At 42.4% G+C, this 72,089-nt stretch overlaps 1 protein-coding gene across 1 annotated transcript; it reads left to right on the top strand.

The window, feature by feature from the left end:
* Positions 1 to 18,575: 18,575 nt before the first annotated feature.
* On the top strand, positions 18,576 to 47,606 carry LOC147618260 (protein CORTICAL MICROTUBULE DISORDERING 2-like). Its single transcript, XM_086774702.1, has 4 exons — positions 18,576 to 20,412; positions 20,736 to 20,978; positions 21,085 to 21,176; positions 45,739 to 47,606. The coding sequence occupies exons 1-4, from the start codon at positions 18,823 to 18,825 to the stop codon at positions 46,784 to 46,786; spliced, it is 2,973 nt and encodes a 990-aa protein (XP_086630828.1). The 5' UTR covers positions 18,576 to 18,822; the 3' UTR covers positions 46,787 to 47,606.
* Positions 47,607 to 72,089: the final 24,483 nt, after the last annotated feature.

Raw genomic sequence — 72,089 nt, 5'->3', positions numbered from 1 at the left:
CGTAGCCATCATGTGTGAAATTGGTTTCCTCTACACTGTCAGCTGTAGTGGGCAGGCAAGACCTTGCTGCTTCTTTTTCTCCTTACTCTTTTTTTGCTTATAGCAATCCTTAATGACATGACTGAGTTTTCGACAATATTTGCATCTCTTCTTCTTAGATTTCTCCCCTTCTACCTTAGAAGAATCTGAATCGATTGGTGCCTTACCTTGAGGTTTAGCATGAGAAGGAGCCCCATATTTTTCTTTGCTATAGTGGGAGGCAGCAAAAGCCTGATTGAAAGTAGGCATATTGTTCTAATTAGAATGAGACCGCTCTTCCTGACAAAAGAGCAACCAACTCATCAAATGTGTACAAATCTATATTCCTCTTTGTCTCAGGAGGCGAAGAGTGGTAGAAAATCCCTGATAGGATTTAGGTAGGCCATTGAGAACTGAAGAGAAAAGAGAATTGTCAAGAATAACCTCATCAACATTGATCAACTACTCTCTCAAATCCTTCACACATGTAAGAAATGAATCCATAGATTCACCCTCAGTCAAATGCTCGAACTCAAGCTTTTTTCAGAGATAGGCAACTCGAGCTTCATTACAGATCTGATACAGAGAGGCAAGGATATCCCATGGACCTTTAGTAGAAGTATATGAATGAATGTGAGAAATGTCTTTCTGTTTACAAGAAACAACAATCAAGGCATGCACGTGTGCATCTTTAGCATCCCATCTAAGATGTTCTATTATAGAAGGAACGGGTGTAGGCGGAATAATGCCACTCAGACTCACTGGTTCCAACCAGTGGATACACCAGATGTGCTGACAATAGGTCTAAGGCTAGCAGGCCTTAAATCAGCACCAAATACAGAGACCCACAAGTTTTTTTGCCCCACCAGCACATGCCTCATCATGTATGCCCACATGGGATAGTTGGTGCCATCCAACTTATCATCAATGGGCAACATGCCAAACAAATCACTGGTATTTCTTTACATTTTACACAGTAGAGGAATGTGTAAACTGAAGATATCTGACATAAGCAATAGCTTCAAGTGACTCATATTACCCCAAATGCCTGCACAATACATATGCAAACTCACCAAATTAGCAATCTATAGGTTGGAAGATGTAGGCAGAGTCAACGGATGTGAGTCAGCGCATGTGGTGCGAAATCAATAGGTGTAGAATTCAATGAAAAGGAGCATTATTCCTCATATTCACTCATGTGAAACTGTGAAGCATGTTTGGGATGCACTTACTGTGCTTTACCAAGTGTGTAAATGAAGCAAGAGTAACCTACTTATGCAAGCAATTAGAGTCCAAACATATGAATGAGGGAGATTTAATGGATGAGTTCCTCACAAGGATTGAAGATCTTAGGGAGTAGGATGAGGCATATTTGGGTAGTTCTTTAGTGTCTATTGTTCTCACAACTCTACCAGATTCATACTAGGGTTTTGTATCTACACTTTGGCTTATGATGAAGGGTATCCCCAATGCCCTTACTTTTGATGCATTGGTTGAGAAACCCCAAAAAAACCAAACTAGTATGGATGTGGGAGATCAAGCATTTGTTGCCACTTAAAAAGGTAAAGGTAAAGCCTTTTCTCAGAGCGGCTATAAGCCAAAGAAGAATTGGTCCACTCTTATAGAAAGGATGCTAAGAAGGGGGTGATAAGCCTAAGAAGAAAGGTAAATGTAGCTACTATGAGAAGCCAAGCCATTATATCAATGAATGTAGAAAAAGGCTAGAGAAGGAGAAGAAGAAATAGAGGCATGGATGTGGTGGCTGATACATCAATACCAAGTGATGAAAAGAAGGAGTCAACAAACTATGCATAGGATGATTGGATATTCATTATGAACTGCAGTTATGATCCTTCTATCTATGATGTACGCATGTCAGTGGATAGATCAACATGTATGGTACTTTGATAGTGGTGCTAGCCAAGCACATTACTTCTTAGCATGATTTATTTCCTCACTTGAGTTTTCTTCTCGATGAGGCATATTTACATGTGCAAACAACTCCTCGTATCCAATAAAAGGAGCTAGTAAGATTGTTCTCACTACTGCAAATTGTGCAACAATCATTCTCTCATCAAAAGTCTTATTTGTGCAAGGTACTAAAAAGAATTGTTGTTAATCTCTCCATTGGTAGGACAAGTCTAGTGCTTAGATTTGTTAATGATAAGTGTATAGTTATGTTAACCTCAAAATTTGTGCAAAATTTGACACATTTCATTGGTCTACATCGAAAATATTTTAGCATTTTGGTAATTACAGTTCGTAATTTTATGTGTTTTCTAGTGTAAAATCAATTGTAAAAGCCATGCTAAGTCACCTAGAAATCACCATCATTATCGACCATGCCGGTTGGCTATTGTTCATGGAGGAGTAGAAGATGAAAAGAAGATGATGCACTAGTGCCTATGATTGTCATGTATTATTGGTCGCATGACACAATAGACTTAACTACCCTCGACTGTAATTCTCCATAGCCATGCGTTGCCTCCTTTACTCTTAGAGCTTCCATAGGCTTATCATGGGCACAACATGCTTTGTAAATGCCTGTAAATTTCACTTGAAGCTAGCTTGTCATCTTATCGCTTTGTGCATTGATTCATAATAGCCACCACCCAATTGCAGAGAAGAAGATAAAATTTAATTATTAAACCTTAATTTACAAAGTTTTGAAAATCGAGTGGTGTAAATGGTTTCCCATAAGCAGCTATTTCCAAAGGTAATTTTAATCTCTCCCTCTAGCCTATGTTCATATGCAGTCCTTTTCCATGCTCTCTTGCCGAGAAAATTCAACTCTCATAATAGTAATATCACCTGAAGAAGAACCCTTAGTTAGGCATTTATTTTTCGTATGATAAAAATCTTTTTCTCTCTCAAAACTAAACACGCATAATTGGGTGGAGCTCTTCATGACACATCATTTGTGAGGTTGTTCTTATTGCTTGATCTTATGTGGGAAACTACCCATGGCTTTTTCCATGTGCATAGAGGTGCTTCATGTTGTTGGGTGGGTATCTTTGTTGTTTTTACCAAAGTTGTGGGTATCATTGAGTACATTTGGGGAGGTTATTCTGCCTTGTTCTTTTCAAAGTAAAATTTGTCAACTTTTTAGAAATGTTGGTGTTGAGGAACCAAGTGAAGTTGAGAAGTGAGCAAAGAATAAAGAGGGTAGATGTGTTGGATAGGTACCGATTGAGCTGGTCCAATGTGGAGTGACATGAAGTGATAGAGTGCTTGTGGTTTCTTCATCAACATGTTTGAGATGCTTATTCCAAGGCAAAAGGTGTTTTCTTAATGTTTGCAGGATGCTCAGAGTTTAAGTGGAGGAGGAATGCTAGCCTCCAAATTTGTATAAAATTTGGCACATTTCATTGGGCTACATCAAAAATATTTTAGTATTTTAGCAATTATAATTTGTAATTTTATGTGCAAATCAATTGTAAGAGCATGGCAATTTATAGTGGGCAGGTCCACACAAATCAGTACTATAACCTTGTATGTGTGTGAGTTCTCTTTTGGAAGTTTATAATACTTTTTCAATTGTTAATAATATCAAGAAACCAAAAAGGAGGTGGTTGAGGAAGTTGTGCATGACTCCCTTCTCATGAAAAGGGAGTTGTGTCCTCTTTCTTTTGCTGTCTTAGTTCTTTGCAACAAAGTACTCTCTCTCTTGTGCATTTCTTGTTGTTTCTTTAATGGAGGAAGAACGTGACAAGGATGATTTCTTGTTTCTCTCTTAATTGTTGAGTGTGTGTGGGTTTGTGTCTTCTTGGTTGTGAGAGCATTGTTCTTGCTAGTGTTGTGGCCATGGCAAGCTTACTTGCAAACTCGATTCCTAGTTTTGGTGGCAATTTTTGGTACCATTGTAGGTTCTACCTGTGTTTGTGTGACAGAAATACACCATGGTAGGATACGCACCAAAAATGACCCAGGAATACTCTACTCCTAAATAGCTCTCTCAATATGGTTCTACAAGACACCAAGTATTAGGCTATTGTTACAGTAGAAAAAAGGGTAATAATGTGGTAATTATGGTCTAGTTTCTTCTAAATGTTTCACTTATACATAGTCCAAATAATTTACTCTAATAAAATTACTCCTCACATACATTTAATAGAACTCCTCAATTTCCCTTTATCTCCTTAACTACTCAAATGATACACATGTTATCTCAATATCATGTATCACATTCATTTCATGAAGTACATACATAGAGAACACATTATTTAACACTTATAATTTAGTGACACACTCTTTATGTTAAAAAAACACCTTTCTTTTTTAGTTATGTATATATTTTCACTAGATATTCAATTATTAACCCTTAAATATTCCTTAGTTACAATCATTTTACAAAGCAACTACCTCCAAAAAAATCCATTTAGCCTAACATTTGTAAGGATAAAAGAACACATAAAAATAAGGAATTTGTCTTCACAATACACTCCCAAATTATTTTTCTATTCCAAACTAATTATCCTCCACCGATTATTTCATTAAGGCCATTTTACAAAGGAAATACACTTTATACTTATTATTTCAAAAATTCCTTTTACCTAAAGATTTCTCATAGAAAATAAACCTTAGTTTCTTTTCAAAGCATCTCCAAATTCTCTTTCCATACTGATGTATTAAATTTCTAAAAACACACTAAAAAAAGAGAATATTAAATAATATTAATTTAAAAATAATTATCTAAAATTTTAAAGCATTATATTATTTTCTCATATCAAAAAAAATATTCTAAATTTTTATAATTATTTCTTTTTTATTCCTTATTTTTAACTTTTAAAAAAATTTAAAAAATATTAAAATAATAGAGCAAAACATGAAAGAACACATTTTATCCATTCCTCTTCACTAATTTCATCAACTAAGTATGTTTCTTGAAATAATGGTTAGAAAATAGTGTATTTTGATAATTCATCTTTAATTAACAAACTGATTCCAATAACTATGAAAAAATAAAAAACAAATTTTAAACTATTATTTCTATATATTTGAATAATATTTTAATTTTTTTATTAAAACATATACTCTCTTTATTAATTGACATGCAATTAGAATTAATAAAGTAGATTAACTAAGCCTCTAATCATGTTTAAGCTGAGATATATAGCATGCATTCAATCATTCTTAACATAGTCTCTCTTTTATTCATCATTTCATTAATTATGTATTAGATTTCTTAAAATTCACTAATTATGGCCATTTCTTACATAATTATGAAGGATTACCTCAAGAATTCTTTAACTTTGGTTGCACGGTTGATAGCAAATGTGTTGCCAAGCCTCTTAGGTCTGAACTTCATCCTTCTTTGTTCCATTTTTAGCCAATGAATAAATTCTCTCTCCCTAATCACTAATCACCCCTTAATTATCATAATAAAGTCTCTCTCTGTAATCACTAATCACCCCTTAATTGCCATAATATGATAGAGAATGAATAGATGAAGGCTAATGATGATAGATAATAGGTTGAAGGTCAACAAGCAAAATCACCCCTTAATTGCCATAATATGAAAGAATTCATGATAGAGAATGAATAGATGAAGGCTAATGATGATAGATAATGGGTTGAAGATCAACAAGCAACCCTCATGCACCTAATCTCTCCAAAATCAACCCTCCTTCTCCATTTTTCCTTCGTGCCTCCGTTCTTGATGATAACTACTTCAAATTCACATGAAATGCCATGTCTTTTCACATCTCTTATGTCTGAGTAGCCCGAGTTTGGTCCTAAATACTAAAAAATAGCTTATAAATGATGTATCTATGCAATCCTATTGGCTCCCCATGAATTCTAAATCCTAGCAATGCTTGACAACATATGGAGTTTTTGCATCTACCCCTTTGGTCATATATATATATATATATATATATATATATATATATATATATATATATATATATATATATATATATCTATATCTATATCTATATATCTATATATCTATATATATCGATTTGATTGATATATTGATATTGGCTCCCCATGAATTCTAAATCCTGACAATGCTTGACAACATATGGAGGTTTTGCATCTACCCCTTTGGTCACACACACACACACATATATATATATATCAATTTGATCGAAATCGAGAAGAACGGGGATCAATAGGACCCACAAAACCCCACTTCTCAAAAGGACTCATGGCTAAGATTGGTGTCAACAGAGTAGCAAATTATTTCGTTAGTCGGCCAACTCGCTAACATTTATCACATTTTCGACAATATGATAACCATCCTTATACAAGGTGGACCACCAATACCCTGCAAGGAGTACCTTCCATGTTGTTGTTTCAGTTGCAAAAAATGTCCCCCCACATGGTTCTCCTGTAAAGCTTTTAGTATAATAGGAACCTTGTCATCTCTTACACAACAATGATAAATTCCTTCTCAAGGAAGATATTTATAAAGGTATCCACCCAATAAACTATATAACCTTGATTGTAATAAAATATTTTTCTTTTCCCTTCTATCTACCATAGGTGGGTATTGAGCTATGCTCAAAAAATTAACAATGTCAGCATACCATGGAAATTGATCCGCCCCAAGACATGCAATTTTTCTGCTTAGTCACCACTCAAAAATCAAACTCTTAAAACAAGAGTATCCATTTGATAATGCATCTAGCCAACTCCGGCTTGCTCAAGAGATACTTCAGAGCCTCGTGGTCTACATAAAATATGAATGTGTTCCCCAAAAGACAATGACGAAATATCTCAACTGAGAATACCATTGAGATTTTTCATTGTTATGTAGCTACGTTCTGTATCACTTAAAGTTCCACTCGCATAATATATAGGGTGGTCCACCTTATTATCATCGACGAATTGACACGGAACAACACCTACGACTATCATGGAAGCATCTGCATGGATATGAAATTCTTTAATCCAATTTGGAGGTACCAAGACTAGAGCTTCTACCAACTTTTACTTGAGAAGCATTTGCATGGATATGAAATTCTTCAATCCGATTTGGAGGTACCAAGACTAGAGCTTCTATGAACTTTTACTTAAGAAGTGCAAAAGCCTCTTCACATGCACCTAGCCATATAAACAAATTATCCTTCCGTAATAATTTAATTAAAGTACACAAAGTTTATAATAAAATGTTCACAATAGTTCACAAGGCCTAAAAATCCACATAATTACTTTAGATTTTGTGGAAGTGGCAACTCACTAATTTTTTGTGTCTTACTAGTATCCATAGCAATATCATCTTTAGATACCACATGGCCTAAGTGTTAATCCCATTTTGGATTAACAAGCATGCTCCTCCAATTGAAGACATTAATAAGTGTCATGAAACAGCACTATAAAGTTGTACATTATGAGATATTGGCCACCCAAGGCTTAGTTAAGTAAGTTTTGGGCACCCAAGTGTGAATAAGGGCCAAATGTATATAAGGCATTTTCTCATAATGAAAGAACACAATCCTCTTTTGTGCTATAGAGAGCTCTTCTTTGTGTCTTGAGAGTGATGGAGAGAGAGAGCATTCTAGCATTGTGCCTCTTCTATGCTTGTATGATTCATGCTTGTGTGGGGGAGTGAGAGAGAGTGATTGCCTTATGTGACGGTGTGAGTGACTCTACGGTGACAGCGTGGAGGTGGAGGTGGAGCTTGGAAGTTTGAAGCTTAACAAGTGAGCTTGGAGGCCTCAAGGGACTTAAGTTCGGAACATTGGTAAGTGCCCTACGACGATTGTGATCTATTGCTCATCCTTTAGGTGAATGCATTGAGTTCTCTCTTGGAGGTGTGGTAGCCCATAACATTTTTGGCGTCGCTACCAGGGAAACACCTTTGTTTCTTCCTTCCTCTTGGATTTTTAGCTCCCATTGCATAAGATTCATGATTGCCTTTGCATTTTGGTAGTGTATTGTGTAGGAAATAAATGGATAAGAATTGTGTGGAAGGTGTATATGTGTGGTGGAGTGGTCTTAGAATAGAGCTTCACTGTTTTTTCTAGTTAATTTTGATATTTGCATCATTGGAAGCGTCCAGGTGAATGAGCAGGTTGGTGTTCTATTTTTCTTCTTTTTCAAAAATCTAAAAAATAAGGAGCCATTGACTGTGCCTTGAACTTGTATTCCACTCCTTAGATGTGGCACAATAATTTTGGAAACCACTCTTACGAGTGGATAGTGCACCACGTGGCATTGTTGTGTGTGTCTGTGTGTGTGTGATTGGTTTGGGTTAAAAGATCAAGCCTCTAGATTCCAAAAGTATTACACTTGGTGAAGATTATACATCAATCTAATCCATGATCATTTGAGTCGTGCAATCATTGTATCTCTCTAGAGCTCATCTCTCTCCCACCCCCCCCTCTCTCTCTCTCTCTCTCTCTCCCTCTTGTTGTACAACAATGGAGATCACCTATCCACCATAGCTTTACCATAGATTTTAGCATGGTATCAGAGCCAATCTTATGATTTTGTTGTCACCAATCTTCTGATCTCTATGTTAACCTCATGGTAGAATATCCATCCATTGAAGGAGCTTACTACACCAAACAAGACAAGAGACGACCATTCAAATCACACTAAACAAGTCAAGAGATGACCATTCAAATCAAAAGGCAAGCTGAAGTGCACCTAGTGCAAGTAGGACTAATCACATCGACAAAGACTCTACTACAAAAAGGAGGCATAGGAAAACCTTGTTGAAGGAGAATAAGAAGCATTAACCAGCCTCTACATCAACTGAAGCAACCAATATAGTCCAAGATGATTGGGAATTCTAAAACATTTTGTGTGAAACCTTAACCTAAATCATCCCACTTTTTATTATATTCCTAAAAAGCTTAAATCTTCGTTGGTAAACCCATCATAGAAGGTAAATCCAAATAGGTCTCAAGGGACATCATTTGGAGGGGGGATTTGTTGGGTATGTCCAAAAGACGCCCACTCTCAACTAGGCTTCGCATTCCCACACAGAGAATTAGATGTCATGTTGATGCTTTGGCCAAATTTCTCTTGCAAAATCTATACGTTGTCGTGCCATGGCACGTCTATGGTGTGAAACCATGCATATGAGGCCATTAAATGCAAATCCAGATGCATGGGATTAAGTGCCATGACTTGAGTCATTATATGATGCCTAAGTACATATGTTCATATTGTAAATGAGGTTCAATAAGACGAGCTGAGACTGAGTTAGGTCTCAAAGCATGTGTACATAACGGGTGTAGTAGGTGTTTTAACACTTGGATAGTGTGATGTTTTTAGTGGAGGAAAAGGGCAGTCTTTTGCTGTGCAGATGCATGCTTGAAGGCCAGGCAAACAGTGGAGAAATGTGTGAGTTTTTGTGAAGTGCACAGGCTAATAAGGAGCCATTTTGGAGGGCAGATAGCAGGAGCTGGGAGTGCCTGATGGATATGTGATGAACTGAAGAGCTGTGGTCAGACATGCTATGAACAACTTCCTAGAAGGAAATTTTTGCAGAGGAGCTACAGTTTGAGATCTTTTTAGCACCCAAGGTGGGTACTTTTCATCCGGAGTAGCTACAGATGATAGATGGCTAGTTTGAAGCGGCTTTTGTGTGCACATGATGAGCGTGCTGTGGTGAGACCCAGGTGTCTAGACATAGGTGGTCATCATGGACTTGGCATACTTCTTCTGTTCAAAGAGAAACTGGCCATATCTTTTATGAATATCATCTTCCTTATTAGCTCTAAGAGCAGCATTCTCTGGTGGTAGAACTTGCATTGTATGATCAGATAATGTAATCACTTGTGGACCACTAGCTACAACGTGGATACCCATAGGTAGCAGCTGCATCTCTCTCAAAGAGATCATTTGTACTAAGGAGTATGGAGGCTGTAGATACCTAACCTCAATGAAGCGGGATAGCCAAGTAAGGGCATATTATACTCGCGCTGAATGTCAAGACACAAGGTGGCGGCTGCATGGCAATAACACGAAGGGAATATCCGAGTTTTATGCTAAAAAAAGGGAGGCGCAAGTGTATTTTAATCTTGGGAAAATTCGAAATTCTAGCTGCAAAAGGCGAAGGGGCCCGATTCTCTTGCGGGAAAGAAATGGGAAATGAGAGAAAAACCAGACAGCAACGCATACTGGAGGGGGAGGTGTGCAAAAATCAGAACCAGAGCGGCATACAACCAGAGATTTTAAAATCATGATGGCGGCTACTGTATGGGGCTTCTTGGGTTTAGAATTAAAGAGAGAATAAAGTGCTATCAAAGGAGATGATCTTCAAAAAAATCACACAATATATGATGTATTCTGATCTTGGCGCAAACGGTAGTGAAGCAGCCGTATGGGGATAGCGAAATTCAAAAAAAAATTCGCTTTTTTTTTACTCTCAAATAAGTGAATTTTTTGTTTGTTGTTACTTACAATTTGAAAAATCGTATAGTCTAGGAAACCTTTGAGGTTTTGGAGAATGAGAAGGTTTTGGGAAAAAGTTTTTTTTATGGTTTTTGAGAGTCTTGGAATAAGAAAGCATCAAAATACAAAGAGATTCTTGGGATTTGGGTTTTATTTTCTACTCAGTTGGATTTTGGAATGATAGACATGGAGTTTTCTAAAATCACATGAATATGTTGTACATATGCCATATGCCATCTTTTGCTTTGTGAGTTCTTGGATTCTGAAAGCAGGTTTTTTATGAGATCAAGAGTCATCTTGAAATGGTGGAGTCGGCAATATATGAAACATGTGATGTGAATGGACACATGTATACGGAAATCTTTTAAAGATTGTGCTATGCCTACATGTGTTATGTATGAGGCACTTGGACAAAGGGACAGGTGATCTATGATTTGAGTTAATCAAGCTCTTGGTTCGTGACTTGTGTGCAATCATCAACCTATAATTGGGCATGTTTGAAGTGAATTGCCACATGTACATGTTATCAAAAAGGGAGATGTCTTATGCTCCTTGAAGAGCTATCTGTTTTGTTTCCTTACTGGGATTTTTTTTTTTAAGCTACTCTCACAGCCAGAAGTCTCGCACTTTCTTAGCGACACCGCCCACGTCACGACAGCTTTGGTGAACCCGACGTGAAACTGCTGGGGTGAGAGTTAGTGGTGAAATACACAGTGCAAGCTATGGCTTAGAATCCTGAGGGACAGGGGGGTTCATTTTTTCAAAGATGGGAAAATCCACCTTACAGAGACTGGTCTTCCATTAAGCACAAACTTTGGAAAAGGAGGGATGAAAAAGCTGGTTGAAGACATGGTTGCTGGACATGCCATCTCTATGGTTGAGGCAGCAACCTATGGGTTAAAGGTTGGTCAATCAAAGCAGGAATTTGAGAATGATGAAGATTATGAGAATGAAGATTTTTGGCCATCAACAATGGAACTAATTGCATCAAAGAAGGTGTCTAAGCAGGCTTTGCATGAGGCAAGTGACTGTATACGTCTTGAGACTGGCTAGGAAGAGCCTATGGATTCTTTATCTGTTCATGCCTACATTGCAAAATGCCAGAATAATGAGGCACAGGTAGAGGAAAAGCGTAAGAGAGAAAATGAGGAAGGAGGGCCATCAAAAAGGGTTACCCGTGGTAGTGAAAAGAAGGATCCTGGGCCATCACATATGCCTCCACCGCATAGCAGACCTCCACAGGAAGTATCAATGGAAGAAGTGCCAGCAAAAATGAAGCATGAGAAGGAGAAGGGTAAAGGGAAAAGTCCACTCTACAAGCTTCAATCTGATATTGAAGCCACAAAACAGACCTCAAAAAGGTGCTTGAAGAGAGGATTTTAAACAGTAGGGTGGAATTTACACTAGGCGAAGTCTTGGGGATTGCAAAGAAAGAATTCCATGATGAGATAATTGATATTATACGAAGGAAAAGGCAGTCCATAATTGAATCTATTCCATCACAAGGGGAGGCAAGCACTTCCAAGACTCATGGAGTACAGGTATAACAAAAGGAAGAGAGAGAGAATGTGGTGGAATGTAATCACTCTGCTGAAGGGGCACAACAAGTGCGCTTTGTGGATGAGGACGATGAAAAAGAAGTTCTTACAAAGAGTCATTACTCCAGGAGCCATTGGGCAAGGGCAACCACTGAAACCCTTGTCAAGATAGGTGACTTGGAAGAGCCGTATGTTGCTCTAATTGATCATGGGTCTGAAATAAATCTTATGGCTAAAAATCTCTACAACAAATGTAAGTGGCCAATGGATGTAGATCATGGGTGGATGATTAAAGTAGCTAATAACTCATCTGGAGAGCTCTATGCAGCCTGTCCAAATGTAAGGGTAACTATAGGGGATGTGAAAGATGATCAGAACTTCTTTGTTCAGGAGATGTCATCGTATCCCCTCATCCTTGGGCAACCCTACATTACAGTTGTGAGGATGGAAATAAAAGTTTTGGATGATGGCTCGGCATATGCAAGAATAAGGAGTAAAGATAGCAAGAAAGCTGTCCAGTTCTTGACAGTTTGCATTAACCATGAAAGGAACCGTGAGTCTCTTCGAGCACAGTCACTCCCAAAGATAAACAGAGAATTCATGAACTACAGGGAGATGAGGGATTTTGGCCAGGTGCCATTGTAAAGCGGGATTCCAATGGTACAAGGGAAAATGAGTTCTCGCAGGACTCAATCAATGTAAATAACTTTTCAGTAAATTTTCAGGGATTTTCTAGCTATGGGTCACTGGTCTTTGTAAAAAGCAAGGATTTGAAGCGTGGCATGCGTCGACATGTACAAAATGAACAAAAAAGTCTTGAGCAGTGTGGTCTTTTGGAGAAGAATGAGTTTATTTAAGGGGTGCTTGATGAGGTGTCATTTGTGGATACTATGGATGTGCTTTTTGCTATGGAAAGAGCATGCTTACAGGGTGGAAATGAGATGATAGAGGTGTCATCTGTGGGGATGTTTGATATAATCCGGGAATTTGAGGGGATGGAATGTAAAAACATGAATTGTGAGATGGATGCTCATGTTGATACAAAGTATAAAACGGTTGCAAAGAAGGTGAAACCAGTTGCCTTGCCCTTGCCACCAGGAAGCAAGGAGAAAATAGATGAAGCCTCTATGCAACCGAATCTCAGAGATCCAAAGAAATTTGGGCATAAGTTTACACAGGAAACCCTAAAAGAGCTGAAGATTGGTGAAAAGGATTTTCTGTTGCCAGTTGAAAAGGAATGCTTTGAGGAGATGCTTGTAAAACATGGGAAGGCCTTTGCTTTTCAGCCGCATGAGATAGGCTGTGTTGATCCAAGCATAATAGCACCAATGGTAATCTTCACTGTTCCACATGTGCCCTGGAACCTGCGGCGGCGGCCGATTCCAGTACCAAAGGCTCTCTTGCCAAAGCTGATGGAATTACTAAAAGAAAAGATCAGGATGGGAATTTTGGAGCCATCATGCGCTCCATACTCCAACAGATGGTTTACCGTGCCAAAGAGGAATGGAACATTGCGCTTCATTCAAGACATGCAACCTGTAAACAAGGTCACAATCAGGAATGTGGGAGCAGGTCCGATTGTGGACGAGTTTGCAGAAGCATTTGCAGGGAAAGCTATATACTCTATGGGTGATCTGTATTCGGGATATGATCAGTTCCAGCTGGATATACAAAGCAGGGACTTGACCACAATGAAAACCCCTTTTGGGATTGGTAAGGATGTGTACCTTACCACAGGGAGCCACCAACTCAGTGGCGCATATGATGAATGGAATGAATAAAGTCTTGCGAGACTTCATACCACAAATAACTATGCCTTTTCTGGATGATGTGCCAATAAAAGGCTGTGATGAGAAAGATAAAGATGGGGATTTGGATTCGAAGGGGTGCCGCAAGTTTGTGGCAAATCATATAAAAGATTGTGATATGATTCTATCTAGGCTTGAAGAGGTGAATCTTACTTTGTCTGGATTGAAATCAGTGTTTGGGGTTGGTGAAGTGCTAATCGTGGGGCATCTTTGTAGTACTAATGGACGCCGACCTTGTCCAGCCAAGATAGATGCAATACAAAGAATGAAAGAGATATGCATTAATGTTACAGAGCTGAGGAGATTTCTTGGTGCATGTGTCTTTTATGTTATATGGATCCCACATTATGCGCATGTAGCAGATCCTCTTTATCAACTTTTGAGGAAAAAGCAAAAATTTTTGTGGAGTGCAGGACATATTAAAGCTATGCAGAAGCTGAAATATTTGCTCCAATCATCACCTACTCTAAGGAAAGCAGATTATGAGTGTGGTAGGCCTGTGATTGTTACAGTTGATACTAGTCCTACTGGGATAGGATGGGCAGTGGGGCAAGATGATGAGGATGATCACAGGTATGTAATCAGATTTGGAGCAAAGGTATTAAGCATTCGTCAACGAAAATATCCGCAGATCAAGAGAGAGTTATGGGGAATAGTCACTGCTCTAAAATGTGAAAAAGAATATCTTATTGGGGCATCTGTACTTGTGAAAACTGATTGCTTGTTTTTTGCCACTCCTTGGGATGATTACAAGTTGCACCACTCCAGATATTGCTATGCTTAGGTGGATTGCCTATATCAAGTCACTAAATCCTGAGTTTGAGCATATTGCAGGAAAAGATAACCCAGTTGCAAATATGCTATCAAGAGCCAGGTATGAAGATGAAGAAGAGATGATTAGTGACATTGATGATGTAGGTACAAAGTTCTACACTACTGCATATGCAAAAGGGGACCATACTTGCCTATCAAATGCACTTGAGTCTTTTACTAAGGAAATGTATGAAGGAGATTGGTTGCTTATTGGTCAATACTTGAGTACTCTGACAAGACAGGAAAATTGGTCTGACTCAGAATTTAAGAGGATCCGCAGAAAAGCATATGGGTATTTTCTAAAGGATGGGTACCTGTGGAAGCATCCTAAGCAGAGGAATGCTATGCCACAGAGAGTCATATGTGATAAAGAGACTCAAGGGAAGCTCATGAAAGAATTCCATGAGAGTCTCTGGGCTGGACATCAAAGTGTGTGGGCCACCTTTACCAAAATAAAGGAAAGATATTGGTGGAAAGGAATGTACAAGAATATTTCCCAATATGTGGAAACATGCATGGTATGTCAAATGTACTCAAATGTGCGACATCGTGATGGCTTGCAACCAACCTACCCACCTGCCATGCACTACAAATGGGTAGTGGATCTAGTTACAATGCCCTTGGGAATTTGGCAGATGCGGTACATAGCACTTGCAAGAGAAGATTTGACAAATCGGGTAGAAGGGCGTGCTCTTAGAACAAAGAGTACGGAAACAGTATGCAAATTTCTCTTGGAAGATGTGATTTGCCGGTATGGTTGTGTTGGGAAAATAACAGCTGATAGGGGTGAGCTAGATGTTGAAGAAGCAAGGGAATTCTTCTCTAGAATTGGCATCAAACTGTCCCTAACATGTGCTTACAACCCTGAGGGTCATGGTAAAAGTGAGCGAGGACATCCTCCAATCATTAAAGCTTTGGCTAAGGCATGCAGAGAGAATGCGAGAGTGGCCAAAGCTGCTACCATATGCTTTGTGGGCTGACCGTACAACTCATAGCTCAGTGACAGGATACATGCCTGCAGAATTAATGTATGGTCAGAAGCCAGTAATGCCAGTTGAAGAAGTAGTTCCAACTTGGAATGTATTACCCTGGGTGGAAGGATTGAACAGGGAAGACCTCCTTGCATTGCGAATAAGGCAGCTGGAGAGGAGGCCTGAAGATGTAGAGCTTGCTAAAGCTCGTTTGAAAGATGCAAGGTTGAAAAATAAAGAAAGATTTGATAGAAGACACAGACTCCGGCCAAAACCTATTGAAGAAGGTGATTGGGTCTTAATGTATGATAGTAGCCTTGACAACTAGTTCACTGTTCAAAGAAAGTTTGCAAAAAGATGGTTTGGCCCTTACATTGTCAAGCATGTGCATGGAAATGCCACGTATACCCTGTGTGAGCTTGATGGAACAGAGATTAAAAATCTTGTAGCAGGCAAAAGGATCAAGATGTTTAAAAGAAGGCATGACAGTGATCCTTTTGATTCACAGGAGACTCAAGATGAGAGGCTTGACAGTGATAGTATGGATATGGTTGAAGAGGAAGAGGATGATCTTCCTGGTAATGTAGAAGATGAAGACGACATCCAGATATATGTGGATCCTGATGATGATTTGGCACATACTAGAGGATGTGTAGGTTTAGAGGGGGTGGATGTCGTGCCATGGCACGTCTATGGTGTGAAACCATGCATATGAGGCCATTAAATGCAAATCCAGATGCATGGGATTAAGTGCCATGACTTGAGTCATTATATGATGCCTAAGTACATATGTTCATATTGTAAATGAGGTTCAATAAGACGAGCTGAGACTGAGTTAGGTCTCAAAGCATGTGTACATAACGGGTGTAGTAGGTGTTTTAACACTTGGATAGTGTGATGTTTTTAGTGGAGGAAAAGGGCAGTCTTTTGCTGTGCAGATGCATGCTTGAAGGCCAGGCAAATAGTGGAGAAATGTGTGAGTTTTTGTGAAGTGCAGAGGCTGATAAGGAGCCATTTGGAGGGCAGATAGCAGGAGCTGGGAGTGCCTGATGGGTATGTGATGAACTGAAGAGCTGTGGTCAGACATGCTATGAACAACTTCCTAGAAGGAAATTTTTGCAGAGGAGCTACAGTTTGAGATCTTTTTAGCACCCAAGGTGGGTACTTTTCATCCGGAGTAGCTACAGATGATAGATGGCTAGTTTGAAGCGGCTTTTGTGTGCACATGATGAGCGTGCTGTGGTGAGACCCAGGTGTCTAGACATAGGTGGTCATCATGGACTTGGCATACTTCTTCTGTTCAAAGAGAAACTGGCCATATCTTTTATGAATATCATCTTCCTTATTAGCTCTAAGAGCAGCATTCTCTGGTGGTAGAACTTGCATTGTATGATTAGATAATGTAATCACTTGTGGACCACTAGCTACAACGTGGATACCCATAGGTAGCAGCTGCATCTCTCTCAAAGAGATCATTTGTACTAAGGAGTATGGAGGCTGTAGATACCTAACCTCAATGAAGCGGGATAGCCAAGTAAGGGCATATTATACTCGCGCTGAATGTCAAGACACAAGGTGGTGGCTGCGTGGCAATAACACGAAGGGAATATCCGAGTCTTATGCTAAAAAAAAGGAGGCGCAAGTGTATTTTAATCTTGGGAAAATTCGAAATTCTAGCTGCAAAAGGCGAAGGGGCCCGATTCTCTTGCGGGAAAGAAATGGGAAATGAGAGAAAAACCAGACAGCGACGCATACTGGAGGGGGAGGTGTGCAAAAATCAGAACCAGAGCGGCATACAACCAGAGATTTTAAAATCATGATGGCGGCTACTGTATGGGGCTTCTTGGGTTTAGAATTAAAGAGAGAATAAAGTGCTATCAAGGAGACGATCTTCAAAAAAATCACACAATATATGATGTATTCTGATCTTGGCAACGGTAGTGAAGCAGCCGTATGGGGATAGCGAAATTCAAAAAAAAAATTCGCTTTTTTTTACTCTCAGATAAGTGAATTTTTTGTTTGTTGTTACTTTACGATTTGAAAAATCGTATAGTCTAGGAAACCTTTGAGGTTTTGGAGAATGAGAAGGTTTTGGGAAAAAGTTTTTTTTATGGTTTTTGAGAGTCTTGGAATAAGAAAGCATCAAAATATAAAGAGATTCCTGGGATTTGGGTTTTATTTTCTACTCGGTTGGATTTTGGAATGATAGACATGGAGTTTTCTAAAATCACATGAATATGTTGTACATATGGCATATGCCATCTTTTGCTTTGTGAGTTCTTGGATTCTGAAAGCAGGTTTTTTATGAGATCAAGAGTCATCTTGAAATGGTGGAGTCGGCAATATATGAAACATGTGATGTGAATGGACACATGTATACGGAAATCTTTTGAAGATTGTGCTATGCCTACATGTGTTATGTATGAGGCACTTGGACAAAGGGACAGGTGATCTATGATTTGAGTTAATCAAGCTCTTGGTTCGTGACTTGTGTGCAATCATCAAGCTGTAATTGGGCATGTTTGAAGTGAATTGCCACATGTACATGTCATAAAAAAGGGAGATGTCTTATGCTCCTTGAAGAGCTATCTGTTTTGTTTCCTTACTGGGATTTTTTTTTTAAAGCTACTCTCACAGCCAGAAGTCTCGCACTTTCCTAGCGACACCGCCCACGTCACGACAACGTGTCGATTTTGGCAAAGTTGGGAATTAATTACAAGTTTTCTTATAGAAAGATTCTCCTTCCATAGCCTAGTTAGGTGGGCCGTGGGAACCCATGCTAGTTAACTTAGTTTTAGTTATTGTTTATACGCTACCCAAGCACACAGGTGTAGTAGGCAAAGGTCAAGCGACTACAAGGCCTAGGTGTTGTTATTGGAGATGTTCAGAAAAAATGTTCTTTTTGTGAGGCTGCTCGAGCCTCGTCAAGGTAATCTTTTAGGTAGACACATGCTGTGAAATACGTGTCTAGACTAATATTAGAAAAAAAAGTATTTTTTCTCTTCTTGGATTTGGTTGAAATTTCTGCTTGTTGAGAAAAATGTTTTTAAGTGGTAGCGGGTCGAAGCGCGACGAGTGACAAACGACCGGTAGAAGCGGGTCAGATAGCGTGCTGTCCTGGTGTTTGGAAACTGGGGCCCTGGCGCCGACGATGGCGGAAGGGCTCAAGCCAGTCAAAGGCCGTAACGTTTGAAATGAAATGGAGGCAGGCGGGGCTGGCATTTCTCCCTTTCCCATAGCCAGTGAACAGAGGAAGTTGCCGGGCAGCCTTTCTCTGATGTGGCACAAGTTACAACCCAGAAGCTTTGGGAGTTAGCTTCAATGGCGAGCTTGACTCCGGGAGTGCTGCTGAAGTTGCTTCAGCACATGAATTCCGACGTTAGAGCGGGAGAGCATCGCCGGTCCGAGGCGGCGCTTCTGCAGGTGATCAGCATAGTGCCCGCCCTAGCGGGCGGCGAGCTGTGGCCCAACCACGGCTTCTATCTGCGGGTTTCCGACTCCTCGCACGCCATCTACGTTTCTATGGCCGAAGAGGAGGATCACGACCTCATCTTGAGCGACAAGCTGCAGCTCGGACAGTTCATCTATGTGGACAGGCTGGAGCCGGGCTCCCCCCTCCCCCTCCTGCGCGGCGTCCGCCCCCTCCCAGGTAGGCACCCCTGCCTTGGTTCGCCCGAAGATCTTGTCACTACCGCCATTCCAGCCCTGCAAATAGAACCTCCTGCTGGAAAGTTTCCTTCAACCGCTCTGCCGGAGGGTTTGTCGTCGGAGGATGCAGAAGGTCTTTGGTCAAATCCTTCCGCATTTCAACAGGAGGCGCAGCATGCCGGGAAGATTCCGTCAAATCCTCTTCTAGAGCCCTCGCAGATGACCGAGCTTGCAGGGAAAATTCTGTCAAATGCTTCTCTGCCTTGGTCGCAGGCCGCCTTGCAGGTGGAGCATGCTAGAAAGGTTCCGTCGATTCCTTCTACATTTCGGACACCTGAGGCCTTGCAGACCCAGCTTGTTGAAAAGATTCCGTCCAAGCCCTCGCTAGAGACAGCTAAAAATCCATCCAAAATGCCTGAAGTTCCATCTGTTGATACCCGAAAACTTCCTTCTACGGCCCTGGAGATGCCTGAAAAGCTCAGGATTCTGTCGCCTCCAATCACTAGCACTGATGCTTGCACTCCAAGGTTATCTCACAATGTATCCACTCTAGGGTTACCTCAGAACACGTTGACTTCCAAAAGCGTGGCAGAGAAGTCAGGCCCTTGCCCTACACGCTCTTTTCCCTCGGAAAATCCTGAGGGAGAACTAGTAGATGGAGTGCAGAAGAAACAGCTGGCCATAGCAAAAGTACTGCAGGAGTCTCGGATCAGTTCTGCTCTGTCACGTTCTGTTCCCGGTTTGCCCGCAAGCTCTATTGTGCTTTCACGTTCTGCAGGTAAAGGCTCACCACCGCTAGTGAAAGCTTCTGCCTCAGAGAAAGCTGGGATCAATGGCAGTACTCCATATTCAGAGGAGAAAAGAGCTCCATTGAAGAAAGCTACTTCCAACCTTCCGTCCAAATCTGAACATAGTGCCAAGGTCTCCACGAGCACCGGACATAAAGGTAGCATCAGGGACTTGCCCACTGCACTTTCAACAAGCACAGGACATAAGACTAGTATCAGGGATATGGCAAAGGCCGCTGAAGCTTCTATCAGCTCTGGACAGAAGAGCAGCATAACGAATGTGACAAGGCGGACTTCCTTGGGCAGTATCATCACGGCTGCTTCCAGTGCCTCAAAAGTAGGGGACTTGCTCTCAGTCAGTGCCAGAACACTGCGCAGGAGCTGGGAAGGGGCTGCTGGAATCAAGGAGCTGAAAGAGAAACTGAGTCCCAAGTCAGTAGAAAAGACGGAAGTCAAGACTACAGCTTCTACCCCAGTATGTGCCCCTCTTTTCTCTGGTTGTTGGTGATGAAGGATATGGCCCACTCTATAGTGTTGACTTGCCTTGTCCGCTTTGTCATGTCTTAAGTCTCTTTCTTTCAGGATGCCTACTATATAATGAAAGAGACTTGTCTTAAGTCTCTTTCTTTCGGCATGCTTACTATATAACTTTAGAGAGTATTTTTTGCTAGTGATGAGCATCATACTATACATATGCATGAGAGATTGAGGGCTATCTTGGTAACAACATAATTATGTATGGCACAAGGCGACATGATCGTCCTTCTCTTGACCTCAAAACTTCAACTACCTTGGCAGGCATCAGCGGTGAGAAAATCGAGTGATGCAAATCTCCAAAAGCTGCAAGAGGCTCCTAAAGCAACTTCTTTGAAGACAAACACTATTTCTTCGAGCGTGGGATCTGCAAAGACAAAAAGTGTGCCACCTATGGATTCCAACACTGGTGACAAACTGCTCAAGGCTTCTGTTGATGACAGAAGGTTAATGCATGGGAGCGTTACTTGGGATTGCCTATCATCAACTTTAGCAACACTTGGAAAGGTATGCAATTTTTACAGTGAAAGCAAGTTGGCTATGTGATATAAGACTGCACAGGTAGGATTGGTGGATCTGAAGTCTCATTTGGCTGCTTCTTTGTTTTGGCCAGGATGCTGTACAAAGGAGAGATGCTGCTTCATCAGCTGCTGCAGAAGCTTTGAAGGAGGCATCAGCTGCTGAAGGTGTTATACGAAGTTTGAGGTATCTTTTTCGATTAGTCATAGAATAGATGTTTGGATTCGCATGCAGAGACTTTAGGCTCTGATTTGGAGAAGTTTTTCAGTATTCAGTTTATATCCCTTTTTTCCACAACAGATTTACAGCGTCATTCAAAGACATATTTATCTTTGAACTAATAATTGAAATGCAAGCATCATGCCAAGAGATAACTTCATGGCATGGTGTGCTCATATTGCACTTTCTTTTCGACAATTACCCTTGAAAAAATGATAAAACTTGTCAAAAACACAAGATGGAAACTCTACATCTTTGTTGTGTAGGCATAGGCAGAGCCATAAGGTTTGAGTGTGTGCATACCACAACCTCGGACATCTAACTCCACATTATCCCCATGAAAGGTGGAAGGTTGTGGCATCACACATCTGAGCTGTTGCATGGATAGTTGCCTAGGGCCTGTTGCACTGCAGCTGATGTGCTTTTTCCAGAGTTTTGAGGAGAGTATAGTGCCTGTGGTGCCACCTGTGAAAGCTGTCTAATCTGTCTAGGGGGCTCCTCAAAATCCAGTGGGCTGTGAGGCCATTTCCTGATGCTGCTGTGTTGTACTATCAAGAAGAAGCTCGTGATATGAGGCTGTGAGGCTCTCCCTCTCTGTGAGGAGAGATTTGTGTCTGCATAGCTCCATCCCGAAGCACCGCTGGTCCAGGATGTCCGTAGTGGGCCAAAACCCTCCCGGAAGAAGAGGCTGTGAAATCTCTTAAATCTCATAATACACTGGGCACCTGCACCTGCATATGGAGAGAGAGAGAGAGAGAGAGAGTTATATTATTGTCCTCAAAAGACCCAATGTGTCTATGAGACCAAAAGTAGTGCGTGCGTGTGCGTGCGTGTGTGTGTACACGTGTGAGAGAGAGAGAGAGAGAGAGAGAGAGAGAGAGAGAGAGAGTTATATTAACATCTTTGGAATGCCCAAATGGCCTATGAGACGGAATACACAATATGAAGACTATGAAGGTCTTAAGCCAAATATCTGGTCTAGCAAAAGAAAAACTTCAAAAGAAAGAAAAGTCTTGCTAATCATCTAATAAACCTACGATGCTGTACAGTCACCTCAACTCAAAGTTGGGTTAGCTTTTTGGGTTTGGGTTTGAGGAAATCTTCATAATGGCTTTGCACTCGCGGTAGAGTGCCCAATTTCCTTCTTTGCGAGCTGCACAAACATTGGCCAGCTTTGCAAGCTTCTACTTAAGTTGCATCAGAGTCAGATTGTCAGTATTTCTACGATCTTGAATGCGATTGCATGACCTTATTGGTTTAGGACAGCACCTATGCAATCCCCACTTGCATTACATTCCATCGTGAATGGCTTGTGAAGGTCGAGCACTATGAGCACTGGCTTGGAGGCAATGGCATCCTTCAATCCCATGAAAGCATTGCTTTTCAGCTGTAGCCCACTTAAAACATTGCCCTCTTTTTCATAAGAGCATGCAAAGGAGAAGCCAAGTGAGCAAAATGGTATATAAATCTTCTGCAGTACGCTCATAACCCAAGGAAATTGTGTACTTCATTTACATTCTTAAGCTTCATTGCTTGCACCTTTGCCATTAATGTCGAGCTTATTCTTTCTCAACTTTTCAAACACAATGGCGAGGTGCTTTCTCTACTCCTCATTCTTGGAGAACACCAGGATGTCATCAAAGAAGGTACGTTTGAACTTCATGTGTTCCCGGAATATCCTATCCATCAACCTATTAAATGTGGCAGGCGCATTTGTAAGCTCAAATGGCATTACCAAATACTCATAGAGCCCAAAAAGTTGTCTTATGCACATCTTGGGGTGCCACCCGCACCTGGCGATATCCACTTTTCAAGTCAATCTTGCTAACATGAGGCACCCTGCAACTTACCCAAGATGTCATCAATCCTCGGTATAGGGAACCGATTCTTTATAATGATCTTGTTTAGGGTCCTGTAAATCAACACACGTACGGAAAGACCCATCTTTCTTTTGCCCAAGGAGCACGGGAGAGCAAAAGGGTCATGAGCTAGGTCTCACCAAGCCCTTCTCAAGAAGAAGCTCATTCAATTCCGTAATCTCTTCTTGCTGGCTTGCACTAACCCGATAATCTGGTCGGTTAGGTGGTGAGCCACCAAGAATCACATCAATGATATGGTCTTCTGGCCTTGCAAGTGGCATACTAGCAAGTAAAGACTCAACAAAACAATCACCAAACTTAGAAAAGTCAGCCTGCTAGCATCAAGTGAATCCATATGCACATTATCATGTTCAACATCACGTGCAAAAATCAAGTATGAGGAAACACCATTCTTCATAGTTTTACTGATTTGAAATATGGGATACTATTCGCAGGAGTGCCTGCATTGATCTTTACGCCTATGCGCAAACACAATCTTCTTGTTTTGGTAATCCTTTCTTGAATTCAGGCATGTACGCCAAGGCATCCCCAAAAGTACATCACATCCATGCAAAGGGGCAATCAAGAAGTCCTTATGATCCACATACATGGATATGCGTATGAAGCCAAGGTTGAAGCAAAGAGTTCCTAGAAAGTAGCAGAAGGATAAAGCTCCAAGCCATCCTAGTAGATGGGTCGTAGGCCGGCTTCAAATTTACTCATCTTCTCGTCTTCTGAGATAGATATGAAAGATAGAGACTTCGAGACAACTTTCCAAAATCGTGCATGATATGTGGAATGGATCTAGAGTTAAAGATGAAATCAAACACATAAAAGATGAATTCTAGCATCCATTCCACATGAAATTAGCATTTCCAAGCATCATAGCCAAAGATGAACAAGAGAGAGAATCCATATGTGTATGTAGTAAAGAGAAAGATACACAATGGCCTAAGTGTGTTAACCTCTCACCAAGAGGATGGCTTGAAAGCTAGCCATGAGCCTTGACCATAGATGGCCATCTTCGTAGTAGGAGCCAATCTCCATAGTAGGAGCCAAAGGTACAATGGAATGTCCAAAATTAGTAAAAGTGACAAAAGGTCCTATCCATGTGCCCAAGGCCCTATTTATAGTGTTTTACCTATGGGCCCATTTACATGTATGCTATAGGTTCATGACAAACCATTCCTTTCCACAAAGGTTTCGTTCTTGAAACCTAAATACAACTAGCCATGGCATAAGCATCTCCCGAGTAAGGCACCGCCATGACAAGAGTGATCCGAGAATGATGTAGCCTCTCGGATCAAATGGTAATGTGATCCATATGTCCATTATCATGAAAACCAGTAGAGTACTCGGACCATATGAAATGAGACATGTTAAAATCTACCGGGATCCCAAGTATGCCTCATGTGGATAACCATACCAACATCACATGGAAGAATAAGACCATGGTCCCCCGAATGCAAAACATCATGCCCACGCATAACCGTACAATCCATGAGTATCCATGTGAGCTTCAAAACTGCATCATCTACCCATAGGAGTCCTTGCGGATCATGAGGCATGTCAACATGATGATCCACAAAAACATAGTAGGGAATTATCTCCCCAAAAAGCATATCACCAAGTGGATAATCCATCAAATGACATGTATGATCAAAATTCGGCCCATCAAAACAAAATACTTCCACATGGGCATCCCAAATATCCACAAAAAATGCATCCTTCATGAGAGTGAGTACTTTTTGGTCCTGTGTGGACGGCGCCTGTGAACGGGCTAGTTGGATGTACAAGATGTAAGTTGGAGATTTCATCCACTATGTTTGTGCACCAGCATACGTATGTGAGTTGCACATGCATGGATGACTTGTTTTTGATGCCTGGACATTGCTTGGTATTTTGCCTGAGTGTCATGGCCCTGTGAAAATGGAACAGCACAAGTGCGGGCATGGTGGTTGCAGAGTTAGAATATTTTATGATTCACATGGGGGGTGCCCGGACAGAGTTTAAGATGTGTGGACATCCCTAGGTGTGAAGGGGGGAACTAGAAACATTAAACTTTAATGTTTCTTAAAGTTTGCCCCTAGGCCTTAGTGGCCCTAGGGACTTATTAAAGTTTGGGGCCCTAGGGATTATTTTGGGGAAGAGGGCCACTTTTGGAGTGTTTCTCTCTCTTCTCTCTCTCTCTTCCCTTTTGGGAGTCGTGGAGCAAAAGTGAGAGTACATGCGTGGAAAAGCTGAGGAAACTGAGGCGGCTGCTGTATCTGTGCTGTAGCTGCTGTTTTCTGTGTGCTGTATGCTGGAACAGGCCGTACAACCATCGTACAATGCTGTACGAACAGCAGGTACTGCTGTGGACAAAGAAGCGCAGGGCTGTGGGACTGAGAAAGGCGCCTGCGACTGCTGAATACAGGCTGTACAGTGTTGTACGACTGCAAGTACAGCTCTGTACCTTCTGCAGGTACACTGTACGGCCAGTTCTAGGGCAGGTACAAGAGCTGGGCAACACTGTTGCAGTCAGCGCAGGTGACCAACAGCAAAATCCAGCAGGCGGCTACTTCAGGTTCACTGCAGAAACAGCCCGTACCGCCAAGTACAAGCAAGTACCGTCAAGTACAAGCAAGTATAGTCAAGTATAAGCAAGTACAGTGCTGTTTTTCAGATTTGTACTTTCAAAGACAGCATAGAGGTGAACACAAGGAGGAAGGTACAGGCAAGTACGTGCACATATGTGAAGCAGGGTTGTGGATACAAGTGCCTGTAAGTACAGATTGGTACCGTTGCTTCCTCCCGTGCTGTTTCACGAGCTGAATTTGGTAAGCTCTGTTTCTGTTCATCTATCTCTCTTTCTACTGCTTGATGTCTGTTGCTTGCAGATATGAGTTATCTGGCCCCTTGTGAGAGGAGGGGTATGGCAGATTGACAAGGGTTGAGACAGAGTTTGGACAGCATATGTATGTATGAGCTGAGATGATGTATCATGCACTTGAGTTATGCCAGATGTATGCCCATGGCTGGCCTGCTTAGTGGTCTTGGCTGATCAGAGGGAGGCGCAGTGTGTTATTGTGGAACACAGATCTGTGTGCATAGATCCTCTGTGCTAAGAAGGATTTGTGGGCCGTCAGATTGGACATACAGGTGTAAACTCTTGGCTGATTTTTGTTGTACTCAGCCATTCATATTATTATTAATTGAATAAAGAAATACCGCAAGGGGCGCCAAGCTTTGGGGCCAACAGGTGTCGCCTTGTTTTTAGATTTGGGCACTCTAGCTCCAATCTATTTTGTTCACATCTAGACTACAAGTGGACGGGTGACTGCTAGTCTACCGCACTCTGGTTTCTATTAGAGGCCGGTTTCAAGGTTCCGTTGCCGGGACCAATCATCAACTTTCTGAAGGGGGTGAGCTCGTGGTTGCTTTGAAGAAAGCCATCGCTGAAAATTCAGCAAATATGTTTGATACAGAGGATGAGTACTTCTATCATGAAGAAGAAGAGCAAGAGACTTCTCCTGAGAGAGATGTATCTGAGGATATTTTTGCAGGAGAACAGGCTGCAGATGTTGAGCCTTATGAGGATGTAACACAGCCAGAAGATGTGCATGGTAAAGAGGATGATGATGCTCGGTTTAAAGATCGTTTGGCTAGTGTTATGGATACTTTTATGCAGCTCAGACAGAGTGAGAGATTTGCTGAATTTATGAGATCTCGTACAGAACCCCGCATAGAGCCCGAGAAAAAGAAGAAGAAGGTTCGTTCAAAGAATCTTCCACAGGGTCATAGTGGTGCCATCCCACAGGAACCATCTTTTGGCCAGTTTCCGAATATGCAGCATGCTTATGGTGCAAACTCTCAGAGTTCCTTCTATGGACAGCCACCTATTCCTCAGCAGAATATGCATCCAGGTTATTTTGGTGGTGGCTCGGTGTTCCAATCCATGACTGGGGGTTACCCTCAGGGAGGCATGGGTATGTACGGGCCTTTTGGAGCCAATTTTCAGCCTGGCATGCAAGGGAATATGTATGGTGATATGCAGTCCGGTATGCAAGGAAATATGTTTGGAGGCATGCAACCTGGGATGCAAGGCAATATGTTTGGTGGTATGCAGCCAGGTATGCATAATGGAATGTTTGGAAACATGGCTGGAATGTATGGTATGCCTGGTGTGGGAATGGGAAATGTTGACCCAATGATGGGCATGAATGTTGGGGACAGCAATCTTACGAAACCACTTCCATATGATAATCTAACGCCTATGGGAAAGGCGAAGGATTACAAGGGGGAGCTGCAGTGAAGTTTGACACTTTTAGTGGGGCCAAGGATAAACTTAAAGCACTTACCTTTTTACAGCAGTTTGATGCTGCTTTTTCTGGTGGGAATTACACAGAGTCCTCTAAGGTGAGGAAAGCTGCCACTTTTCTCAAGGGCAATGCTTTGCAGTGGTGGTCTACTCTTCTTTTGCAGGGCATAGCACCCACTACATGGGTCCAATTCAAACAGGTTTTCTCTTCCGTATGGCTCACATCTACTTTTGAGGTGGATGTTATGACCGCATGGCACAAGCTGGATGCTTCAAAGTGTGATAGTTTGGAGGATTATAACAAGAAGTTTTGGGAAGCTCTACTCCCGGACCCCGGTGACTTCTTATCGTGCCGTGCCATTATCTGAGCAGGTAGAGAAGTATTGTTGTGGGCTGCCCAAGGAGGTACGAGATTATTGTATAAAGATGAGTAACGAACATGTCACAGGTGATTGAAAATGCTATGACAGCTAATGCGTTACTCACAGGTGGTTCATCTGGGTTTAAAGGCATTAAGAAATTGAGCAAGAAAGCTGAAAAATTTGGGCATGTTTCTCGTGATGCTAAAGGGTCTTCCGAGACAAAGTATAAGAAGTTGCCAATGCCCAAGAGGACTTCTGAGGAAAGACACGCTTTGAGAGATGCTCAAAAGTGTTTTTACTGTACTGAAGAGGGACATATGTCATTCAATTGTCCCAAAAGAAAGTCCCAAAAGGACCCTGACAATAAAGGAGAGCCCAAGCCAAAGAAGCAAAAGCCTTCTGCAGGCTTAGTTCCTGATCTTGTGGGGGAGCAGCTAGGTGGTGAAGCTACAGAGTTGTGCAGGGCATGGGGCAAAGTGAGAGATTAGAATGCTTTGATCTTCTTTGACACAGGTGCTAGAGCCAACTTCATTTCACCAGATTTGGCTGGCCGATTGGGGATTCGCGCAGAGGAGATGAGGCCGTTACATGAGGCTAATTTGGCTTGCCCAGGGTATGCAGAACCCGTTACTCCTATTATTGGGAAGCTTCGGCTTCATTTGCAGGGTTATGTGGACAGCGAAGAGTTCTTCATCATGCCTTTGGATGGCTGTGATGTTTTGTTGGGGATGCCATGGTGCCACAGGGTACATGCGGTAGTGGATACTTACAATAGGAAAATTACTTTGACTCATAGAGGGAAAGAGCATGTATTGGATGTAAAACTCAAAGGGGAATCTGTTCCTATTGTATCTGCTTCGGCGATTTCATCAGTAATGAAAAAGCATCTTTTCGCGTACTTGATTTATGTAAAGGATGCACAGGATGATGAGTCTAAGTCTAATTTGTCTATGTTAGATAAGGACAGGACTGATTTCTTAAGTGGGTTTCAAGACTGTTTTTCCGAGTCATTGCCAGGAGAATTACCTCCTGAGAGGCCAGAAGATCATGTCATAGATCTGATTCCTGGTAGTACTCCACCGAATAGACCGCCGTACCGTGTTAGTGCAGCCCAACAGGAAGAGATTATGAGTCACGTGCAGGAGCTTTTGAATAAGGGGTTGATACAACCTAGCTCATCACCCTTTTGCTCACCTGTGCTCTTAGTGCAGAAGAAGGATGGTTCTTGGCGCATGTGTATTGATTACAGGACGCTGAACAAGAATACCATCAAGAATCGATTCCCCATACCAAGGATCGATGACATCTTGGATCGCTTACAGGGCTCCACAATTTTTAGTCGTATGATCAGTATGTGGAGAGCTTGGATGAAGCTTATCGGAGAGTTAAGTTGGCCCTCCAGAAAACTCAGCAGAAGCAAAAGAAAGCCGCAGACCGTTACAGACGTGATTTACAGTTTGCATTGGGTGATTGGGTTCTTTTGCGTTTTGAAAAGGCTAGACTCAAGAAGATGAAGGGTAAAGAGCGCTTATTCCCTAAGTTGAGCATGCGATATTATGGGCCTTTTCAGGTTTTGGAAAAGTTTGGTGAGGTAACCTATCGTTTGAAGTTACCAGATCACTGGAGGATTCACAATGCTTTTCACGTGAGTCTTCTTAGACCTTTCCGTGGGGATGTGCCTGAGGATGTATCAGATGAGGCTCAGCCGGAAGTTGAGGAACTTGATGAGGTTCTGATTCCAGAGCAGATACTGACACATAAAGAAAGGAAGGTACGAGGTAAAGTTTCCCGTCGCTATCTTGTGAAGTTCAAGAACTATTCACCGATGGATGCGAAGTGGATGGAGGAAGGTGACTTAACAGATTCACCTCAGGTTTTGCAGCTTTATCTCGATGCCTTTGAGTTAGAGCCGACTCTTACTGTGGCTCATTCAGGTTCAGCAGAGCATGGGTCTGGAGCATTACCTGATGCTCAAGAGGGGGGTAGCACCTCCACTCCCTTGATACAGACAGGCTCCGATGACATCTAGAGGTCGCTTGGTGCAGTTTTTATCTCACCCGAAGGTACTGAGGCTGACAGTACATCTGTTTATGGGACTTCTATGATATATGTGTACTAGTCACATGGAGATTTTTGTGGATATGTATGGTTCACAGTGGTATACAACTTGGACTATTACTATGCCATTGGTTTGCAGTGAATGTTGATACATGTGTATGGCTTAGAGAGATTGGGACGCTGATCTTGCCATATTGTATATTTCACTTTGGATATTTTGATGCATCACCGGAATGCAATCGAGGACTCTTGCCATTTTTCAAGAGGGGGGTATGTCATGGCTCTGTGAAAATGGAACAGCAGAAGTGTGGGCATGGTGGTTGCAGAGTCAGAATATTTTATGATTAACATGGGGGGTGCCCGGACAGAGTTTAAGATGTGTGGACATCCCTAGGTGTGAAGGGGGGAACTAGAAACATTAAACTTTAATGTTTCTTAAAGTTTGCCCCTAGGCCTTAGTGGCCCTAGGGACTTATTAAAGTTTGGGGCCCTAGGGATTATTTTGGGGAAGAGGGGCACTTTTGGAGTGTTTCTCTCTCTTCTCTCTCTCTCTTCCCTTTTGGGAGTCGTGGAGCAAAAGTGAGAGTACATGCGTAGGAAACTGAGGCGGCTGCTGTATCTGTGCTGTAGCTGCTGTTTTCTGTGTGCTGTATGCTAGAACAGGCCGTACAACCATCGTACAATGCTGTACGAACAGCAGGTACTGCTGTGGACAAAGAAGCGCAGGGCTGTGGGACTGAGAAAGGTGCCTGCGACTGCTGAATACAGGCTGTACAGTGCTGTACGACTGCAAGTACAGCTCTGTACCTTCTGCAGGTACACTGTACGGCCAGTTCTAGGGCAGGTACAAGAGCTGGGCAACACTGTTGCAGTCAGCGCAGGTGACCAACAGCAAAATCCAGCAGGCGGCTACTTCAGGTTCACTGCAGAAACAGCCCGTACCGCCAAGTACAAGCAAGTACCGTCAAGTACAAGCAAGTATAGTCAAGTACAAGCAAGTACAGTGCTGTTTTTCAGATTTGTACTTTCAAAGACAGCATAGAGGTGAACACAAGGAGGAAGGTACAGGCAAGTACGTGCACATATGTGAAGCAGGGTTGTGGATACAAGTGCCTGCAAGTACAGATTGGTACCGTTGCTTCCTCCTGTGCTGTTTCACGAGCTGAATTTGGTAAGCTCTGTTTCTGTTCATCTATCTCTCTTTCTACTGCTTGATGTCTGTTGCAGATATGAGTTATCTGGCCCCTTGTGAGAGGAGGGGTATGGCAGATTGACAAGGGTTGAGACAGAGTTTGGACAGCATATGTATGTATGAGCTGAGATGATGTATCATGCACTCGAGTTATGCCAGATGTATGCCCATGGCTGGCCTGCTTAGTGGTCTTGGCTGATCAGAGGGAGGCACAGTGTGTTATTGTGGAACACAGATCTGTGTGCATAGATCCTCTGTGCTAAGAAGGATTTGTGGGCCGTCAGATTGGACATACAGGTGTAAACTCTTGGCTGATTTTTGTTGTACTCAGCCATTCATATTATTATTAATTGAATAAAGAAATACCGCAAGGGGCGCCAAGCTTTGGGGCCAACAGGTGTCGTCTTGTTTTCAGATTTGGGCACTCTAGCTCCAATCTGTTTTGTTTTCACATCTAGACTACAAGTGGACGGGTGACTGCTAGTCTACCGCACTCTGGTTTCTATCAGAGGCCGGTTTCACTGTGAATGTCCACGGGCACTAGGGACGCCTGGACAACCCGTGGATAGGTGTGTGCACACCTGTTTGGGACTCATATGGTTTCCTTGTGTGTTTTGCAGGTGGTAAGTGTGCACACTTAACCCAATTTATTCATTATTTCATGTCACTAAGGTTTATTGGGTGCAGGGTTCACATTCACTGGGCAAAACACTTATAATTTTATAAGTGAGTTCACATCAAGGTGGACTATTTTTAATGAACTAAGGCCAAATATGAGAGATGGGCACCCAGGCCCTCCCAAAAAGCTCCACGAGTTGCTATTGTGGGTGTGGGAGGGCCAAAGTGGGCAAGCCTTGACTTGTAGAGCACTCAACTGGAAATCGTGGGCTATTAGGAGCTGTGTGGACAGGAAAAACAATGCGAAGTACAAGGGTCCCAGGGCTGGCTGGCTGCTATCTCTCTCTCTCTACAGGGCAGGTCGACTTCATCCACAGGGGCTGCAGGCTGTGTGGACAGGAAAAACAATGCGAAGTACAAGGGTCCCAGGGCTGGCTGGCTGCTATCTCTCTCTACAGGGCAGGTCGACTTCATCCACAGGGGCTGCAGGCTGATTGATTTGGCTCCAGGAGCTTGTGTATGGCTGTTGGGACTGTTTTTGGGCTTCTCTGCTGAGAATAGGGCTTGGACGGAGTGAGTAGAGCCTCTACAGGAGCTGGCTGACTGTTATAAGGGCCATTATTGGCTGTTTTTACAGGTTTGCAGGAGGTTTCTCATGACGAAACTTGAGCAAACATGTCCCTAGACAAGTACCAAGCTTGGGGATGTGATCTGGTGGAACCTGTGGGTGGCCAGTGAGCCAAAACCATGGCTGGTTACTGTTTTGCAGGTTTAGGACAACACTTTGTTAGAGGGTTGGTGACCGCTCTATCAAAGTATAGGAGCGGTTGGTGATCACTCTACCCTGGTTGGTGACCAAGGGTGTTCTACAGGAGCGGTTGGTGATCGCTCAACCTTGGTTGGTGAATGAGGGTGTTGCAACAGGAGTGGTTGGTGACCGAGTTGCAGGTAATGTGTTTACCTATGTTTCCATAGTTGGATAAATCTGGTGTTGGCTGGATGAGTGTGTACTCTTCAGGCACCCGCATCTTGTACATATAAATACTTTTGTTGGTAATAAAGATACCTCAAGGGGGGGCTGGCCCAACTTCAGCCCCTAGTGCTGTGTCATGTGTAAGTTGGTTTATGTTTGCAGGATGTATACGCTCATGTAATGTTTCACAATTATGGTAATCATGTATATGCCAGGAATGGTTGATGTATGTATGCTGTTTTGGTAGTGAATTGATTCCGTATACACATGCCCGTGTGTGACACGATCAGGAAGAAAGATGGTTCTTCTTGATTGTTTGTCGATTATCGTGCACTCAATAAGATGACTATCAAAAGTAAGTTCTTGATGCTTCCAATAGATTATATTGTTGAGAGGCTGAATGGGACCAAGGTGTTTACGAATCTGGACTTGAAGAATGGATACCATCAGGTGAGGATTGTTGAGGGGGACATCCCTAAGATAACCTTTCGTACCGAATGGGCTCACTATGAATTTGTGGTCATGCCTTTCAGCTTGACGAACGTCCAAGCCACATTCAACCGCATGATGATGGGTGTTTTCAGGGACTTGATTTTACATTGTGTTCATATTTTTGGATGACATACTGGTATTTTCCTGTACGGTTGAGCAGCATGACATTGATCTGGAGAAAGTCTTGAAGTTGCTGGAAAGCAACGACCACAGGGAAGAGTTGGATGGGCCTCAATGATAGGCACAGAAGGATTGTTAGGTAACTGACAGATCTGAATGAAGGCAGAGGCTTTCCCCCGTGGATGGCCTCGTTTAGGCATTTGTTTCTTCTTCTTTCTGGAGGAGTAGCTAGAATCAACCTTAAATGTGACTTGAGCGATATTGGCCGAGGGGCCGGGATGAGGTGTAAGGGAAGACCAGTCAGACATCTCTTTAGGGGTGGTGAAAGAAACTGACTGGGAGGGTGGGGCTTGAGCAACCTGACCAATGCATCGCCACTGAGAGGAACACGGCCAAGTAGAACCATTGCCTTGTTGTTGGATCCTTGGCGGGAAGCCCGATAGAGTAGGTGCTGGATTACTAGCCCCCTGTGGATCTCCGATTTGGGGCAGTGCTACCACCTTGGTTGTTTTGGCGGGTGGAGGTAGTGGGGTTGGAGGTGTTGCCTCTATTTTCCTTGGCTTTAAAAACACACTCATCATCAAAATGTCCAGGCATTTGGCAATAAGTGTAAAATCTATTTTTTTTGGGAATATTTTGCTAGTGGGGAATGGGTGTTCAGGCAGGGTTTTTGGAATTAGTATTGTTGCCGGGAGGTTTCCCTTGATTTCGTGAGTTGCTGTTTCCCTTCCCTTGCTGTCCTTTTTGAGTAGAGGTGGTATTGGACACAAGGGCTTCCTCTTGAGAGGATGACTTCTTGGGATGAAATTGGTCATGCAACCGAGCGAAGCGCAAGAGTTGGCACTCACACTCCTGGGTTAGGCATAGGTTCTAAACTAATGGTCTGTGTGACAAAAGTAAAGAAACTAGGCGGCAACTTGTTTAGTAAAGTGATAACCTGGTCTTCCTGTGACTTGGCAGAACCAGTGGTGGCATACTTGGCGTTAAGGTGTCGATATTCAGCAACTTTGACGGTCAGGTCATTCCCTTCTTTGATAGAGAAAATTTGAATTTGATGCTCAAGATCAATGTGACGCGTGCAATCACATGCGGCATATCTCTCTGCAAGGTGTGCCCATCTGTCAGAGACATAGGGGAATTGCTGGAGTTGAGAATGAAACTCGGCACAAGGCCTTGCATGAGCTCCACTATAGCAGTGGCATTTCTAGCTTCCCAATGGCTGATGACTTTAGGAGGTGCTAGGGAAGGGTGGGGTTTTGGTTCAAATCCTTTTACTAGGTTCCAGGAACCTTGGGAAGTAAAAACTTATTCCATAAGATTAGCCCAGGTTGTATAATTAGACCCCGTTAAAACGAGTCTTTTTTGTGAAAGCATTTCTAGACATAGAAACATGAAAGGAAGTTTGTGGGGGAGTCTAGGATGGCTGGTGCCCATATCCAGAGTGTAAGGTTTAAGGAGGGAAACCAGAAAATCCACCAGGACCAGGCATAGGTGTAGGACCTGTCGAGGGTGCTCCTTAAGATGGAATATAGGTTTGGGCACTCAGCATAGGTGGAATACCTGGTTGAGACACAAATCCAGGAGGGGGCAAATAATTAGGAAAAACGCTAGTGCGAGAGATGGGTTGGTAAACCACCTGATACCTCGGAATGTTGAGTGGCACCACAGTGCCAGAGGATAGTGTGTTGAAAGATACCTGGGATGGGTAGAACCCATACGCAGGACCCAAAGGAGGTGTAGGCGGTGATGACTGGATGCCAACACTAGTAGGAAAAGATACGGGTTGGGTGGGAGGGTTTTGTGCTTGAAATCAAGGAGTATTCCATAACACATTAGGAGTAGGGACAGAAAGTGAACCAGAGGAGAAAACAGTGTTACCTCCTTGAACACCAGAAGTCAGAGAGTGAATTATACTCCTAGACCCTCCTCTGTTTGGGTTCACAAAATGCCAGGGATCGAGGGTAGTTGATGGTACGGTTTTTTGAACCTGTGTTACAGAAGAAGATACCTAGGTAGAGTTAGAAGATACTAAAAGGCACATACGAACCTGATGTGGTCATCGGCAGAGTTGATGATGATGGATCTCTGCACGACCGAGGAGGTACGTGTCCTTCTTGAGAAAAAGTCCCATACCGAAGTCCAGTTTGTCGGCTAGAATGAGAAGCAGGGCTCTCCAGTTGAGGCTGAATACTTGGGTCCAATACTGGCACACTGGCTATGGGCATGTATCCTCCTCTGGATGTAATGGCTGATGAGCTCGAAGAAGAAAAACCATATGGTAGAGGGCGAGTGGGTAAAAATAGGCTGGTCATCTCCCAATGAAAGACCTCGAACAGGGCTCTCTAGTGAATGAGGAGTCCCATCCTCCGTACTAGATAGGCTGATCCTCCGGAATCGTGGGTAGACGATCCATGCTGTGTGCTCTCAAGGTCTTCAATCCTTTTACTCACGACGATAGCTCTGATACCATGTGAGGGCAAAAGAGACCAAACAACCAAATATATGAAAGATCAGATCAAATCACACAGCATGCAATGGTGATATGCATATAAATGATAAAGTCCAGTACAGGAGCTCTATGTGAGACTCCGAATGAGTAGAGAAGGCTGCTGTCCCAAAAAACGCAGATAACAATCCCGAAGTAACCCTGATGTAAGCGCCGATATATGCCTGATGTAAGGCTGATGTGGGCTGAGATGTAAGCGCTGATGTAAGCACAGATGCAAGCGCTAATGTCCTGATGGCTGCTGAAGTAAAAATGCAGAAGTATACTGAGATGTAAGTGCTGATGTATGCGGCCTGTACCAGCAGCAGCAACTCGAGAGAAAAACGCTGAAGATCACCCCTGATGTAGGCGACCAGTTCAGCAGCAGCAGAGAAAGGTTCCACCTGTCGTAGCGGCCTGTACCAACAGCAGCAGCCGGAGCAGAAGAACGCAGAGGTGCAGTCCTGAAGCAGGCAACCAATCCAGCAGCAGAGAGGAGTACAAATGCTGAGGTGCAGTCCTGAAGTAGGCAACCAGCAGGGAAGTACTCGTGATGGTGCAGTTCATAAGTAGGCCAAGTAACAACAGTATCCACTCTATCATTCCCTGGTGATACAGCCACCTGAGATTGCAAGGGCCCCAGTAAAGATTGCAGTAGTGTTAGCTCTTGCCTCCTTTTCGAAGCATGATGAATACCATACTAACGAGCAAGGCATTGAACATTAGACAAAAAGCAATCCCAGGCTGACATTCCCTGCTGTATAAAACATAGCTGAAAATTATTAATCAATTGTAGCATGTATCCATGGAAGACCTCATGATCATGAAAGCTGTGATTGAAGTGCAAAGGCGGCTCCCAAGCAAAGTTTTATAAACATCCACAGGCTGATGCATTATGTCCAAGACCATTGGGAAATGATCCGAAAGAACATGCTGCCTCTCCACAACCACTTTCAATATCTCTGGCAAAAATAAATCATGTGCATAACATACATTCTATCCAGCCTACTCCAAGTACCAGGAACCAGGATACTGGCGAGACTGAAAAGTAAAGCCAGAATCGTAAGGATGCAGCGAGGACCAAATGAGGACTAGAGACATAAAAGAGTCCCAAACCCGCCTTTCCGGATTATCCATTATAGAGTGAGGCGAATTAGCTTGATCAGTAGAAGAGCAGATCCTATGAGAAAACCTGGTTTTCCTAACCTCAAACATTGTTGTAGATCCTGCCAAAGAGAACAACGAGCCCCTATTGTATGGGGAGCATACACACCAACCAACCAAAGAAGTTGTTCTTCATAAGTGATCTCCACAACCATAAATCTACCATGTACATCTTGATACACAACAGAAGGCTGAAAACGATCATGGACAATCATCATCACCCTTGATTGGATGGAAGGGTGTCCATTGAAGAAAACATGAAAACCTCTATGTTTAAAGCCACCACCCGACTGACTATGTTGTTTGTGCTCAACTGCACAAAGAACATCCCATTGATTAGACAACAATGTTTGCCACAAAACATACTGCTCCTTATAGGAGGATATCCCACGCACATTCCAATGAACCAGCTTCGTAAAGACAAGAAACATAGTCAATGAGAGCGAGGCTGCGGCTTGCCCTGCCTTTCATTAGCAGCCAACATTGCACATACATCACCCATATAGTCACCCAGAACTGCAAAAGCATTTTGCAAAACCCCAGAAGATGGTTGACTGGATGAAGAGGGCTGATTCCATTGTTTACCTCTTTCACTCGTATACCTTATATCCCAAGGGGTGACAACACGGCCTTGTCTATCAAAAGTTAGAGAAGAAGAAGGCTCATTAGCCTTGGTAGATCGAGGGCGCAAATTATATTGCATAGGAAGTGATCCACGTCCCTGATAGAAGGCTGACGGTCTCGAGAATGAGCACCACTCTGACGTGAAGTAGCCCGGTGACCATAAGTAATAGGAGGATTATGCAAATTTTGGATTTCCCCTTGGCCGGATGATTGATCCATCTTTTTGCCTTTACGACTAACCACATCTTTCCAAGGAGCCTCCTCTTGAACTACTTGTTTTCCTCTATCCTCAACCTGGTGTACATCAACATGTTGTACATAAGGAGTATTTCTTGTGTCCTCCACAACCATGTAAGAAGCCTCCTTGCCCACTTGAGACTCCACCTCAACAGGCACCCCCTGATCTTTGTCATTGAGCTTGCACTCAGCCATGAAATGCCCCAATTGACCACATTGAAAACAATGTCTAGCGAAATCTCCCCAACGGAGCTTGAAATGCATACACCTCATTCTTGGTGACTTAAGGCGCAATCATGGAGGACGGGGACGAGCAGTATTCCATAACATACATAATCTATTCCGATTGTTGGACCTAGGACGGTGCAGAACCAAGACTTTTCCCAAAGATTTCATTGCCTCATGCAGCAGAGGCCAATACATAGTAGACAATTCTCCACCTCCACCGAAATGGGACATTCCAGCTTAAGAACTTCCTGAAACTCAGCCAAGGGGCTCCATAGGATAGCATGCACCAACTGGCCCTCAAAAAACAAAGGCACTTTTTGAAGCGCCAACTGCCGAGCTTTAGGCGTTTTAAACATAATTTCAAAAAACCCCCTGGGTCCATCAAAAATTTCATCTACCACATCTTAATGCAAAAGGGAAGTCAACCACTGACAGATCATATGCATTGGCGGCAAGCGCCATGTAAAAAAGAAAATTGCAGTCTCTAAGAGGTGGTTCACATGCACAGGTAAGACATTGATTCCAACAATCCCCCCCCCCCCCTCATAGTGTGTCTAGGATAAATCTAGGCTCATGGTTTCTCATGCCAGTTTTCCTAGTCAAAGATAAATCACATGGCTCTAGTTTCACAGGCCAATTATGGGATCTAAAGGGTAGAGTACACATAGGATCAAGTCACAGACTCACGAGTCACAACACAACACAATTGAAAACAACAAAAACTTGGGACTTTCAAAAAGACTATTCATCATTATAGTAATTTGCTTCCTCTGGAAAGCTCTTTCTTCTCAATGATGTTGGCATCTACCTTTTTGTGAAAGGAGTACTATTGATTGTGGTTGTTGTTCCCACAATGTTTGTACGGCTTCTTTGAGTAACAATCCTTCTTTGCATGGTTGTTCCTACCACAAAGGGAACACTTGATACCTTTGTAGTTCTTGGTGAAGGAGCTGTCCCCCCCTGCTTCTCTGTTCTTCATCTTCTTCTCCTCTTCCTTGAGGAGGTTATGACTCCTTCCAAGGTAAGATTGGGTAGGTTTTTCAAGGTGGTGATGAGGTTTCCGTAAAGCTCATCTGGCATAGACTTGATTAGCACAGCTACGCCACATCTTCCTTAACCTTGGCTTTGAAGCAAGCTGGTACATTAGGGATTTCATTACTCCCTCTCCAAACCGCCTCCCAAAACCCTACGTGTAGAGGGTGTGTCGAGTAGGACTCACTCCTTCCATTCATAGAGATGTGGATAGTTACTTGAGAACCTTCACGAGATGGGTGGACCCCATTTCCAGAGCCCGAGAGGGGTTCTTTGCCAGAGAGGATGTAACAGGAGACTCAGTGGACATCTTATTCCTTCACCACCTCTTAGCAGGACACGCTCGTAGAAGGGGGAAAGTCTTGGGTTTCCCTCGGAGAGTAGCCAGCCATGGAGGGAACGACCCTGCCGAGTTATTACTTGATGATCACTTTCAAGGGTTTTGAGCATAGTTGTTACGAGGCGCGCGTCTAACCGTTAGAGGCGTTCGAGGTGTACGAGTCTTTTGAGGCATTTGAGGCTTTGTTCGAGGAGTCTGGGCATAGTTGAATTTTTGTTTTGACCGTTTCTAGATTCTGCCCGTTTCCGTCCGTTTGAGTCTCTAGACGGGGGCTATAAGGGTCCCTCTAAACTCTCAAGACTCACACACACTCTCTCTGGAGTCTCTCCCTCTCATACACACTCTCTCTCTCCCTCCCTTAAGGCTTAAACCTTGCTCATGGCAACCCCTCTCTCACACACTCTCTCACTCTCTCTCTCACACTCTCTCTCTCCCTCTCTCACACACACCTAGGTGATACCCTCTCTCTCCCTTGGGTCTCCCTTGGGTCTCCCTCAAGGCTCTTTCTCTCTCTCTCTCTCGGACCCTTTGTTGCTCACTTCTTTAATAGGGCACTAGTGGAGGGCCTACCAGTTGAGTGCACTATGCACACCATCGTGCCTCTCCACAAAGCGGGAGACATGCTAGACCCCAGCAACTACAAGACTATCATGATTGGTCATACATTGGCCAAACTTTATGGCGCAGTGCTCGAGGCAGAGTTGAGCTCATATGCAGAGAAGGAGGGACTGCGAGCACCAGGGCAGGTTGGATTCCGACGAGCTTTCTCCTTTATTGACCATATATTCACTCTGAGATGTCTGATTGACCAGGCTAGGGCGCGGGAGAAGAGATTATACTACTGCTTTGTGGATTTCCACAAAGCATTTGACACGGTGACACGAGGGAGACTCTTCCAGCGCCTAAAGTCATTGGGGATCCCATCAGAGATGGTTTGGGGCATCTATGCTTTATATGAGCAAGTCCTCGGGCGCATACGATGCCTCGGGGGGCTATCTGATGTTATTCCTACTAGCACCATAGGTGTGAAGCAAGGATGAGGTGGCTGACTTCATTGGTCACGGTGGTGGGGATGGGGTAGACATCTCAGGTACCACAATCCACACTATGCTATATGCAGATGATATTATTCTGGTCTCTAAGTCGTAGATGGGACTACAGCACCATCTCCATGCACTCGACGACTTCTGCACACAGAGGAGGCTTATAGTAAACCTTGGGAAAACCAGAGGCCATGATTTTCCACACCTCAGGGCCGGTTCGACAACAGGCCACCTTCACACTAGCAGGAGGACAGGTAGAGGTGGTAGACTCATATGTGTACTTGGGGATTACATTTACGACTCCGCCAGGAAGATTTACTATGGCACAGGCAGCCAGGGATAGACTCACACGAGGGTATGCAACTCTGGCCATGCTAGAGAGACAGTGTCACCAGGCACACTTCCAGGAGCCTCGCACGAAGGGGTGGTTGTTTGACACACTAGTCACCCCTGCTTTGATGTATGCTGGAGCAGTATGGGCACCTGGGCTCGCCACCTCCACATGGTCTCAGATAGAGAGGCCTCAGATTCTCATGCTCTCACGGATGATCTGCAACAAACCCTCTGTCCCACATGACATTGTTCGGACGGAGTTGGCTGCACCTCCTATGCTAGTAGAGGCCCTCTTCCAGACGATCTGCTTCATACAGAGGATCAGAGATATGCCATCAGATCGACTCTCACATAGAGCTTTTGAGGCATCCAGGCAGCTCGTAGAGAGTGGAGATAGGAGATCATGGTATTCACAGATGATACACTGGCTCACTCAGCATGGTCTTGACATAGATCACCTGCCACCTTTCTAGTATAATATACATGCACCACACATCCAACTCTCTCACAGTGAGAGGAACAGAGTCCTTCGGCAAGATTTATGGCAACGATACACTCAAGAGACTTGGGTTACACCCAATCAGCCTCTACTGCCGAAGATGCTATACTACAGAGATCAGTTTATGCGTATCTCAACGGATGGATTCATACAGAGACTTGGATACATGGATGTGTACATGCCTCACAGTGCCAGAGTGGCGATTGGCCAGCTCAGAGTGTCATCACACCAGCTTGAGATTGAGGCAGGTAGGGCAGCATGGATCCCCAGAGCAGAGAGGATATGCAGTATATGCCAGGAGGAGGTTGAGAGTGAGGAACATTATGTATGTAGATGCAGAGCATATAGTGTCATTAGAGAGAGATACACCACCATCTTCAGTGGACATCCCACTCCGCCAGATCATGGAGTCCGCAGACCAGCGCAGATTTGGCCAGTTCTTGCTAGAGACACAGCGCCACAGAGAGACACTGCTACGGACTCATACCATAGGGAGAGGTGGGCGACAGCTCCAGCTCACTGATTTCTTCTAGAGATCTATCCCAGTGCCTACCTTGACACAGGAGGGGGTTACACTTCAGCGCGCTGCGGACCTCCGAGCCAGACGGAGACCGAGAGCACTAGGCTACTAGACTCCCAGACTACATCAGAGGGAGATCACAAAGATACGGGCTCAACATCAGCACCAGATCCAGGAGCGGCTAGCTCACTTACACTCACACGCGAAGATCATGCTCCGAGGTATTTTTGCCTCACCATCGCCTATGTATCACATATTACACCCCCATTATGGTACTGGTTGGAGCTAGACAGATCTGCATTGCATTCTTGTATACCCTACGCATATAGGTTGCATACGGAGCCTCTAGCAGTAGTGTTCCATCCATCACACCTCCCCACTAGCTCAGTACTTTCATAGTTTATTTCATGTTCATTTTGTCCTTTGTTTGCTGGACATCCAGAAGACATTGACAGTTGTACATTGATTTGTCTCATAGGTCGAGTTCGGCCTCTAGTAGACGTTAATACAGCTTTGAGACAGCAGACCAGCGCATACTGGGGAGATACATTCTAGACATACAGCGCCACAGAGAGACATTATTACAGGCTCAGACAGCTCCAGAGGGGGGGCGACAGACACAGATTACTACATTTTTTCAGAGATCCATACCCCTCCCAGCCCCTACACGGCAGGGAATTACTCTTCAGAGAGCAGAGACACTTAGAGCCCGCAGGAGACAGAGGACACCTGGCTTTCGGACACCACGCCTATACCAGAGAGAGATGACAGAGATCAGAGCTCAGTTTCACAGAGAGGGTGCAGAGCGACTGGCTCGCTTCAGAGCACACCCATGCATGTTCTTCAGGGAGCTGTGGACACCCCCTTCACTGATGCATACCATTTTATACCCCCAGTATGGTATAGGATGGAGCTAGCTAGGTTGCATATCATGATTGTATACTCCATGCATATAGCTTTGCATTATCCTAGTAATAGAGCTCCATCCCCTGCACACCCAGATTCAGCTTTTTTATTCAGTACTTTTTCATTTTGTTGGGATGACAGAGGATACCCCATACAGGTACTCCGATTTGTCTCATAGGCCGAGTTCGGTCTTTTGGAAGACGTTAATAAAATCTTTCTTTCTTTCTTTCTTTCTATCTATCTATCTATCTATCTATCACTATCTATATACTATGCATAATGGAGTTGATAGTTATATAGTCTTGTGGGTTGACTACCATGAGTATATAACATGCACGTTCCTAAAAGGTGAATTTGGGCATGTTCTTGGATTCATCTAGGTATATAATTTAGCCGTATTAGTGGACATGCAGATTTCACATTGTGAAGTTTTCGTCCGAGTTGCGGCCAGTTGATATTGTGCTAATTCTTTCTATCTTTAGCGGTGCATTTTCCCTATCAACTACTTATTTGCTGTACTAATTCTTTCTATTTGCTACTTCCCTTAGTGCTAGGCTTCATTATGGCTGAGTCTGCCCTGCTTCTCCGGAGGTTTGACAGAAACTCAGTACGAAGGGCTTTGTGTGAATATATGCTCTTATGTGTGTGTGGAGTGCGTGTGTGAGAGCATATCTTGATACAGAGTTCTACACCCACTATTGGGCAATGATGACGTTATGGGGATGTTAGTGGGGATGTCGTAGTATCTAGTCCATACTATGCATAATGGAGTTGATAGTTATATAGTCTTGTAGGTTGACTACCATGAGTATATAACATGCACGTTCCTAAAAGGTGAATTTGGGCATGTTCTTGGATTCATCTAGGTATATATATATATATATATATATATATATATAACAGATGCCTCTAACATGCCTAACGTCTCTAAAAAATACGAGTCTTTCGAGGCGCATACCATACCTGCCTCGCACCAAATTCCTCTGACACCTCTAACAACCGTGGTTCTGAGAATGTACATGTAGCCTATGGCTGTTTGTTTTAACTAATAGAAGGATCTCTTTCCCATAAAAAAAAAACTCTTGCTCACTTTGTGAGAGTGAATCTGCAATGAAACTAGTCTCGATGCTTTGAGGTTATTCTTGCTTATTTACGTATAATTGTGTTTATCATTATTATGAATTTGCTATGGTCTTCCCTAGCTGGTTAGAACTTGAACATAAAGAGCAGCAGAACTACCCTAAAAGAGTAGCGACCTAGCCTTTAAAATCATTATGGGCAATAATGATTGAGGAAGATGAGTCTAGAACATCTGTTGCAACATTTTTGGCAAAGGACAACAGAAGGTCTCTTGCTGTATTCTCAGCCTTTACCTCAGATTGCTCGTACAGGGAGGGGAGGGGGTATTGATCCTTGCATGTTGCATGCAATGCATGTAGAAAGTGACCATTTTAGGGACAGGAACAACAAACTTAATTGGCCAGATCCTAGGTAAAGACCAGCTACACAAATTACCTGACATATTTGTGCCAATTTGTCCCTTGGCTTGTTTGTATAGATTTAGGTGAAAACTCTGCGTTTTTCCCTCTCTTCTCTCCATTTCTTCTACATGGTTGCATCTATATGTTCCAAGGAAAGGTGTTTAGGAATGAAAGAAGACAAAAAGCTTTTGTGCATGTAACATTAGTATTAGAGCTTCAGGCTGGTTTTGAGATATTTTTGCCGCCCATGTCCCACACACCCTTACTGCATTGTGCATGGATGAAACCATTGCCCGTGTCGATCTTTTGGTGGCGTGGTGACTAGGCAACATTGTATCAGCATCAGGTTCATCGATGCTAAGCATTGATGGTGTCCCAAATCAAGGTGTAGAGTCCAAGGAGAGTAACCCAAGACGTTAAAGTTCCCAGGAGGTTGGTTGGTAGTGTTCTACAAGACCCAAGGGGAATGGGCACTGTGAATCGGATGCCACTTGGGGCATACCAAGAAAGGCTTTTACGAAAACGGTTCCAAGGGATGATGATCATCCAAGGGGTGGAGTGAGGATGTCAGACTCAATACTCAGGAAAAGAAGACCAAAAAAAGTGTTTAGGGATAGGGCATGAAGGGCCAGGGGACAATTGGAACAGATGCACAGATCTACACTAGACTTTCGAGTGGAATAAGGGTATGGCAAGGTTTTCAGTAGGAAGGTTGCTGGGCTAGAGGGATGACAGTGGGAATCCACGAGGAGACAAAGGGATGATGACAGTCATCCATGGTCAGAAGGTCGTCATCAAGTTCAGTAGGAGGGGATGTCATATGCATGCTAATCTAGAGTTGCAGCCAAGATTTAGGACATTGTTAGGGCTTGATTAGGCTCAGTAGAAGACACAAAGGACTCAGTTGGCTGGTCACTCAGACTCACACGTGTGGAAAACCCCTGCATTAAATGCTGGATTATGGTGGACAGAACTGGCCGACAACAGTATAGATGACCGACTGGCAGATTTTGGGCCTGTATAAGCCAAGGCACATTATTGTGTTGTTCATCTCATTCCTATCTTTGGATTTTATCATAGACTAGGACTTTTGAGTCAAGACCACCTTTTTGGGTGTGCCCATGGCCACCAGCTTTTGTATATGCATACATACTTTTGGTATTATTAATATATTGTAGATTTAGGTGAAAACTCTGCGTTTTTCTCTCCTCTCTCCATTGCTGTGTTCCAAGGAAAGCTGTTTAGGGCTGAAAGAAGACACAAAGCTTCCGTGCATTAAGTCTCCATGCCAAAACCTTCGTCTTGGGGCTTGTGGGACGGAACTGCATTTGGGCTTCCATTTCAAAAATGGCGCATTACAGGTGTCGTCTCTGCTGTTTCCCCCACCGCAATGGGATTTTGCTAGTCCTGCTCCAGAGTTAAAGGTTCATTGGCGCTTTACCTTAAGGGTCATGGAGGTAATGAAGATGTCCCATTGGGCACTCACATTGGGACTCGGTTAAATGGACACATGTTGAAGCAAACAAGTTAATGAGTGCTTACTTCTTGGTTTCAACATTGCCGAAGTGTATGAGATTTTGTATAGATTTACTTGTTTACAACAACTACAAACTATAAAAGCAATGGTTTCAACTGTTTATAGTTTTTGACTGGCCCTTTGCAGCATGTTTGCTGAGCTTTGTTCTGCAGCAAAAGTAGAGCATCCCGAGCCTTCCATCGAGCAGTTCCTGGAGCTTCAACAAGTGTTGGCTCAGGCCACAGCTGTTGCAGGTGCTTTGGCTGGTGTGGAGAATCTGTATAGAGAAGCGGATGATGATGCAGAAATCAGGCACATAGATTTAGAGCAATTTCGAAGCATTTCTGTGGAGAAAGCAAGACGGGCAAACTTGTGGGTTAATGCAGCTTTGTCAACTGATATGGCTGCCTTCTCACTAATGACAAGACAAACCTGCAGTTCAACCAACACGGCTTTCAAGAAAGATCTTGCCAAAGGAAAGGCAATGTTGGTGCTGGAGAGAGCCTCTGTCGTGCCCGGAGTTCAATTAATCAGTGCGACATCTGGTGCTTTGCCTTCAAAAAAGGGAGCTACATTGGTTATCCCTTCGCAAACCAATGGGCTGCAGCCTTCAAGCCCCCATAATGGAAATGAGAAAAGAAGCATGAGTGCAAGTGAAGTAGCCGAGACAAAACAAACCAATTCATCAAAGACAGCACAACCGACTTTGAGGCGTTTACCAAATGGGGTGTCTTCTAAGATAGTGAACACAAAACCTGCAAACAAATCGGATTGGGACTGCCATGCTCAGGGTCCACCTGTGCCTCTTGTTTGCGGTTGGGTCAAGGGTGATGGTTTGCAGGAAATGACAGAGCTTGCAAAGAAGCTCCAAAGAGAATCTCAGAGCTGGTTTTTGAGGTTTTTAGAGGGGGCGTTAGACAATGGGTTTCAGATTTCCAGTGCAATTGAAGGCGCCGGGGATGCCTCTGCACAAAAACCTGCACAACAAGATAAAACTCAAATTGCAGCTATGCTATCACAGTTGAAAAGGGTAAATGACTGGCTAGATCAAGTGGATACTGGGAAACAAGAGGCAAGTGATACTGAATTGGTGGAAACAGTGGCTCGGTTGAGGAAAAAAATCTATAATTATCTTCTACAACATGTGGAATCGGCTGCTGTTGCATTGGGTATTCAGGCCAGTCATATGACGTGATGATGTAATGCCACAGGTGTAAGCTAGGGCCATGGCATACATCACCTCAGCAAAGCCCACAATGAGGTAGTGTGAGTTACTTGATCTCTACTGGATGTCCTCTATGAAAATTTCCCTTTCAGCTTATCCCCTCCAAGTTATCGTCACTGAATGACATGCCAATTGGTAGCACAATCTGAAGTGGGAAGTTTCTTGGACAGGTTTAGTGGGTATGATCAAGTGCTTATTGATCCAAAGCAAAGCTACAATTTCTGCACCAGAACGAGATACCCTTCTTGTTGTAACAAATGGATGACCTAATTTTTCTTTAACTTGGTATTGTGGTCCTTGGACCGTTTTGAAGATTCTCAATTGCTATGGAAACTGGATAAGCTGAAGGCTCCGCATGGGCATGTGAAAAATATCATGCCTTACAAGTTGGCTAGCATTTGAAGGTTGGCTTCCCTTATTTAAGTCTCTGCAGAGGCTGCAGGCTATTCTTTCTTGTGGAAAGTTTATAAGACAAGACATGAGGTATCTGACCATGTATCAACGGGTTACCTTCCTATCATGGAATCTATTTTATCTCCTTGGGTGAGCCTGCAATGTACCCATGTGTACCATACCAGCATGCCCATCTGACCTCAAGCTTTGAGGCTGCTTCTTTCACTTGTCATGTATTTGCACCGTATGTTTCAGATTGTAGATACTTGCTGTTGTCATGAGAATATAAACACGAATAGAGGATCTTCACCTTTTTTTTGGGGGTTTTTTTGGGAGTTCTCAGTAGGACGAAGCCATGGATCTAAATGGACAAAGAATAATTACATATTTTGGTGAATGATGCATGATGCCGTTATAACATATTTGTAGTGTATTGTAAGGTCATGGGTAAAAAGCAATCTCACATTGCCCATAGGCAAATCAATATAATGTTGGAGTTCCATTGTAGTTCCACAGACTTTAAAGTGTAGCTTTGGCTTTCATGTTACCTAGGACCTCCATAGAATGTGTGAACCTTCTAATTGCCTATAACTCTCCAAGGATATCAAGGACGTAAAATGATTGAAGAGGCAAAAGTTTAGCGCTTCCCTCTCTCCAGTAAACGACCGACAACTTATCTTATGATTCAAATGCTAGACTCCATGGCCTCCATAAAATGATAACTCATCTAATCTTGCACTAATACTCTTACTATTTTGCCCTTGCCACAACATTCACACACGTGTCACTTTGTGACCATCTCATTTTACCATGTGTAAGAAGGGAGAGTTAAAGAGTGCAAGATAAAAGCTTTATTCCCATTTCAAATTCAAATTTTGGTTTAAAGTGGTTTAAAGAGGGAGGCATTGTTGTAGGGACGTCGCTTATATGATGAAAACCTCTCTTTCTCTCTATCATCATTGTTTAAATATAGAACACCCAAGCTGATGGGAGTATAGTTGAACTGGTAGAACATGAAGAGGATTTGGGTTTGATGCCTACGAGCTATACGAGGGCAGCACACATCTCGTACAAATCCATCATCCCAATAAAAAATAAAAATAAAAATAGAACACCCAATCATTATATGTAAGGTGCATCTATTTGAGGATATAATAAGTGAGCACCTTACCACATCTCCACCAATGAAAAAAATGTAAATGCAATAACCTAATCATTTTATGTTTAAAAAATATTTTTTCTTAACAAAAATTCTACATACATGTACCCATACATATACACACGTGTATCCACACACACACACACATGCACACACTCTCATGCGCTCTTGGGAGTTTTTTTGAGCTTGGTTTTCTGGCATATATGGATATGGATGCATACTCATACAGCACTTGAATGCCCAATACCCCACTCATTGTGGTTGGCAAGAACCACTTTTGTACATAGATGGCAGGCACTTGCATTGTCTATAGAGTTTCTTATAGTTCTTGGTTTGCTTTTTTCGTTTCGGATGGGTTGGAGCACCTCGAATGAAGTTTGGCTTGATTTGGAGCAAGAAGGTGTACAGTGGCACATGCTATCTTGCTTATGGTTATATATAGGAAGCGACAAATATATTCTCTATGCACAATTCAATTGGACCTTCCTCTCGTGTTTGGTTTTTTCCAGATCTTTGGATAAGGCCATGCAGAGTATGACATTAGGTGGTTGCATGGAAGTTTGGGATAAGGCCGTTACGTGACGATCACGTTGCCAACCTTGGAAGATGTCAAAAAAGGCATTTACATGGTATGCACTGTCTATGCGAGAAGGATGGAGGGAATTGAACAGTCACGCCGCCGCTACTATCAAATTGGATTTTCGCTACTACTCAAGGGCCCATTGTGAAGCTTCGGGAGGCCATAACTCCCTCATCTGGAGTCAGAATCGCGCAACCCAGGACTTGTTTATGAGGTTTTGGAGCGTTCCGGTCATGATGGTGTACAAAAAATCACCCAATTCATCTTAGATAAGTTTTTTTAGAGTGATGCGTGTGTATATACCTATTTTTACAGCTGTGTGAAAAGGGTAAGGTTGAGTAGGCTGCTCACAATAGCCTAGAAATGCCTACAATTAAGAGTGAAAAAAGGAGAGAGGTGGCATGTGTAGCCCTCCTTGGCCTTTTGTTGGTGTATAAGGTTGTATGAAAGCAAATAGATACTCCCTCCATCTTTTCCATTTTGCAGGCAGGTGTTAAGGTTGCTTCTTGCAATCTATGTCTGTTGGTGTGTTGGGCATGTGCCCCTAAGAGATTGATGTATTTACTTTGTTTTTTTTGGTGCTCCCATGTTGTTTTTGGTTCCAAGGTTGGGGGTGAGAGGATATAGAGGCAAGGTTTTCTTTTCTTTTTCTCACCCCATAGCTTTTTGGTGCCCCCACTGAGGAGGCCCAAGCTTTAGTTAGCCTACTGAGGGTGTATGCCCCATTATAGGTGACCTTGGAAAGAGTGTTTAACAGTTTTTTTCTAATCAAGCTTTAACAGGAAAAATTGCAATCAAGATGATGTCATATCCAGAGTTTTTTGGAGGGCAGAGATGAAAAGCAGGATGAGGAATCTGGGTCAAGGTTTGAGACTTTTGCGGATAAGGAGTTGCTAGTGGATTCTTCTTCGGATGGGGACGTCATGGCTGTACATGACAGTGATCTGAATGACATGCATGCACATGGAAGCAAAGAGGATGATGCCTTGGGATTGGCTGATGATAAGAAGGAAGAAGAGCTGGATACAGAATGCTTTGAGGATGATTCTTTGCCAGATTCTACAAGGGAGGAGGATGGGGTAGAGACTTGTGGTAAAGTGAAGATGGTTTGCAATGCGGATGTGGAGAGCATGGAGGAAGATTCTATTATTATGGATTTTCTTGGACAGCTTGATGGTGGTCTGGTACCTGCGAGATGAATGAAGTGGATGTTTTTCCAATTGATGCATTATGTGCTAGATGTAGATTGGGCTGATGAAGAGCATTGTGATGAGAGTATTGTGCTTGAGGATGATATGTGGGAAGTTGCTAGCCTTGATGAACAGGAGCCAGAGATGGACATGGATGTAAATATGGTCGAGAGTGTAACAAAGGCTTCTTTGCGTGTTGCTGAGATGCTAAAGGAAAAGTCCATGGATGACAAGGATTCTGAACCAGCTGAGTTGTATGGTTGTGAAGAGATACCTGTTTTACAAGAGCTGGAAGTGCTTGTGGACACTGCTGTTGGAAAGGATGTGGATCTTTGTGTGCAGAAAGGTCAAAATGTTGGAACTTGGCCTTCACAGGTATTGATGAATGGGATGCTAAATGCTGCAATGCCACAGGTTTTGAAGACGAGGAGGTTTGTTGTGGGTGAAGTGGATGTGTAAATGATTTTGTGGTGCATATGGTTGATGTTTGGTATATAGTGATGCAGCCATGGTGTTTCACAGATATTGGGAAATGGGATGGTCAATTACAAATGTTTCCTTTTGATCCTGGTGGATAGCTATTAGAATTTATCTTTTTGCTGCTGAGCATGAATGCTCTAGCAGATGGGGGGGTTGGCAAAGTATGTCAGGTGTTTTTCTGAAAGGTGTTTTTGGCTTGTGTACATATGGATGCATGGCATGTGTGAAGACTTGGCCTTTGAATGCGTTGGCAGATGTACAGGGTGGATGGGTGCAGGCCTGTCCGGAACGTAATCTGTTGGAGGTGATATCAGCCACTTGGTAGCTCTGGATGTGTACGCATCCCAAAAAATGGAAATGGGCACTCGAAGCTGTATTTGAGAGTATGTGGAGGCATGGGTAATTAAAGGTTAAAGGGGCCAATGTTGCCTTTAAATTGGTGTGAAATGGAAGGCGTGAGGGTGGCCATCCATTAGGCTTTAAGCAAAATAAAATAATAATAATAATATTGACGTGGCCCATAAAACAAAGACGACGTGGAGGTTATTTACGCTGCCAGCGTGACCTCTAGAAGCTGGCGAAGAAGCGAAGGGTGGTCGCCTTGCTGGAGTTGGCCTAGAGATAAAAGATGCCGCCGCGTTGATAAGGTGAGGGGCTCTCGGGTGCAGCCGTCGCCGTCGCAGACACACAGAGCAGGGGAGGCCGCCCTTGAGGTGATTCGCAGCAGCTGGATGCACAGGGGGGCTACCTTGCTTGGGCTCTGGTGATAACAGGTGGTCGTCTCTGCAAGCGGAGAGCAGAGGCGTGGTGAGAGACCAGAGGGAGGCTGCCTTTGAAGTGGGTGGCCTGGCGAAGGCGTCGAGGGGAGCCGCCTTGGGGTGAGCTACTGAAGCTGCTGGGTCGACTGGGCTGACGGCGGGCAGACACTTGCAGGGGAGCCGCAAGCGTGTGGCTGTGGAAGTACCGATGGGTGCTGAAATCAGGCAAGACAAGGGTGGCGTCAAGGCTCGGGGGGGGAGGGGGTCACTCATAAAAAAATGTGAATATCACGTTCGTTCAACAGAAGCATATTTTTAATTTATGAAACTTACAGAAATATATTTACATAAGGGTATGATTTAATTTTTTTTTAAATTTTACATATTCATAAAGAAAAGGGTATATTATATAGATAAAAAAATTCACAGATAAGGGATTTAAAATATAGGCCTTGATGAACGCACGCGATAGGGGTATTCTACATATAGTGACCCCCCCCGAGCGTCAAGGTGACAGGCTGGTAAAGCGTGGGCTGGTGTGGGCCACGTAGGTGAAGCCGAAAGTGGAAGCAAGGGCAGGTGCTGAAGACCGTAGGCTGAAGCCGACAGTGGACAGCGTGAGCGGGTGGTGCGAGTGAAGCAGAGAGAAAGACAGAGGTGTTGCTGCTTGGCTGGTGGGGCCGGTAGCATTGCAGAGGAAGTGAGTAGTTGGCAGAGGATCAGCACAGAGAGGAAAGAGAGAGAGAGAGAGGTGTTTGGGTAGCTGATGCTGGCGACACACACAGAAGTGATGGGCTGCAGAGAGAGTTGAGGGTTAGCTGGTGGGGCACCCTCTGCAGAGAGAGAGTGGCCGGGTTCTTTCTGGTGTGATTGGCACAGCAGGCAGGCGAGAGGTTCGCGGTGATTGAGGATGTGGTGTATCCTCGGCAGTGAGACAGGTCAGAGTGTTGATGTGTTTGTGGTTTCAAAGGCTTGGTCGTCAGACGCAAGGTCATAATTCCTGAGGTGGTGTGGCCGTGGTGGAATTGGCAGTAAATCCAGGCCTGAGTGTTTGTAAGTTGTGTGAGTAAGGCTTCTGTGTCGGGAGAAGCTTGTATGAAGTGTTGTGATTGGAAATATATTGCTGGGTGTTTGCTTTGTCTATGGTGCCCCTGTTTTGTGCTGTCTTTCTGGAGTGGGTGGTGTAGTGAACTGTGAGAAGTGTTCCAGCCTGTGGGGCTGGTGGTGCCCCCGTTGGTGTTAGTGTTTCCAAAGTTGGGAGGTGAAGGGCTATAGAGGCATGGTCTTTCTTTCTTTTTTTCACCTCACAACAACAACCCTTCTAAAGAATCTCTTAATGACATTGCACTCTTGATCTTGGAGACTTTGATGGTATACGATGTCATGCTTTGGGGCCTGGGGCATACTTGCATACTTTTGGTGCTCTTGGTGCTCATAGCTATACACCACCACGGTTAAGGAAGTTAGTTAGTGATTACTATTTCCAATTGTGATATTTGGGTTGTTGTAGACTTGTGACCAAGGGTATATTGTAAAGCCAACAAGCCTCTTTGCAGTGTTTCTCTTCAAAAGATTGTATCACCTCTCCTCTTACTCTCCTGCTATCATTATGCCTAGTGGGTGATGTGAATAAACTGTGGGTGTGTTAAGTGGCTACTTCAATTGAACAACAAAAAACCATGTACTTATCTCTTGCACTGGAACCCTGGGTGCGATGTATAAGAAGTGAAGGTATTCATATGGATGTAGTTGGCTCATTTTGACCGGAGTTTGAGTGGTTTGTGTTGATCATGCTTCCTTCATGGATGAGAAATGTTACCATTCCTTGGGAGTTGCCTGAGGGAATCATAGATGCCAAATTATATAATGATGATGAAGTAGATTGATGCCTCCTTTTGTACTTCAACCACCCATCCATCTTGATGTTTTGTATATAAATAAACACTTGTTGTTAGCTCATATACTCAGGGTATCTATTGCAGTTTTATAAATCCACTTGAAAGCTATTACTTTAATTAAATATAGCCTGTTTCCCTATTCATGTCTAAGTTATGTTGTGATTTTGGGAGGTGGAAGTGAAAGACCATTGATTGTATATACCTTGTGAGCTAGGTGTTGTGATTCTATTGATGTCCAAAGTGTAAGGCTGGGTTTGCTATAGAGGCCCTAGTTTTTTTTTTGGCTCAACCTAACAATGTTGGCATATTGAAACCAAATGCACCATTGCACTTCCAATGGTTTCGTGTGGACATTGTTCCCAAGAGTGACCATTTGTATCTTGCCAACTCACTACTCCAATTTGTCCATGTGCCATCTTTAAGAAAGCTTCTACATGCCTAGTATCAACTCCAAAGCTATTTCCAAGAAAGGCTAAATGAAGAGTTTCAACAATGAATACTGAAAGGCTTCTAATATGAGAGATATCTGGATGCTCTTCTTGCAATTTACAATTGAGAACATTTAGCTCTCCAATCACATTAGCAAAAAAGTGTAACAAAAATTGCATCTTGTACATTAGTGATTGAACATTCGAACTTCATGATTGTCAATAAGGCTGGCATAATCTTTATGGTTTTCACTATGACTTTCCCTTTCAAGAGCCATCTCACATCATGCATTTTTGTAATCTCACTTTTCCATGTCTACTGAGACTGAATTCCTTCACAACATCAACGAGAATCACATGCCTTTTGGTGGCTTACTTGGCTGCCCACTCACATAAAGCATTTTTGCTATCGTATCTATGAGCTTGAACTCTTTGAAAGCCATTAAAAGAATCTCCAACTGCAAGGGCCTCTTTGTGTGTAATAAAATGGAAGCTCACTAGATGTGGAATATGGTTCTTCAGCCTTGTAACCAAACTTGTACTAGAACCCATCATCACACTTGCTCCATCTGTGGGGCAATGACAGTCATTTTTGACAAAGGTAAACCTATTTCCTATAAAAAGCTTATTAAAGCATTATGTAAGTCCTCAACTATTGCATTTTGGACTTGCAAAAGATCCACAAACTTTGTAGTGATTGACCCATACCCTCCCTCCTTAATGAAAGTTATATAGATAATCATGTATTGGCACATGGTGATGTATGTGCTTTCATCAACCTGAATGGAGTAAAAGGGGATGTTATTGATCACTTTCTTCAATCTATCCCAATATACTAATTTGATTACCTTTGCAAATTCTTTGCTAGCATCTGTACTTGTGTAAGAGGAATACTCGCTCACTATAGGCATATTTGGCGTCCTTAGAAACTGTCGGAGGTCACATTCATCATCATGAAATTCTTCCAAAGGCAAACATCTCTTCATGACATACCATAAAGTATACATTACTATTATGATTCTTCCCTTTTCATCATCTTTCGTAGCTGCAATATGCTTTTACATAGGCACAACTAACCTTTTCTCATGTTCTCTCGACATTCCCTTTGCCTCATTGTGTTCTTCAAAGTTGTCACGCACATATAGTGCATTATTATGTATCCACGAAGACCCTTTTTTTACAAAAGGATTTTTATTTCTACCATCTACACCTCAAAATCTACACCTCAAACGTTCATTTCCCTCATATTATGTTGTGATCACATAAACCCAAGGATACACTGTTTTCCAACTCTCCAAAAACACTCTGATTTATTTTTATTTCCAACAATATCTTGTTGTGGGCAATCACTTGTTTTTCAACTCTCCAAAAACACTTTGATTTATTTTTATTTCCCAACAATCTCTTGTTGAGCAATCGCTCTACTGAAGTTTCACCCCATGACCATCAATTGTCCGACTTGCATCAATGCTTCCATATGATGGTAAAGCATGCAGCCCAAGCATTTGTTTAAATTCTTCTTTTTACTCTTCTTTAGGTGTACAATATGTGCCATTTTGCTGTGGCGCAAAAGAAAGGCTATAACAAAAGTTGAATGGGTCTCTCAATGAAGAAGGCACTCACGCAATAGTCTCATACAACATCAAGTGCATGTTGTGGGAGCTTCACCACACATCGGAATCAATGCCAAAGTGTTGTTGTGCAATTTACACATGCATCCACTACTTTGATATGCTTGTAATATTTTAGCAAGGAAACCACACCCATCTATAAGTTTGGAGAGATAGCTTGCTACCTCCAAGGAGAATTTGCTTGCAAGTTAGGAACCAAGAGGGGGAATACTCAACAAGCCTCTTAATAATGCGGGGAATGTTGGAGTCGTACACCAGAACCAGTGTGATTCATGATGATGACCTGGGAGGTGAAGTGGGTAAATTTCCTAGTAGGGTCATAATTGGTTTACGTTAAATTTTGGGGTGCCTGCATACGTGGCACCCCGCGAGCCCCAGCATGAGCGGTCATCTAGACGATGACCGCCTTGGTCCTAGACAATGGTGCAAAAGAGTTATGGACACACGTCCGTATGTCCGTGCATTTGCTCAGATTCGAACCTAGGTCCCTACCAAGGGATGCACGGACACACGTCCGTATGTCCGTGCATTTGCTCACATTCGAACCTAGGTCCCTACCAAGGGAGGCAAAGCTCCTATCCACTACGTCGCATGCATACTCGTGATGTACACACATGTCCATAACATCTTATGGACATATGTCTACAAATGGGCCCGTCTCATCACCGGGCATTGACTAGGTGATCGGGCCCGTGGGGTGCCATGTATGTAGGCACCCCAATATTTAATGTAAGCCCATTATCAAGCATGCTGCTACAACAATCTCACACATATCAAATCCATGTGTGAGATTGTTGTATCAGCATGCTTGATAATGAAGCCCTTATTATCACTAGGCAAAGCCTCAACCAAGGCATCAAGTTGATTAGCCCCACCGACTTGGTATATTTGGTATATGCAACTTGAAGTGGTAGAGGGAGGAGCTGACAAGAGGCAACAAATGCTAATAGCAGACGGTGGTGGAGATGTAGAAGATGGTTGTGGTGGAGACAGGCGAGACGACATTGGGGCCAGTGGTGCTAGTGGCTAGGGCATGAGGGTAGAGATAGGCATCTACGTGTGGGGCCAATGGTGATGAAGGCAGTGAGATGAGAGAGGGAGGCCTATAGGTGCACGTGGAAAGATGAGAGAGGGAGGCCTATAGGTGCACGTGGAAAGAAGAGAGAGGGAGGCCCGGTGCGTGGATGCAAGAGGGAGGGGGGTAAGGAAACAAGGTTTCCAAATTCCATTATTTATTAAAAATGGAACCATAGATGATAAGGCCAAACCATAGAATTAGTTTGGACAAACATTTTTTAATATTTCCCTTCCATTAATGTTTTTGGCTATTTTCTTACAATTCTTTGAAGATGGGATTTTTCACATTTTGCTTTTAAAATGAAATTTTCCATATTAGCTAGAAGCTCTCATGTGTGGGTTATAGAGATGGCTATCAAATCCTATCATTGTACACCACTCCTAATGTGACCCAGCCAATACAAGTGTACTAACTGTGTTTATAATTGTAAAACATAACTAAGTCATCATCCCTCTCATCCTCCATGGATGATGAACTAGAGTCTCCACTAAGGCATGCACTAAAGAATCCTTGAGAATGACGGCTTTGAGAGATCCTTTTTTAAAAATGCATAGATGCATAGAGGCAATGAAGCCTCTTATGCATTCTCTATGAATAGATGCATAGAGGCAATGCATAGTAATAGAGGGCTCTTGTGCATTCCTAGACATCTATGTATCTATGCATAGATGCATAGAGGCAATGCATAGGAATAGAGGCTGCGTTATGAATTCTCTATGCATAGAGGTCTAGAACGTATAAAGTGGCTTTACCTTGAGCTTAATTTCAAATAGAAAAAGTCTAAGAACTTTGTGTGTATATTTATTTAAGACTATTAATAGAGGCCCTATCATTTTTAAGTTTGGTCAGTCTAGTGTGAAAACTAGTTACTTGTACATAAATCATTTTTGACACTCAATCCCTTATATAATAAAATGCTTGTGAGCTCTCCTTATTCCTTATTCTTGATTACTTGTGCTCTATTGAATCTTGCATGGTAATTAGTGAATGCTTGCTAGATATGTTTGTTTGTACGTTTCCCTCTTACATGAGCTTCCTTTTCTTTCCCCACCTTTTGTGTGAGAGACAATTGGGAAGGCTATCTCTTTTTGCCTCCATCTAGGCATAGAGACCTCTATCTTCACTCCATTGGGGTAAAGGAGATTTTGGGTGTGAGAAAGTGTGAGGACGTGATGGTGGATGAGATAGTGCACCCACATCAAGGCAACTCTAAGGCAAGGCCCAATGACACATAATTCAGAAAAGCTAAGGTAAGCACTTGACTTGAACATATTTACATGATATGAAACCACTTGATTATGAGAGTGATGCGTATCTAGATTTTGTGTGCAGGTTACAAAAATCTTGCAAATCACCATGAAAAAAACGTATTCTTTACATGCATCTGATGTAAAGACCAACCCTTCATTGTAGCCATAGCAATAATATCTCCTATGATTTTTACCATTATCAACTGGGCTGAATGTCTCCTCATACTCAATGCCATATGTCTACATAACCCTTGGTAATCAGTCTTGCCTTATATGTGTTTATAGATCCATTTAAGTTACTCTTGATCTTGTACACCCACTTACATCCAATTTCCTTCTTATCCTTAGGCAAAGGCACTCATTCCCATGTTGCATTTATATTCAATGTTTCTTCTCTCATTGATGACATCTTCTCATTTTTTATTTCCAAGTGCATGCTCAAAACAAGTGGGATCTATCTCCTCTATTGCTTTAACCATGTAAGATAGTGATGGGCCGTAAATCAATTATATCTTAATATGTCAACGTGATATCTAACCTGAGTAGACATCGTAGACTTGGATAACTATCTAGCATCCTCAAAATTACCTTGGTTCTCTATGCACCAAGAGGAACCATTGATGGAATGCCAAGCTCCTTATCAACACTCTGTTTGGAGCCACTAAAGTCACCATCCACATAAGAGTGACCTGTTAACAAATCTGGCACAAAAGATTGATTTACCTTTTCCTTCCCTTTGCATGATACATGTGTATCAATATATATATTACCACGAGATGATGGGACATATATCAATCATATCGCAACCTGTCAGCATGGTATCTAACCCGAGTAGACACGTGTACACCTGGATCACTAATGAGTGTCCTCAAAATAGCCTTGGTTCTTCGTGTACTAGATTAACCACTCACAGAATGCTAAGCTCCTTATCAAGGCTCTGCTTGGAGCCACTAGACTCCCTATCCACATAAGAGTGACGTGCTAATAGATCAGGCATGCAGCACAAAAGGTTGGATCTACCTTTTTCTTCCCTGCGCATGATACATATGTATCAGCATTTGTAGTACCACAAGATGATGCATCTACATTCCTTGCATCTTTCCTCAACTTACATAACCATGGACTAACACTAGATCCACTACTAGAGGACTCTCTAGGTCAACTAAGCACCTGTGTGATTACTGCTCTACATGTGGAACATCATCATTACTTCTTACATTTGCATCTTCATTCGCCTTCACTGGTGCATATCATCTACTTATCTCATCAAAGACAACATTTATGCTTACTTTCATCTCGAGTGGTGGGATTATAGCATCTATAAACTTTTTGCTCTAAATCATAACCAATGAAGATGCATTTCTCTGCCTTTGGATCCAACTTGCTTCTCTTCATCAAGAACATGCACATATGCAATAGATGTAAATAATTTTAAGTGAGACAAATTTGGTTTTATGCTTGTAAACTTCTATTCAAAGCATCATGCCATGACTAGCCAGTGGGGGTTCTGTTCATAATCTAAGCAATAGTTGTCTCTACTGCTTGAGCCCAAAAATAATCTGGCATATTATTTTTAGACATCAAGGCATGAGCAACTTTTGTAATGTGCTTGTTTTTCCTTTCTACAATACCATTTTATTATAATGTACCGGCATCTAGAGGAGTTCACTATATGTAAACTCTCTATATCACGTGCGTTCAAGGCCTAATTTAGAATATCTATAAATTTTTCATGAATAAAACACACCCTTTTTCTATTGAATCTATAAATACCCCCTTTAAATGGTATCTTTCTGTATGTAAAAAATGTGTTAAAAAGGGATTTAAAAAACCCCTTCTATTGAACTCACGTGCTATGCTTACATATTTATGAGTGACCCACCCCCACCCCCACCCCCCCACGCCCCCACCCCCTGAGACTTGCATGTGAATTACCTCTTGATTTCGTAGTTTCTCAAAGAATCATTGAACTCATTAGAGAAATATTTCCCCCCACCATCTGATCTTAGGCACTTGATTTACATACCTTGATTCCCTGCTTTCTCAAAGAATCACTGAACTCATTAGAGAAATATTCTCCCCCACCATCCAATCTTAGGCACTTGATTTACATACCTTGATTCCCTGCTTTCTCAAAGAATCACTGAACTCATTGGAGAAATATTCTCCCCCACCATCCGATCTCAGGCATTTGATATACATCTACATGTGAATTGTCTCTTGATTCCATATACATACGATCTTAGGCATTTGATATACACCTCCACATAAATTGTCTCTTGATTCCATATACATACGATCTTAGGCATTTAATATATACCTCCATGTGAATTGTCTCTTGATTCCATATTTGGAGAAATAATCTCTGCCCACCATCCAATCTTAGGATTTGATCTGCGTACCTTTTTCCTTCTTAACCAAGGCTTTAAACCTCTGAAAATGAGTAAACATCTCACTTTTCTCCTTCATGAAAGAAAAACCACACTTTCCTAGTGTGATCACATCAATGAATGTAACATAGAACCTACAATCTTTTTTCCCTGTTTCCTTTGATTCACATACCTTCTTCCTTCTCAACCAAGGCTTTAAATCTCTCAAAATGAGAAAAAATCTCACTTTTCTCCTTCATGAAAGGAAACCCACGCTTTCTTAGTGTGATCACATCAATGAATGTAACATAGAACCCACAACTTGCAATTGTTGTAGCCTTGATCGGTCCCCATATATATGTCCCATACTTACCACCTTGGTATATAGAAGAAAATAATGTGGATTCAGTAGAATATGGATATGTAATTGTTGAAACCTTATGTGACATTTCATCTGGGGAAGAATTGTTTACTAATTACAAGTTCTAGTGACATTGTACAAGTAGCAAGATTGATTAAAGGATTATTATCACTCCATTAGATCGCTTTTCTTTATGTTTTTTTTATTTTTTTATGTTGTGAGAAATAATTTTTAATCAACATTTTATCATGTGATAATTCTCAATAGAGACAATCGTTTTTTCAAAAGCATATGTCTTCATTTTTATTGTGAATTTATATTCCATCTAAAAACTTTTTTGATTAAAATCGTGGACGTAGTAAACAGATTCAAGAAAAATGTGATCATGCATTTCAATCTTGCTTGCTTACATCAAAAGTATGTAATTTTCAATCAAGTACATAAGGGTTGAAGTATTCTTAAAAATTATAGGGCTCATAATTGAGCGACTACAATAAGATTTAGTTTTGCATCACATTCTTACTTGCTCAATCTTTTGTGAGATCTCATGATGTGGGGACTCCCCAAAGATTTGGATTTACACCCAAATCTTGCTTGCTAGGATCCCAAGTTCCCTCCAAGGACATGAGGGTTAGAGGCTTCTCAAGAGTTGTTGGGCTTATGATTATAAGACCACATCAAGATTTGGTTTTGCATCAAATTCTTACTGGCCCAATCTCTTGTGAGAGATCATGATGTTGGGACTCCCCAAATATTCTTACGGGCCCAATCTCTTGTGAGAGATCATGATGTTGGGACTCCCCAAATATTCGGATGTGCCACCAAATCTTGGTTGCTTGATTACATGCCAAGTAAGTAGATGCTCTACAAGGACATGAGGGTTTGTGGCTTCCTAGGAGTTTTAGGGCTTATGATATCAGGATCACAACAAGATTTGGTTTTGCATCTGAATCTTTCTTGGTCAACCTCTTGTGATCTGGGTACTCCCCAAAGATTTGGATGTGCATCCAAATCTTGCTTGCTTACTAGGATCCCAACAAGTAAGTAGATGCCCTACAAGGACATGAGAATTGGATGCTTCTCAAGAGTTGTTGGGCTCATGATTTTAGGACCACATCAAGATTTGGTTTTTGCATCCAAACCTTGCTTGGCTTGCGAGAGCTCATGATGTGGGGACTCCCCAAAGATTCTGATGTGCATCCGAATCTTGCTTTCTTGATTACATGCCAAGTAAGTAGATGCCCTACAAGGACATGAGGATTTGTGGCTTCTCAAGAGCTGTAGGGATCATGAAGAACACAACAAGATTTGGATTTTCATCCAAATCTTTCTTGCTCAATCTCTTGTGAGAGCTCATGATGTGGGGACTTGCATCTAAATCTCCTTACTTATGTACAATTTCATTAGTAACAAAGTAAATGAAACCATGTAAACTCAAGATACTGATTTTGTTTTCTTGTGAAGTTATTAAATTAAGAAAATGAGTCCTCACAATGGATTCAAAGTTTTTACCTAGAATTAATTTTTTATATGTGCACAATTCTTTAGACCATTGTAGTCAATGTTACAAAATATGTCTACAAATAATTTTCTTATCTTATTTTTGCACATTGATAGTTATTCAAAGATATTTTTGCACATTGATAGTTATTCAAAGATATTATCAAAGTCTCTCAGAATCTAGTACAACAATAGAGAAACAGAAGCTTAATATTAAACTAGCCTTGAATGATTTGTTGCTGCTCTGATCTTTTACTAAATCAAGCATGCATCAAAACATAAGGTGTGGGAAGGGATGTATTGCACTTTGGCCAGGCTGCACTGAATTTCTAACTATCTTGATGAAAAAATAGAACATTGGAATATCGTCTACAATGCTCAGACGAAATGTGGAGCCTCTAGTTGAAGCTTTACAAAATCATTCAAAAATCAGGCTTTCTTTTTTCTTTGTATGGTGTCAAGACAAGTGCAAAGCTTACTCTAATGGAAAGATATATCAACGAGATAAATTAGGTGTGGAGGCCATGTTTAAACCATTATCATTAGTAGGTAGTGTGTTTAAGTGTGATGTAAGGCAAACAATTCTAATTGATGAATCTCCTTACAAGGGTAGCGTTCTCAAGAGAATTGTATATATCCACCTACTTTTAACATTTTGAAGGAGTATAATATTTTTCTCAATGATCTTCTTCCATATTTTCTTATATTGGATAAGTCTATACACATACGAACTGTAGTGAGAATGGATCATTTTGTTTGGCGAAGATGCAGTGATCGTTGGTCACCCATGGTATACAACTGTGGAAAAAATGATAAGTGAGTACACAGTAAAGAATTATGCGTGGTCTAATTTGGAGTATAATATTTGCATTGAGAAGGTGGAGGAAAATGCAAACTCAAGTAAGGAACACGTTGAAATGCATGAGGATGTGGAGAAGAATGCAAGTATTGATGGGACTAGTATTATTTTACCAAAGGATTTGGGGGGGGGGTAATACCTCATGTAGTGATGTTGGAATAAACACCTTGTCAGCTTACTCAAGCAAGCCTTTATTGGAGCTCAATAAGGAGCAAATAGAACTTTTAAAGAAAGTCCCTCCAAATAATAAACTTGCAATTATGTATGCTACTACATAGTTAGCTTACAAGTTTGCTCGCAATGTGGAGTACGAATATCCCTCATACAAAGGTGTCCTTGCCTCTCTATGCAAGGTTTCCTCCTCTTGTGACATTGGAGCTCGCTCACTATCATCTATGACCTCCCTTCCAAAGAAGTCATTCACCATGTTGTCCATGATGAGATTCTCTTCCTCCTCATGTGGCAATGGTGGAGGCACCTCATTCATTGGTTGGGGAAGATGAGTCTCAGCCATGCTTTCCATATGAAGCCTTGCCATCTTTCGCACTCTACCCGATGTCACCGAATGGTATGGCATGTTACCTAGAACTCTCCTATGGTTCTCCTCCATGTCATCATCTGCACTTGGTCGTGCCACTGCCTTATGACCATATGTTTGGACATGCTCAATTGTTTTACGACATTGTCGTATATACTGGCCCTTGTATCGATCACACACATATCGAATGTTTTCTCTCAACCATGCCTCCGATCAAACTTCCGACCCTTGATGATCATTGTCAGATATCTTTAACCTATCTAAAACTGATTTAGGATTCATTCAAAACACACAACAGCATCTGGTACTGCAAATAGAAATTTACCCAGGTTTTCCTTGCTAGACAACAAAAATACGTTGCTTAGCAGTGAAATTTTGCTACTTACCAATGAAGCCAGCAGCGAAATTTCACTGCTCACAACAGCGACCTGCAAAACTGTCACTCCCGCCTAAGTTGCCACTGTGATGGCTGTCAATACCTACCTACTTTCCTATTGCTACACATGTACAGCTACGCCTGCAGCACAAGTTTTTCTCCCACCTCAACTCATCTCCCAAGGGTTTTGAATCAATCAAGTCTCCCTCTCCAAGGTAAGCACTTCTTGCTTTCTTCCCTCTTTCATGGTTTCATGTCTTCTTCCAAGCTTTAATGAAAAGCTTGGAAATAGTTATATGTGAGCTTCTCTCCTTTTCTCCCTTCCACTCTCTTTCCTCTCCCCTAACCCTAGCCTAATACATATAGCTCTAATAGAGAGCTTTGATGGAGAGCTCTCCATCAAAGCTTAATATTAAGCATTCATACATTATGCATAGGTTTAGGCTTAATATAAACTAGTTTTTCCATTCACTTATGCATTAAGAGTAGGGTTTAGGGCACTCACCTCTTTTTTCTCTTGTTCTTCTTCCTTACTAATGTGTTAATGAGAACTATTTTTTTAATTATGTTTCTTTTTTGTAGGATTATTCAAATGAGCAAGGTTTTGGACATAACCTCTCATATAGTAAGCCCTCTTTCTTCATTTGCACTTCTTGTCTTTGTGTTTTTGCACCCTTAGGTGCCGGGGATTAGTGTTAGGTCAATAGGCTAGGACTATATGCATAACGGCTAGGCTATGCATAGGCCTCTTTATGCATAAAGAGGGCTATGCATAGCCCTCTTTATGCATAGGGCTATGCACAAGGGGGCTAGGCTATGCATAGCCCTCTTTATGCATAGGGCTTATGCATAGGGCTATGCACAAGGGCTAGGCTACGCATAGCCCTCTTTATGCATAGGCCTTATGCATAGCCCTCTTTATGCAATAGGCCTTATGCATAGCCCTCTTTATGCATAGGGCTATGCATAGCCCTCTTTATGCATAGGGCTATGCATAAGGACTAGGCTATGAATAGCCCTCTTTATACATAGCCCTCTTATTATGCAATAGGGATTTTGAATAGCCCTCTTTATACATAGCCCTCTTATTATGCAATAGGGATTCTGCATAGCCCTCTTATGGGCTAGGCCATGCATAGCCCTGTTTATGCATAGCTCTCTTATGCATAGGGCTTATGCATAGCCTTATGCAATAGGGCTTTTGCATAGCCCTCTTATGCATAGGACTTATGTATAGGGTTTATGCATAGCCTTATGCATAGGGATTATGCATAGAATTATGCAATAGGACTTATGCATAGGCTATCCATAGGCCTTATGCAATAGGACTTATGCATAGCCTTATGCATAGGCCGTATGCATAGGCCTTATGCATAAGGCTATGCATAGCCCTCTTTATGAAATAGCCCTCTTTATGCATAGCTTGCTTACTGCATAGGGCTTATGCATAGCCTTATGCATAGCCTTATGCATAGGGCTATGCATAGCCTTATTATATGAATAAATCCTATTATGCATAATGAAGTAATGTTTTGATTTATTATGATAATCTTTTGTAGGTCTATTCAAGCGAATGACCTCCAAGGGCATAGGTCACACATACTATTTATATAGATTTGGCAGCTAATAGAGGTAAGTCCTCTTTGCTTATGCTTCTTATCTTTGTGTTTTTGCACCCTTGGGTACCGGGGATTAGATTTATGTCAAGAGCCGTATGCATAGTCCTTGTGCATACGGCCTATGCATACGGCTTATCATAGGCCGTATGCCATAGGACTTACGCATACGGCCTATGCATAGGCCGTATGCATAGTCCTTGTGCATACGGCCTATGCATACGACCTATGCATAGGCCGTATGCATAGGCCTTATGCTTAGGCCTTATGCATAAGCCCTATTATGCATACTGAACTAATGTTTTGATTTATTATGATAATCTTTTGTAGGGCTATTCAAGAGAACGACCTCCAAGGGCATAGGCCATGCATACTGTTCAAATGGATTTGGCTGTATGTAGAGGTAAGCCCTCTTTGTTATGCTTCTTCTCTTTGTGTTTTTGCACCCTTGGGGGGTGCCGAGGATTAAGTTTAGGTCAAGAGCCGTATGCATAGGCCTTATGCATATGGCCTATGCATACGGCATCATACAGCCTATACATAAGCCTTATGCATAGGCCGTATGCCGTATTCATAGGCCTTATGCATACGACATACGGCCTATGCATAGGTTGTATGCATAGGCTATATGCATACGACCTATGCATATGGCATATGGTCTATGCATACGGCCTATGCATATGCATAGGCCGTATGATGCCATAAGCATAGCCCGTATGATGCCATAAGCATAGGTCGTATGCATACAACCTATGCATACGGCCTATGCATAGGCCGTATGCATACTGCCTATACATACGGCTTATGTATACAGCCTATGCCATCTAGAATGCTGCTTATATCAGGGTAGGAGTGGTTATCCGTGTGAGTAGGTGGTTATAGTGGGGGAGGGGGAGCCCTCGATCTTCTCACAATCCTTCTCTTACAAAAGAGGAGTTGCCTTTGGCTTTAATAGTGGGGAGCATGTGGAAAGTCCTCAATAGCTATCATCCGAAAGGGGCACTATCCACCCTACTTATCTAAACAGTATTGTAGGAGGTCACAACAATGCTCGAATATCACAAGTTATATTTTTTGTCTAAGCTTGTGTTGTTGTTTTCGCTTGGTTGGCTTGACATATGCGAGGTAAGTGGCCTTATTCATTCAACCTCATGTTTATAGCACCCTTGGGTGCCAGGTTCAGGAAATGGACTTATGCATACAGATATGGGGCATTGTTATATGCCATCTAGAATGCTGCTTATGTCAAGTTAGGAGTGGTTATCTGGAGTAGGTGGTTATAGTGGAGGGGGAGCCCTCGATCTTCTCACTATCCTTCTCTTGCAAAAGAGGAGTTGACTTTGGCTTTAATAGTGGGGAGCGTGTGGAAAGTCATCAGAAGCTATCATCTGAAAGGGGCACTGTCCACCCTGCTTGTCTAATCATGCTTGTCTAATCAGTATTGTAGGAGGTCTTAACAATGTTCTAATATCACATGTTGTATTCTTTGTCTAAGCTTTAAGTATGGCTTGGATTAGATCATCGTGTTTTGTTGCCTATGCATGTATGAAGAAGCAAGAATGTCGATGGACCCATCTCACAAGATCATGATGTGGCCAATCTTCTGCTGTCCATTATAAATGAACGATATGGGCAGCAAGCTTGGTCGCAGTTTACATAGACACAGGTATGGTTCCATCAAACCTTTTCACATACACAAAATTAATCTTTTATGCATTTTATTTGTCTTATATTTTAATCTTATATGCAGGCGAGCTTACAGTCAGGCCAGTCGATGCCAAAAAGACTACCCCACTTGGCTAGTCGACACCATGGGAGCAATCTATCCCACTTGCTCAGTCGGAGTAGACCACGCCTTTGATAGGCGCGCGGCCGAGTGTGACGCGGGGATGAGTGGTGCAGACCCATCATGATGATATGGTTGTAATGAGCCTACACCACCTTCCTCTACTAGACCCACCCCCGCTCCCTCACATCTGTTCTTCACCACGACGATGACGTAGTAGAGAGTCTAGGGGATAGTAGACGTGCTAGCGGGGGGGAGTATACTGCTTTTGGTTTGGCAAAAGTAGCACTAGGTCTTCCAATGCATTTCCCCAACAGGGAGGTCATCATATACACAGTATAAGCTAGCCCCTAGGAGACCCATTCCACCGTTCGATCCACGTCTCTTACCATACACTGTGGATGCGGATGGTGCCCTTGTGATGGATGCATAAGGAAAGCAAGTCATGAATCGTATGTACTTGCGAACTTGGAATTCATGAACTCCTTCAAAAAGTGGAAAGCACAAGATGAACTTTCTAAGCAATATGTTATCGATGTGCTTAAGTCAGAGGTCCCCGTGCCACATGCGAGTTTGTGTTTCTCCGAGAAGTGGATGAAGCGGCGCATCAAGCATTTGATCTCTAATAAGAGAGCAAATATTAAGAGAGCAGTGAAAAATAATTTGGAGAAGCCTAGCGTGTGTACGGCCGAGGAGTGGAGGCACGCACACAGTTTCGTCAGAAAGCACCCAAGTGCTTTTTAACAGCGGTAGCAAGTGCTTCCCGACTAACGAAAACGAGTGGCTTCACACTTCGGCTCCGATGGGAAATCCTTTTTTCTTGCTCGTTTTGTAAGTATCATTTATTCTCTCCTTTCATTTCGTTTTGTACTATATTGTTTTCTTGAAATAATTGTATATTTTCTTAATTGTTTTTAGTAGAGGAAGGTTGTTGGCATGACTCAACAAAGGAGGAATATTAATATGGGTATAGAGATCCCCATCTGTAATTGTGGGCGTGGATGTGTACGCGAGATGTACGCTTGGATGAGTCTATATTGGGGACTCAAGTTGATGAGGTAATGTGTTGCCTAAACCATTCTCTTTTCTACATCTAATTGTATTTTGATGAGGTAATGTGTTGCCTAAACCATTCTCTTTTAAATGCTCTTGCTTACCTTATGCTTTGATGGCATGTATGCAGGATGAAGGAGAAGAATAAGAGGAGGATTCAGATTATCAGTGTGAAGCAAGTGAAGAGGACGAGGAATCAGATGATGCAGATCACTTGGAATCCAATGACGATTCCAGTTAGACACCCACCTATTCATACCTCTTCATTGTAAAAACTTTATGTATATATAGCCAAAGGCCAACAATTTCTGAAATATAATAACTTTTTGGGCTTAATTGCATTCTCCACAATGTATGTGTTTCTTATATTTGTGTTTGTGTTACAAATCTGAAACTATGACTGTTTTAATTTTTTTTAAAAAGAGCTGGGAGGAGAGACTGGGGAGTCCTGTGGTACAGACTCCCCAATCTACCCCTCCCCAATCTACCCCACTCCCCAGTCTGTCGTCTCCTAGCTCTTTTTTTGCTGTGCAAAGCATTCGTTGGCTGAGAAACGAAAATATGTCGCTGTGCTGAGCAATGCAAATAGCAACGAAATATCGCTACTAAACAATGATATTTTTGCTACTGAGCAGTGAACCCGTTGTAACGAAAACAACACTATTTTTAGCAGTGAAAATGGCCCAATACCTAGCTACCCTTCTAGTTATAAAAACGCTCCTATTTTGACATACCAATAACCAAATCTCCAGTTCATTGGTCGTTGCACGCAATACCTAGCTACCCTTCTAGTTATAAAAACGCTCCTATTTTGACATACCAATAACCAAATCTCCAGTTCATTGGTTGTTGCATGCAGCACGCAGCACGTCTTTGGCTGTGTTTCACTATTGTCCACAAGGCCTTGAGCATTAGATCTCTCGCCACTCGGCCTTCCTTCCATGCAAGCCTCTGAAAACTTATCGAAAAGAGACCGGCAGAACCTGCCGAATCTCGCTGATAGGAACTTTACTTTATGGATGCGGACACGAAACATGTTTAATGGACATGGATTGGTTTAAGCACGGGGCTCTCCCCTTGTTGTCCACAAGGCCTTGAGCATTAGATCTCTTGCCACTCGGCCGTCCTTCCATGCAAGCTTCTGAAAACTTGTCGTCCACAAGGCCTTGAGCATCAGAGGCAAGCCGCAAGATCATGATGAAGGAGTCCAAGGAGATGGATAAGAAAGGAGGTCACACTACTCAGGCGAAATGGATGAAGGCCCAAGGGGAGTCTTCGATTGGGACTCGAGACTTGTGTGTGGCACGCGCTCCAGAGTCCATCTCTCTCCGCCTCTCTATATGCTGGCGGCGCTTCGCACTTAGATCATCAGCTTTTGCACTGCCAAACATTGGAAAGCCTCTCTGCCATGTACATCCTATAAGCACACGAAATGCATTTACTTTGAAGGGGAGTCGAGAAAGTTGGGGGTGAAAATTGATGGGGCCATGGCCGCGTGGTAGGCAGTGTGATTGGGGCAGTCACCCGTGGGCAGTCCTCAGGACTAAGTGCCACGGGTTTTAAAGACCCTTGTCAGGTGATATCAATGGATGATATTGATCCAAATCGTGATGCCTTTTTTGGACCTTCAGATAAAGTAAACTAGGGTCAGTAAATTAGAGGTGAAAAACATAGAATATAATGACTTGAAACCACATGGTTTTGTTGCTTGAAGGTATAGTTTGGTGATAACATGTTTCCGATGGCGACCCGAGGTCTTGAGTTCATATCCTCTTTTGCACATATCATTTTGCTCCAAACTTTTCTAAGTCCCAAACCCAAATTCACCCTCATTCCATGATGTAAACTAAGAAATAAACTATGTCCACTTAGTAAACTAGGATCACTTAATAAAAAAAAGTAAACTATGCCTGTTTGGTAAACTAGGAAGTAAACTATGATTACTTAGTAACCTAGTTTATTGGACCTAGTTTACTGACCCTAGTTTACTTTATTCAATGGCCCAAAAAAGACGTCGCGATTTTTGATCAATGCCATCCATTGATATCACCTGACAAGGGTCTTTAAGACCCCGTGGCACTTAGTCCTAAGGGTGGACAATATACTGCTATAGTGTGGCTTGCTGGCAGCCTGGCACATTAAAGAGTCAAGACTCAAGACATTTAAAATTCAAATTTAAAAATTACTAATTAGTACTAAGTAGTATTTATCACTCTTAGTACTAATTAGTATTACTAATTAGTATTACTAATTAGTACTAAGTAGTATTTATCACTCTTAGTCTCTTATTAAGTTGTATAGTAGTTATTATCCGAGAAATTAAGGTGTATATTAAATGTTATCCTAGAAACTAAGGTTTATATTAAACCTAATCCTTAAAATAAAGATTCACACATCAATTGAATCCTTTGTCTTTAAGGGTGAAAATTTTATTATCCGGGATTTTTCAATTTGCGCCAGGAAGTTTACAATGCGAATCAAGTTTTGTGAGCACTGGGTAGGATATGTATTTGTTGGGGGAAACAACAAGAAGTGATCTAGTGAGGCACCCCCACTAGCTACTTTCTAGCATTGGAGGTAGGGTATATATTGAGAATAGGGTAAGATGAAGCTTGTACTAATAAGTAATAGCTACCAGCCTACCATGTATTATTTGTACTAAATATGACACCTAAATAGTGAAGTTGTGTTTATGAATTTAATTCCTACACAGAGAGTAGTTTTGATAGAATTGGATGGTTTTTTGCAAACTAATGCATAGTGGTCATGTGTGTGGCTCCTCTCTCTCTCTCTCTAGAGTTACACTGGCAGCAAAACACACACCCTTTCTCTCTATGAATGACTTCCATTATAAGATTCATTCTTTGAGGATCATCTCTATATGTTGCCTCTTCTTATTCATATAAATTTTTAAGATGGTATTGATTATGGGGCAAGATGATATTGTTTTTACTAATAAATAATGTCTACCATGCTTTTTCTTATCAAGAACCAAAATGGAGATCTTTTCTCCACACACAGAGACATAACATATGGTAGGGTATGTATTGAGAGTATGGGGTAAAATGATGTTATTTGTACTAATAATAATGGCCACCATAGGAGCACCATAGTAGCCTCTCTTCTATATATAAAGAGTTATATATAAGACTATCTATGAAGGAGTATATAGAAGACTGCTTTTGCCCATGCCATGTGGCAAGAAAAGATGCAAAATAAAATTTTCTCTATAATATCACACTAGAAAATTTAGCATGAGTTCTTAGCTGGCTACATTGGATTGTAAAACATGGACTCCTCTCCAACTCAATCATTGAGAGAGAGAGAGAGAGAGAGAGAGAGAGAGAGAGAGAGAGAGAGAGAGAGAGAGAGAGAGAGAGAGAGAGAGAGAGAGAGAGAGAGAGAGTAGATCAAATGTTATCACAGGTAAACTTGCATGTTGTTTTTTCAAACGTGGGTCCTTCCCCCACTACACACACCCAAGTACCATAAGGGGCTACCACCCTTCCAAATATTGATCAATTTTTATTACATAGTGGCCAAGCCTCGAGACTAATTAATCCCACAAGGAATCACTCGGTAAAGTGGCCAAACAACCTACAAGGTTAGAAAGAAACCATGCACCCATGGCCACGATAACTTTTAAATGCTCCAAATCTACGCCCCCATTCGAGAGTGTCAAGATTTAGGGACGATCGAATCACTCCTGTGACCGCCAAAATCATTGAGTTGAAGCAATGGTGCGAGTAGTTCCTTGGGGGATTGTAGTCAATGATGGCAAGGGAGTGTGCAGAATGGCGAACCTTCAGGTCCACCTACATGAGAACACACACCCGTGTGAACCCCTCTCAAGAGGGGGTGTCCTTACCCATGTGAACCCCTCTCAAGAGGGGGTGTCCTTACCCATGTAGAGAGAGGAAGGATTGAACTCACAACCTCGTGGTTGCAAATTCAATGCCTTACTACTACA

Source organism: Cibotium barometz, chromosome 35, assembly GCF_041138505.1.
Source record: "Cibotium barometz isolate CiBa-2024 chromosome 35, ASM4113850v1, whole genome shotgun sequence".
NCBI classification, from domain to species: Eukaryota; Viridiplantae; Streptophyta; class Polypodiopsida; order Cyatheales; family Cibotiaceae; genus Cibotium; species Cibotium barometz.
Note: the sequence above shows the minus strand (reverse complement) of the source record. Positions and strands in the feature narration are given on the sequence as shown.

What these genes read in the sequence shown, in the direction of transcription:
- LOC147618260 (XM_086774702.1), top strand. Translation starts at nt 18,823, where the DNA reads ATGGCGAGCTTGACTCCGGGAGTGCTGCTGAAGTTGCTTCAGCACATG. An exon ending in AGACTACAGCTTCTACCCCA is followed by an intron (nt 20,413 to 20,735) that starts GTATGTGCCCCT and finishes CTACCTTGGCAG; the next exon opens with GCATCAGCGGTGAGAAAATC. An exon ending in CTTTAGCAACACTTGGAAAG is followed by an intron (nt 20,979 to 21,084) that starts GTATGCAATTTT and finishes TGTTTTGGCCAG; the next exon opens with GATGCTGTACAAAGGAGAGA.